We start from the raw sequence: 72,089 nt of genomic DNA, 5'->3' as shown, positions 1-72,089 counted from the left end.
AGATGACACACTGTGAGGAATGTAACCTCGAAATTTGGTGCAATATTTCTATTTTAACACGTATACGCGAACATCTATCTATATTATTTAAGTCAGTGCGGCGTATATTGACGTCATTAAAAGTTGGAGTCCAATGGGCAACGTAACACATAGAAGTGATTTCTTTAACTCGCGCAAGGAGTCTGATTCGAGCCTTAATGAATCTTTTGTTTTATATTTCCTACTTGATTCATTCGAAACCAAATTCTATATCCTTGATATTCTTAATGATTCAATGTAATGATCACCACCGCTTCTCTTCAAAAGTTAGTAACCTAACAACGTACAACTCACTCACGCCACACTCGGCAATGACGAAATCAAGTAAGTAGTACTCCACTCTCGCTGCGACATCAAGAGATGCGAATGACGTTTAGTCTTCAGTTGTCCAAAAGCGAAATGCTTGGGATAAATATATAGCATAGAAAATGCTATTGGATCATGTACATAACATAGGTTGTGGAAGATATGTTGTATGTCAATCAAAGTACAAAGAAGAAAATTTTCACAAGCGACGTTAAGGCATTCCGTCTAACTCACCTAAAGATATTAATCTGGGTTGACGTCTTATTCTCGCTACGAACTCTTACTCCTCACTTCCACGTTGAAGCTAGCCAAGTGAATTTTGACAAACTCGAGGACCAAAAATGATGGAAGCATGGTCCTTCTTCTTTTCCAAAGATTTACGATTCCCTTAATCCACGGATGACTCGACACAACACATGAAGGTGGTGAGACCAAATAACTAACACCACCCACTCGCAACGACGTTAAGAGAAGGACTCACTCGATACAAGGAAGTTCAAGAAACTAGCGAGTCGGAGAATATAGTATAGGAGATACTATAAACTAGTATACCCAATGGAAGCGATGCCTTGGATATGGTCTACATGTGAGCGAGTGTAGAGGCAATTGAACCGAGGCCTCAAAGTGATGAAGGAATTAAAGGTCCTTTTATCCATGTAAAATGGAGCCTCGACGGAAATTAGAAGAAATTCCAAGGTTACCGTTGGAGCGAAGATGGAAAATTAAAGGGGATAAGAAGTAATATAAAACCTATGTGACCCCCGCGATTTGATAAAGGACTAGAATAGTTACAAGTAAGATTACGAAATCTAGCGAATTGAAAGTCGTCTAGAAGGATGAGAAAATTTAGCGAATTGAAGATTGACAAGATGTAATGGTGATTCAAGGAACCTAGCTAAGAAGGTGGCTAATGAGCTTGCTTAGAGGAGAAAACGAGATGATACGAAAAGCAAGAAATCCCTTACATTTTTCTAGGAGAAAAATGTTAAGGGGGTAATCGCAACAAGGAAGATATTCGAACAAGGAGAATGAAGCACAAGACTATACTTTATCGTTCAATAAGAGCTATTTACTACCATCATTGAAGCTGTGTGAAGTAGAAAGTAAAGTAAAGGAAGGCGATCTAACCCACACGATAAAGTGAAGGTATTGACGTTATCTATAAGGTGTAGTTCTGTCGGTGTTCATCTTTATGGTGCTCCATGCATTATACTTTAAATACCTATTGGAAAGCCTTCATTGAGAGACAAACTACTAGTAGAACATATCAACTAAGCTGAGGGGAAGCGGTATACGCCCAACACCCAATGGAGGCTAGTTTTGCTAAAGAAGGGGAGTATGGTCGATAAGTGGAGGAAACATGAGTGATGGATATTCCCTCAAGGTCAACGGTCGTTTGGAGGTAATCTAAAATAAGATGAACTTGGGCATGAAAAATTTTAGAACACATGGTGAACAGTCAAGAACCATCGACCCATGAAGTAGTGCGCCCAAGAGAAGTGAAAAGGAAAACGACATGAAATCGCTAAGTTAGTAGTCAGAGTAAATTAGGAATACAACGTTAGAAGTTAAGGCACATACCACCACAACGATTAAGGAAGTTGGTCGTTGAATTAACTTTTAAGAAACTACAAACTCCGGAAAGGGCTATTTACGAAACACTGGAACGAAAGCGTGATAATGATAACATACATTTGTGATGAGTTAGGATCCAAGGATCCCTATCACTATGATCTCGCAAGTACCCCTGAGATAAACTCCAAGGACTATCGACTGCGCGTGTGTCAACCATAGTAACAATTATCTAGTAAGAGATGGATCCAAGTGGCAAACGGTAAGGAGTATGGTTATCCATAAGAACACGAAGGAGAAATGGAGAAAACTAGATGGTTGAGAGAAAGACGAGGCATGAAGCTTCACCTAAATTATGTTACATCGCGATTCCTACAAGCATTAGGCTAGTGTACTTGAAAAGAAGCTTAGCTTAGAAAAGTAAAGGTAGATATGAGGCTTTAGAGAGCAAGGTCATTGGAAGTTTTGTGTAGGCCTGAAGGGACCTAAGAAAAATTGTCCTTGAGAAGGGATCCATACTAATAAGGGTTTGAAGTGTTCGTCTTACCAAGATGGTGAGGATTTGATATGATTAGTTGTAAGCATAAGGATTATGTAAACTCTGCCGTGAGGATTGCATAGGAATAGAGTAGAAACGGAAGAGGTTATATGTGTAATGTTAAAAAGGAGTTTAGTCGGAAATATGTCATGGATGGTAGTCATTCTACAATAAAAGGGAAGAAGTAAAGGTACCATGAAACGATTTAAAAGCCAATATCGGCAAGAGCAAGAGAAATTATTAACTATGTGCCTTAGCGAATAACAGAAAAAGGTGACTTTGGGAAAATAAGGGCGAAAATTGAAAGAACAAAGGTGAGTATGAGGAACAAGATGGAACTATCATCATACATTACATGACCGATTTCTCTTGCACGCCATGAGGCAATAAAGTCGAACTAAAAACCCTAGAATGAGGTATTATGGAGATGTACCCTTGCAAATTTTAATACAACTCGGCATCCCGGATTAGCATCACCCTTGTTAAGGGGGTAATCCCTTAACAAGTGATTAGTCACAACCAAAGTCAATATTTTCTAGTAGCGGCAAGCGTGTCCAACGTCAAACCAAAGAAAGATAAAAGTAGGCGAGGAGCCAGTAGATGATACCTTATTTGGGAAAACAAATGATAAAGGAAAGTATACAAAGTGACAATGGGAAATGAGTGGCCACCAACGATCGATATTCCAACGTCTTTTATTATTTTTGTTATAACTCACGTAATGAACCGTCTGCTCATATTACACCTCCGTATTAATATTCTTGTCATAATCCCATTACTTAACATTGATCTAGGCGGAATGGACAATCTACAGTGATTTCTTACGATTAATCTAAAGTCGTCTCAGGAAACGAGCGAAAGTTATAACCCTTTCAAAGCTTCTAACCAGGTGATATTTAGGGCACCAACAGATAGATGCCCCCAGCTATGGAGGTTAAAAAGCCCGTAAGTAACCGAAAGGTCGTGATAAAACCTCTATGAACTCTCAAATTTGTACGACTCCGTGAAGCTACCCTTATTGCCAATCTATTCATTTTATAACCGTATGAACGAGCAAACTTCGAGGACGAAGTTGATGTTAAGGGGGTAATGATGTAACAACCCTCAATCTCAAATTATGACTACTTACTTATATTTATCTAGGTTTCGATCCCTAGAGGTTCATTAAGAGAAATTGCCTCCTAGATATTCAAGCATAGTGATAATTGCCCCTAGTGCAGTGAAATGCCTTAGAAATGCCCTAAATAATAACTATAATCATTCAATACGATCTCAAACTATAAATTAGTTCTAATCAAACTTGGTGAAATGTCAATGAACCAAAAATTTTATTTCAAGAAGTTGAGTTACATAAATAATTGTACAAGACTCACAAGTTGTGATAACAACCAAAAATCTCTATAAATGTCCAACAATTCAAACACCAAGTAAATTCAAGTATATTTGAACACAAACTATAATGACCATCTTAAAAATATATTATAGAACTATGATGTACATAAAAGTGCTTAAATAATAATAACTATATATATATCTAATGTAAATACACATTTATAAATAATGAGATAAGTAATAAAATTAAAACACAAAAAAAAACTATATATATTTACATACATCTATATATATATACACACCGTATACACACATATATGTACATAAACCATGTCTTAGAAACACTACATAACTAGTAAATATTTATACAAGAACATATGCATACACTTATATCCTTGCAAGAACGAATATATGCACCCAATACAAATACATACATAGACATACACATATATGCATATTGGCATGAGTGTAAGACTTTTATATAATTGTTCCTTAAAAAATTTGTAATTTTTCTTGCAAAAATTCAGCCATGTGCACTCCACCAATCACAATTTAACTAGCCACATGATACCCTTAAACTCCCAAGGTTAACTTAACATACCATCACACCCCACACTTCACACATCCCTTTTATTTTACACACACAACCAATATTTCTCTCTCATTTCTCTCAAATTTTCTGCACTTCCTCCTCTTTTCTTCCTCTCCATTTTGGCTCAAATAATCAACAAAAAGACAAGGAAAAATCATATAAACTTTAATAATAAAAAGGGTTTTTGAAAGGCTTAAACAAGGGTTGATTCAAGTAAGATTTAAGGGTTATTTCAAGTTTGGAATAAGGGTTGTTTAGAGCTTATAGGGCCACGAAATTTCTGCCCAAAATCACCTTCAAATCCGAGTTCATCAAGGGTATAAATCTTCATCTCTTTGTTTAATCTATCTTGTTTTTGTTTATACTAAAAGATCTTTATCAAAAATTAAGTTTTCTTTGATTTTCTTCTTCAAAATACACTTAATGAGGGCATGTTGATAGAATCTTTCCTTTCATGCCATTGCATGTCAAGATCTAGAGAAAAGATTCAAGGATTCAACTCATATAAGACCCAAAAGTGATGGTTCATGAGAAAGCTTTCAAACTAGTTGATAGACCTATATAAAAATCGATTTGTGATGATATAAATGGAACATATATTCTGTGATTTTCATAAATAAACTTATTTTTATGTTGTATGAAAGATTTGCCAAGAGATTTGTTCATAAAATGGTTAGATGGTCACATGCAATCACATTTTTGGATGATATTTGCAAGAACTAAGTTTATTGATTTTGTTGGGTAAAAGTTCAAGTATGAATGATATGTGTTGATCTTGAAATTAGTTGAAATCTGTATATTTGATGTGGAGGAACACAAAATAAAGTAATAATCTTGTTAGTGGTAATTTAAAGGCTAAAACAAGCAACAAACACTATTGGTGAGTTGATATAATCAAGAAGAATTCTGACAGAAATAATCTTTTCACTTGGGACGAATAAACTGAGCATTTCCAGACATTTTCAAACAAAACTTTCAAAATAAAAGTTGTAGATAAATGAGTTAAGATTAACCTCCAACAGGAATTACTCAAAAATACTGAACAGAACGAAAGATATGATTTTTCTACTGAAACTGGTCAAACTGTTATTTTGTCTGAATATTTTGTAAACTTTAACAATTTTTATCTCCTAATCCATAAGGTTCCAGAAGGTTATACTTGGTGGAAATTAAATTCAATGTGTCTTGAAGTTAAAATAAAATCATGGGATTTTTCTAACAATCAGAACATCAAGAACTTTTATAAAACTTCTGATGTCGCAAGCAGTGCCCATTCGGGACAGTTTGTGTTTGGGTAATTTTTACGGACACCAAACATCATCTAAAAATTCACCAAAAATTCACAAAAATACTAGATACATATAAGTCACTGTGTAAAAATCATGAAGGTCCAAATAATTCGTCTTGACCCCAACATAGTAGCTAACATTTCTTAAAAATAAAGTATAAAACAGAAAATTTGTAAGTAATCTTATAAATGGCATAATGGGCTATGTAATAAACTAAGAACCATAATGGGCTAACCCGGCCCAAATAATGAACCCATAAGGAACACAAATCAGTAGGCCCACTTGGCCCAATAAGCCTTATAGCCCAATAACCACTATGACCCATTATGCACCTAACCCAATAAGGTAAAGCCCAATAACTAATGTAAGCCCAAAACATTTAAAAGCCCATGACAGCTAAGGCCCAATTGATAATGGCCCATAACATTTAAACGAATTTCATGAGATAAGTGTAATCAAAATAAAACAAATATAATTAGTGAGATTGACATAAGTAATTATGTTAACCAAGCTATATATTGATATCACAAATGTTAATTCACGCTAAAATCGATTACACAACAAATGATGAATAAGAATAACACAACTTAATATGACATTTCTATATGATAACCTAATATATCAAGTAAAACCACAAATGAAGCCAAGGTGCCAAAAATCTAACAACTTATAACTACATATGTAATGAAAGTAACCTTTTACACCATCAATCTCTACAACCAAAATGATGCGAGTGTTACCAATATACTTGGACCCCACAATTGATAGCAACATAATGAAAATGGCATTTCTAAGTGATGGCTTAAGATAGGAACTTATGTATATTAGTCCCATCGTAGGGATAGTCTTGGCTTGAAATATGATGGAGGAACATAATGGATATATGGTCAAGGAAGCTATAGATGGGAAGTACCCATTTTGGATAGATGAGTATAATATGCGGCATATCAAGGTGAGTCATAGCCCCCTTTCAAACTCTTTTATGTGTTTTACTTTCGGGGTGAAAAGCATGATAAATGAAACTACTTTCTATATATGCAATGTTTCTTGAAAGAGGGTTTGTTATATGAAATGATTCTTGATGTATGAGTATGAAATAAAATGTTTCGTATGTCCATGATAATAAAGGATTTATGTGATGAGCTTGAGTTCTGTCAAACCGCGGCGTTCGGTACACTACTATTTACTCCGAAAGTGGAGGCCTGTAGTTAGTTAGTTGCGCAACTAGGTTTCGTCCGCCCACCCAAAGCGTACCGTTGGAAGGTTGGTTGCCTTCGTGACAACCTCCACTTCTAGTCTGGCCCCGGGTGTTCTAACTACCTTAAGATAATCGGGCGTCTCCATGGCACGACCCATTATCAATATTGTAATTATTATTACGGCACTTGATTGACAGCTTGTGCTATGAATTGAATTATTGGATTGTAATCGGACTTGAATAAAATGGTAGTAGTAGTGGCTCAAGCATTTACTCATCAAAATTATGTAAATTATGCCTTTGTGGCTAAATGAAATTTGATATTGAATTATGCCCTTGTGGCTAAGTGAAAGGGATATTAATACTGTTGATAATTGGAAATTGTTTGGACATACGGATTGGGTATCGTCCCTCATGTGATATCTTGAAAGACGTTGAAATTGGTGATATTGAAATAATTTTGGTAACCGAATGATTTTGGTGTGATATACGATTAATCAATTTATATACTTTTCTCTCATGATGATTTGACAAATGAGAACCTGAAAGTTTACTATAGATTCTCCAAGTCTTGATATGACATTATGGTATTTGGAAACTTGATAACATGATATGAAAACTTTGTCGATCATATGGTTTGGATATTTCGAAATGTAATAGTAATCAGTTTTTCTAAGTATTAAAACGGTGATGTACAAGATTTATATAAAAACCTATGCACTCACCAACTACGTTTTCGTAGTTGACACTTTTTCTTCATGCTTTTCAGGAAATAAGCTTAAGCATTGAGGATTTATATGCTTCATGAATATTTGCATTGCCCTTTGGAGTCAAAGATCAAACCTTGTGATAGGCAATGGAATCCGCCTTGATCATTGTAGTATACTTCATGTGCTTGTTATTTGTTTCGTGAACTTAATATTCAAGTACGGTGGACGCATTTGTACTTGGAAATTGGTTCACATGCGTGTACATTTGTAAATTCTTTTATCAAATAAAACTATGGTGAATGTTATTTATAATCCTTTGTTTTGAATACTCGACTTTCTGTACATCTCATCATTCCGCCTTAGTTGGGGTGTTACAGAAAATGGTATCAAGAGCCAAGATTATAGAGAACATTGGGGTTCCTACGGGAATTTCAAAACTATAGCCACTTTTCAAAACGATTTTTATAGTCGAGTCGAGCATGAGGTAAGTGGATTAGTTGAGCTTTAAATGGTTAGGACCCTAATTAAACATAGAGTCATGAATCTATGTTAATTATGAGAGAACCATGTAAAACTCAAACGACCACTTGGACCTATGTTCAAAAGGATTCCTTTTCAAAAAAAATAATAAATAAATAAAAGAGATCTTTATTAAATCCGTTTTATGAGCGTACGTGTTGCATTTAGACATTCGCCTAAGCACATATAAGGATTTGAGACTTGCTTAGTTAAGGATTATGCTAGCTTGGTAGGATTCCTCTCCTTGCACATTAGAAGTGAAACGAATCTAAGATTGAAATATATATTTGTTGATACATGCTACTCTATGCTATAACGTGCAAACTTGGGCAAGATTGATTTGATTGCAATATGAAAGTTATAAGGTACAATGTGAAAGTTGTAATGTGCAATGTGAAAGCTTGTATTGTCTATGTGGAAGTTTAAAGGTGCAATGTGAAAATTTTGTGAGAAATGCATGCGTAAAAGATTTATGAATTATGATGTCGAACTTTAAGTAGCATATGCACTATAAAATAATGTGATTATCATGAAGCATGAATTTACTTCGAATATGACTTGTTTAAGTTATCGGGTGATGAGTGATTTTCTAAGAATGAACTGAAAGGGATATAGGTATGACAAGTAATATGAAATTCTATAGCCGATATGGATATAAGAGCTTTACTCTCTAAGTTGGACTATTTGAAATATGGATATAAGAGCCTTACTCTCTAAGTTTGAGCTATTGAAATTAGCGTGTGAATATTGCGATGATTATGTAGTCATGCTTACTATTGACATACTTATTGCACCCTAAGGTTGAGCTATATAAGGGCTAGTGCGTAGATGATGTAATGACTATATAGTTGTGCCTAATTATGAGATAGTTATGATGCTCAGATGTGACTATTGAGAACTAGTAATCGCTTGATATGACGATAATATAGTTAGTCCTTACTATCAAGATAGAGTGTATGTTGAGATTCGATCGCTTGAGAACTAGTTATGCCCTGGGGAAATTCATTATAAACTAGAAATTTTCTAAGTATGAAAGTTGTCATTAAGTACCCCTCCGATATTCATTCACTCATGCTTTTGAAACTATTCAATATTTTTCTTATGACACCGCTTTTCATTATTACATACGACGACGCAATATCACCTATAAAGCATCCTCTCACGAGCGTTTGACGATATACTCTAAGGATTATAGTCCCAAGATATGACGCGACTTGAAGATATCTACACACAGCCTTTTTATGCGATCTGAGATGGCGCAAAACATACGGGGAATGTCAAACTAAGTCGGAGATTTACAAATGGTGAGCGGCACTAAGGCCTTATCACGATACAACGTCACCAGTCGAACATCAGTGGCCGCTGCAGTGTTTTCATTTGCAACCTTGTCAGCAGAAGCTTCATAAATGTCATTTACAGCTTTGTTCACTGCTTCACTGATAAGTGCCATTACAGCAGCATCCATTTTCTCCCCCTTGGAGGTAGTATCATTAACTACTACCTCCACCGTCGCTGCTAGAGCTGCCTGTTGTTGGAGAAGTTGGGACAGCATCTTCTTGATATCCCCAACCTCTTGCTCCAATTTTTGTTGGCACTTACGATCTTCCTCAGTAAATGATACTTGAGGAGGAGGAAGACTGGCCACAGTGGTTTCTAAGGCATTGATAGCCTTGGTATTTTCTTCAACCTGGGAGGAAAGACGAGAAACCAGGTCGGCCACTGTTTTTACTTCAGCAGCAGCGGAATCACTGCTGCTGCATGCTTTCTGTGCTGAGAACCGTACAGCAGGTCCAATTTGCACAGCGATTTGAGAGCCCACGAATGACATGCTGATCCTTTTGATAGAGTTTGTATAGGTGCGAAGTTTTTCTTGATCAGCAGCCATAGATACAGATTTTTCTTTATTGTCTCAATGCTGGCAGTGTTTTCATTCTGCTTGCTGTACAGTTCTCCAAGATCTTCACCAATCTGTCATCTTCATGAGTTTTGAGTTGAACAGCGATTGTGGCAGCCTTGGTGAGATCATTCAGCTGGTGTTCAACTCTAGTCAGCCTGTCAACGATTTGAGAATCGACAGGTGTGGCGAGAGGTTGCATCTAAGTCACTTCAGTATTAGCTGCTGCATTGTCATCAGCAGCAGCTTCTTGTGCATTTTCGTTAGTTGCTGCTGCAATGTTTCCAGCAACAGCAACTTCTACATTATCATTTATGGCTGCTGCTTTTTCACCATCAGCAGCAGCAGCCTCTTCATCAACATCCATATCACTTGCTTCCATCTCATCAGCCTGGATGGAGGAATCCAGCTGGAATTCATCCGCCACAAACTCTCCCAAATCCAGATCACTTTCATCATCATCCCCTTCAACATTTTCACCTTCCTCTACACCACTACCTTCAACAGCCATTCCTTATTCAGAAATATTTAGAAGGGTAGGGGAACCGGGTGCCTCAGCTTCAGTGCGTTGTATCACCAAAGCATCATCGCCCGTAGATTTTGTTGTCTCTAGCATCACCTGTGATATGGCTGCTGACAACGACTCAGAGGGTTGAGAAGAAGAGGGAATGATTAATTCGGTTGACTCAACTCTAATGGGCTGGGGTGGCCCTTGATCTTCACCAACCTCGCCTACAGAAGTTTGAGGTGGCTGCTTGCGGTTACCCTTTTCTCGTCAGCAGCCTTTTTGAGGCTGCTGATGGGCTGGCTGGGTCTCTATTGTCCTTGGGCAGTGAGGACTTCTTAATCTTAGTAGTTTTGCCCTTTGATACTCGCTGCTGCTGTTTTGGGACAGCAGCAGGAGGTGAAGTGGAAGAAGAAGAAAGTGTTTTGGTTTTCTTGGGAGCTTTGGAGGTTGCTGGGGGGATTATTAGCATACCAGCTCCAGCAGGGTTGGGTCTATATACATCAGGATATACAGAATAAAGTACCTATTTCATTTCTGGGGTGAGCACAACATACTTGGAATCAAATTGTTCAGGATCACAAGCTGGAATCTTGTACACAGAGCTTACAATCCTGGGAGAGAGGATGAATTGTGCCCCTTCAGGGAGATACTTTTCCTTCAGCTCCTTCTTGAAAATCAGTGAGAGAAAGCGAGTGAAGGGGACAGAGTTTGATCTGTTCTTGATAGTGACCTTCCCCTTTAAATCTTCAAAAATTACGCTGGCAAAGTCAATGTTGCGACCGTTTGCCAGCGCATAAATCATCTGCATTTGTGCAGCAGTGGCCTGATCAAAAGAGCAACTGTTGCCACCCAGACACTGGATTACATGGGTGAACAACAACCTCCATACACCTGGCAGATATTTCTTCTGAGGGTTGCTGTGCACAGGTTGTGCAGGTTCAGTGTTGGTCCCATATCCAATGGTTAACAACCATTCCTTCCACACACCAATGGGGACCAACTCCACATATGGATGCTCTTCAGATTGTTTAGGAAGACGAAGAGCATCTCTCAATGAGTCTACCGAGATGGAGATAGTGTGTCTCCTTTCAGTCTAGTTCCAGTGATGGTGCTACTGGCAACCTTGTAATCACATGTCCACCAAAACTCTCTAAGGAGGTGGACACTCATCTCCTTTGGGTCAGAATAGATGGCCTTTCTGGCCAGACATCCCATGATGAAATCCAACATGGAGAAGTATCCCTTTGTTTTTGATGGGATCTCCACAGACCCCAGATAGTTGTTGGCCTTGATGACCAGTTTTGATGCTTGGAAAGATACTTGATTTGAAGGATTTATACCTTCATTATCAAATACCTTAGAGTTGAGATAAGAGATGTTTTGGTGTTCAGATGAGGAAGTCATTTTTGATGAAAGAGAAGTAAGATTAGAAGAATGAATATTGTAAGGAAATAAGAAAGATTTGAGAGAATATGAAGAGTTTAAGAGAATTCGAAAGATTAGTAGAAAGAAATGAACGTAAGAGAGGGTGAAATGGAAGAGATTTGCATATATATGGCATGGATATGGGTCCCATGACTGCAAAAGTGAGTTGTAGTGGATATTCTCTTTCATACGTGGCAACAAAAAATATTATTTTGAAATAAAAGGACACTGTACCCATATACGTGTGAGGGATGTATGATGTGACCATATGAGCCACAATTTCAACTGTACTTGAGTTCATACGGCGTATACAGTGTACAAGTTGCCCATTTGGGAGAAAACCGAGGTAACCGTTTGAGATATATATAATATAATATTAACAAAAATACGTAGTGGAATACACTCAGATATCTGGAGGTATCCACTGAAGAGTTGTATGGTTTTGAAGAAATAGTTACCAAGTTTTAATCAGCACCACAAAAAAAATAGAAGAGGTAGATGCTGATGAGCATTAAACAGTTTTTGGCAAATTGTCAGTCATCAACGGATTTTAGATGTCTTTACCAGCAGCCGTTTGCTGCTGGATTAGATAGGGACTTTCAGCACCCTATTACTTTTGTTATGCTTTTTCCCAAAGCATCAGGGATCAACGGATTTTAGATGTGTTTACCAGCAGCCGTTTGCTGCTGGACTAGATAGGGACTTTCAGCACCCTATTACTTTTGTTATGCTTTTTCCCAATGCATCAAGGATCAACGGATTTTAGTTGTCTTTACCAGCAGCCGTTTGCTGCTGGACTAGATGGAAACTTTTGGCTTTCCATTGCCTTTATTTTGCTTTTTCCTAAAGCAACAGGGATCAGCGAGTAGAAGGTAAAGCTCGCTGATAACTTTGACTTAAGAAGTCGCTGCTCATCTTCATAAAAGGAATATGGGCAGCAAAACATGAGTGATCATGTTGAATTTGTAAAATCACCATTTAACATACCCAACCTGCTGACGAGATCCTTGAATCTCTTTTCATCCAAAGGTTCAGTGAAGATATCAGCAAGTTGGTCATCAGTGGGGATGAAGTAAATTTCAACATCCCCTTTCATGACATGATCATGAATGAAGTGATACCTAATGTCAATATGTTTACTTTTGGAATGCTGAACAGGATTATGTGTGATAGCAATAGCACTTGTGTTATCACACATGATGGGGATTTTGGAAAAGTTTAGGTCATAGTCAGCAAGTTGGTTTTTCATCCAAAGGACTTATGCACAACAACTTGCTGCGGACACATACTCTGTAACACCCCGCTAAAGCGGAATATACGGGATGCACAGACAAGTACAAATGCACACAGTACAAGTTCAACACAGCCATTAAGATTAATCAAAGATCAGGAGAACAAAGTCATTACGAATCATAATTAAGTCTAGATCAGAAGTACGAATGTTATTACAGAATATAACTGAATCAAAATAGTCAAATTCCTGGGACAGAACAATTGTCTCATAGAACAGTACTTGAGCTAGAATAGTAATAAGGCCTTCGTAGCTCCAGGACTTGAATGCACGAACCGTCGCCAAAAGGATGGGCTTAGAACGGAAGACTCTTATGCTAAAGATCTAGAACCTAGCCTGAAAAACATGTAAGTTCAAAGGTCAACTACGAAAGTAGTTGGTGAGATTCACATAAAGTATTTTATAAATATACATAGTACAGGTATGTATAAAAGTCAAGTCATATAGTCTGTACGGCTGTCAAATGTACCTTGCTGTAATAACAATAGTTTAGAATCTATAATGTACTTAATATGTATGTCTATTATTACTGCTAATCCGCTTGGCCATAACGAGCTATGATAAATCAGGAAACTCATGCAATCAGAAAGTATATAAGTACGAACTAGGTCAGAACTGGTGACCAGAGCATGTGATCAGAACAGGTGATCAATAAGTCTAGGTAATATGCATTCTCCTGTCCTGAGGAGAATGAGGATGGGCCTACCCTTAAGCGCGTCCCATAATACCTACGGTCCATTCCCAGAACAGGTGGGAGATGAATTGATAGCAGTAAGTCTTAGGTCTCATACATAGACAATAAGTACATACAAGAATGTATTCAAGATCCTGCCCATTCAAGATCTAGAACACACATTTAGAAAATAAGTATCATAACATAAATAGTCTGTCTGTAAATAGTCTGTCTGTACATAGTCTGTCTGAAAATAGTCTGTACATAAATAGTCTGTCTGTCTTAAGATAGTACGTAGTACAGTCAAGAAAATATATATATATAAGTCTGTATATATATATAAGTACAAAATAGTTTTCATGCTTTTCAGTCCCCGATAAAGAACTTTAAAAATGTACGAAAGGGGGAATAAGTGAACTCACAGTGATCTGGTACAATATATAGAACTAGTACAGTGAACAAGTACAAAGATAGATAAGTATATCTATCGGGATCCAATTACGCCTTGCCGAACTCCTATGCACATAATAACCATATAGAAGTACATGTATTAGTCTAAGTGATTATTCAAATCACAAATGTCCTTGGTGAACTGATGATTTGGTCCTTTGAACATTTTGACTCAAAATAGTTTTAACTGAACTTTACGTACATGAACTGAGCGAAGGTGAGCCTTAAGTCTGTTTGAACTGAACTTGAACGAATTTAGACTTTAAATTCATTGGACTGAACAGAACGAAGTTAGACTTTAAATTCGTTGGACTGAACAGAACGAAGTTAGACATTAAATTCGTTGGACTGAACAGAACGAAGTTAGACATTAAATTCGTTGGACTGAACTGAACGAAGTTAGACATTAAATTCGTTGGACTGAACTGAACGAAGTTAGACATTAAATTCGTTGGACTGAAGTGAACGAAGTTAGACCTTAAGTTCGTTTAGCTAATTTCGTTTTGAACAAGATAAATTCGTTTGATGCTGCAGGCATACGGACATAACACTGAACTTAACAAAATCACGAGTTTTGAAGATTAAGGCATGTTACGACCCAAATTTCATCACCCAAAACAGTTACTAGACTTATTTAAACATAAACCCATCAATCTTTAACACGTTTTTGACATCAAAATCGACCAAATCATCAAGAACATATAGTTGAAAAGTTTGAACTTAATTTGATCAAAATCACAAAATACGTTGTTGTTACCTCAAAATCGGTTTCAGAAATATGTTTAGATGACTACAAGGAAGCTAATGATATCAACGATTCGATCTAACAATCACGAAATCAAAGAATTTCTTATGTGTGTGTTTCTTGGTGTGGTGAGTGTGTGGAGGGAGGTAGGAGGTGAAGAATAGAAATCTTGTTGGGTTTTCACATTTCTTTTTATACCTTAACATAAAAATGAAATTTCACATCTACAAGGACCATTTTGCAATTAATTTGAGCTGAGCTCTTTTACGATCTTTTGCTATTTGTGAACCGAACTTACTATATTATTGAATATAATCACAAACTCGTCGTACAATATTAATATTTAGATCAATTTGAAGTTCACATAAGCACATAATGAACATCTAAAGTACGTCTATAACTCATATAAATTAGACTGTCTGACCGATTTAGTGGCATATGTACATTTTCAAGGACTTAAATAGAACATTTCTGGGACGGTTGTTACATCCTCCCCCACTTGGGCGATTTCGTCCTCGAAATTAAAAGTCTCGTCGGTCAAAAAGATGAGGGTACTTCTTCTTAATGAAGTCCTCGCGTTCCCAGGTGTCATTGTACCCGTGTCTAGCACTCCAACGTACACGAACTAGGGGTACGCGGCTCTGTCTTGTCTGTTTAGCATCTTTGTCTACGATTTCGATAGGCTCTTCGGTGAACTCGAGCCCTTCGTCTATGTGAACATCCTTAACAGGAATGATGGTGGGTCGTCAGCCATGCACTTCTTAAGATTGGATACGTGGAACGTGTCATGAACATTGCCGAGCTCTAACGGTAGTTCCAGCTTGTACGCTACTGGTCCTACACGTTTAATGATCTTATATGGTCCTATGTACCGAGGCGCCAACTTGCCTCTCTTGCCGAACCGGGCGGTACCTTTCCATGGGGAAACTTCAAAAGAACTTTGTTGCCCACCTCGAACTCAAGAGGCTTACGGCGTTTGTCTGCATAGGATTTTTGTCTGTCTTGGGCTGCCTTAAGCTTTTCTTTGATAACAGCTATCTTGTCTATGGTGGTCTGTACAACTGGAAGCTTCATCCAACTCCTTTCACCGGCGTCTAGCCAATACAGTGGTGACCGACATTTGCGACCATATAAGGCCTCGAACGGTGCACACTGAATACTCGTGTGATAGCTGTTATTGTACGAGAACTCGATCAACGGGAGATGTTTATCCCAACTCCCTCTAAACTCTAATGCACAAGAACGGAGCATGTCTTCCAGAGTCTGAATAGTGCGCTCGCTTTGCCTGTCTGACTGTGGGTGATAAGCGGTGCTCAGATTAAGTCTAGTACCTGACGCTTCTTGAAGTGACTGCCAAAAGTCGGACGTGAAGCGCGGGTCGCGGTCAGATACAATTGATAAAGGAACACCGTACTTAGTTACGATATCGTCTATATAGATCTCAGCAAGTCTCTCCAGTGAGTACTCATCTCGGATAGGAAGAAAACGGGCTGATTTCGTCAGCCTGTCTACAATAACCCAAATGGAGTTATGGTTGTTCTTCGTACGAGGCAGTTTCATAATGAAGTCCATAGTAATGTCTTCCCACTTCCACACCGGGATTTCCAATTGCTTCAACAATCCAGAAGGTTTCTGATGTTCGATTTTGACTTTAGAACATGTCAGACATCTGCTGACGTACTCAAAGATCTCTCTCTTCATCCCAGGCCACCAATAATCTAGCTTCAAGTTATTGTACATTTTGTCTGCGCCTGGATGAATCGAGTATTTAGAACGATGAGCTTCCTGCATGATGATCTCTCGAACACCATCAACTGCAGGGATCCAAACTCGGTTCTTGAACTTTCTAACTCCATTATCATCGACTTCGAATTCCTGAGCGATGGGTCCTAACCGCTCAGCTTTTATACTGTCTTTCGATCTCAAGCCGAACTCTTGGCCTTTGATCACAAGTTGCCTCAAGTCTGTACGATCTGCCTCCTTAATGGATAAGATTTTGACTCGTTCTTTTCTGCTCAGCGCGTCGGCTACTACATTCGCCTTCCCGGGATGATACTTGATTTCACAGTCATAGTCATTCAGCAATTCCACCCAACGCCTCTGTCTCATGTTCAGCTCTTTCTGGTTGAATACGTGCTGCAAGCTCTTGTGATCGGTAAAGATAGTACACTTGGTTCCGTATAAGTAGTGCCTCCAAATCTTCAAAGCGAACACAACTGCCCCAAGTTCTAGGTCGTGGGTGGTATAGTTCTTTTCGTGCACTTTGAGTTGTCTGGATACGTAGGCGATCACCTTGCTTCTTTGCATCAGTACACAGCCTAGACCTTGATGTGAGGCGTCACAGTACACCACAAAGTCTTCAGTGCCATCTGGTAAAGTTAGGACAGGTGCGTTACACAGTTTGTCCTTTAAGGTTTGGAATGCTTGTTCTTGCTGATCACCCCAAATGAAATCTCGAGTCTTTTGCGTCAATTGTGTCAAGGGTAGTGCGATCTTAGAAAAATTTTCGATGAAACGACGATAATAACCAGCTAATCCGAGGAAACTACGAACTTCAGTGGGAGTTATCGGGGCCTCCCATTTCTTGATGGCTTCAACCTTGGTCGGATCAACATGAATGCCCTCCTCGTTTACAATGTGACCTAAGAACTGTACTTGGCGAAGCCAGAATTCGCACTTTGAAAATTTGGCATATAACTCTTCTTTTCGTAGGAGTTGAAGAACAGAGCGTAAGTGTTGCTCATGGTCGGTCTTGTTTCGGGAGTAAACGAGAATATCATCAATGAACACGATCACAAATTTGTCTAAGAATGGACGACAGACACGATTCATCAAGTCCATGAAAATAGCTGGAGCATTAGTCAGACCAAATGGCATAACGAGGAACTCGTAATGACCATAACGAGTACGAAAAGCTGTCTTTGGGACATCACCATCTTGAACACGAATCTGGTGATAGCCCGATCGTAGATCGATCTTAGAAAAGTACGAGGCACCTTGCAATTGATCAAATAGATCGTCTATGCGAGGCAAAGGATACCGGTTCTTGATGGTTAGTTTGTTCAGTTATCGATAATCTATGCACATTCTCATTGAGCCATCTTTCTTTTTAACGAACAAGATCGGTGCACCCCAAGGGGATGAACTGGGACGGATAAAGCCTTTGCTCAAGAGTTCTTGTAATTGATTGGACAGTTCTTGCATTTCAGGAGGAGCTAGACGATATGGTGCTTTAGCGACAGGTGTTGCACCGGGAACAAGATCAATATTGAACTCGACTTGTCTCACAGGTGGTACACCTGGTAAATCGTCAGGGAAGACATCTGGAAAGTCCCGTACAATGGGGATGTCTTGAACTTTAAGTTCTTTAGCACTTTTGTCGATGACATGAGCTAAGTACACGAGATGGTCTTTCTTGTCTAAGTACTTGCGGAATTTCATGGCTGAGACGATCTTTAGCTCATTCGTGGACTTATCGCCTTGCACTATCAGAATCTCACTATTCTGGAGTGGTATATGAACTGTTTTCTCATGGCAACAAATAGTCGTGTGGTGTTTGGATAGCCAGTCCATTCCCACGATGATATCAAAACTACTAAGCTCAACAGGAATTAGGTCAATCGTAAAAGTCTTGTCTACTAAGACCAAGGAGCAGTCTAGAGCAATTTCATTAGTGCCATACCGTTGGCCATTAGCGTACTCTACCACATACTTATCATTTAGTCTGCCAGTGTTCATGTCAGTATTAGCTTTAAAGTCTAATGCAACAAAGCTACGTTCAGCACCGGAGTCAAATAGTGCTGAAGCGTAATGATCGTTCAGAAGAAAAGTACCTGTCACAACCCGTGGGTTCTGACGAGCTTCTTCAGCGTTCAGAGCGAAAACTCGCGCGTTAGCAGGGCCCTGTCGGTTTTGCTGATGCTGGCGGTTCTGGTTCTGCTGTCTTGGTCCGCGTGGATGAGCATCACGCTGAACATGGGCGTTCCGAATCTGATTCTGATTTCTTTGAACTGGTGCAGGAGGTGGTGGAGGAAGTCTGTCATTCCTCATCTGAAGATTTCTGTTCACTGGCGGCGGGTTAGCTCTGATCATGTTTGTCGACACGACATTGCAGTATCTAGCCAAGTGCCCAATGCCTTGGCACTTGTAACAGGTGGGACAAGCACCAGTGTGGTGAAGATAGCACTGGGAACACTTAGGAGCGGTTCCAGAATACCTAGGCGGCTCAGGTGCTGTTGTCACAACATAATTCTTCAAAATCTTCCCCTTCTTACTTGGGGGCTCAACTTTCTTCTCAACAACCTCTTCAGCTTTTCTCTTTCCTTTCTCCTCACTCTCCAACACATCTCCGGATCTGATGATGTCCTTGGTCAAAGTCTTAGCCAATACAGTGGCTCTGGACATAGTCTTAGGACCCTTGCTAGTGAGAGCACGACGAACTTCTGGGATCAAACCCCAGATAAAGCGATCAATCTTCTTCTCCTCAGTAGATGCTAGATGTGGTACAAGTCTGGCAAGCTCGTTGAACCTCAAGATATACCTCTCAATCTCCATTCCCTTCATCTTTAAGTCCCAAAACTCCTGCTCTAACTCTTGCAATGCATCCTTGGTGCAGAACTCAGCTCTCATCATCTTCTGGAGTTCTTCCCAAGTGTGAGCATATGCAACCTTTCTGCCATCAGTAGAAACAACGCCAGTCCACCATGACCTGGCAGCACCATCGAACTGACTAGTGGCATGCTCAACCATCTTCTCCTCTGCAGTCTCTGTGTGATATAAAGCCTCCTCCATGTTCTCAAACCACATCAACAACTCCGAAGCTCCCTTTTCTCCGGTATAAACTGGGGGTTTGCACTGAGTGAAGGTTCTGAATGAACAACCTCTGTTGCGGGTAACTCTGCCCTTAGCAGCAACTTTGGTGTTAATCTGACTGGCACCTTCAGAATCACTGTGCACTACTTGGTTCTGCTCTTGTTCTTCCTGCGTCTTCTTGGTGCCTTCAGTCAACGGGATCGCTAACATCTGAGCGACTTGAGTAGCAATGTTGGGTATCATCGCATTCATGCGGTTGGTGATAAGATCTGCTACATCTTCCAGAGTAAAGTTGATAGTAGTATTAAGTTGAGGCTCGGGCTCAACGACGGTCTCGGCAGTGGGTACGGCTCTTGGCTTTCTCCCTCTCTTAGGCGGCATTCTTCCTTATGCCCCTAAAAGACAGAAATAAGAAATTGATTACGATTCATATATACAATGATCATTGATAGCACGTTATAAAAATAAGAACAGTCGTCAGTCGTACGTCAAGGACCTATAATCGTATAAGCTCTAAGGCCTATAGATGATGTACTAGTACGTAAGTCTTTCAAGCACGGATGAACCCGAAGAGAACAAATGAACATGAACGATATTGAACAAAGTTCCTAATTGAGCTATAGGAATTGAATGACACCCTCAATAACGCACCTTAAGGTCCTAGGTGCCTTTATCTTAGTTATATGTAGTTGATCAGGTTACATATAATTATGATAAAAGTACCTACTACTCAAACCGGTCATCAAAGGATCACCTCAGAGTGGAATCAAATTATAGCTCAAGTTTTCCTTAGGGAAAAACTCGGTGTTCACTATAACCATGGGCTCTGATACCAACTGTAACACCCCGCTAAAGCGGAATATACGGGATGCACAGACAAGTACAAATGCACACAGTACAAGTTCAACACAGCCATTAAGATTAATCAAAGATCAGGAGAACAAAGTCATTACGAATCATAATTAAGTCTAGATCAGAAGTACGAATGTTATTACTATATAACTGAATCAAAATAGTCAAATTCCTGGGACAGAACAATTGTCTCATAGAACAGTACTTGAGCTAGAATAGTAATAAGGCCTTCGTAGCTCCAGGACTTGAATGCACGAACCGTCGCCAAAAGGATGGGCTTAGAACGGAAGACTCTTAAGCTAAAGATCTAGAACCTAGCCTGAAAAACATGTAAGTTCAAAGGTCAACTACGAAAGTAGTTGGTGAGATTCACATAAAGTATTTTATAAATATACATAGTACAGGTATGTATAAAAGTCAAGTCATATAGTCTGTACGGCTGTCAAACGTACCTTGCTGTAATAACAATAGTTTAGAATCTATAATGTACTTAATATGTATGTCTATTATTACTGCTAATCCGCTTGGCCATAACGAGCTATGATAAATCAGGAAACTCATGCAATCAGAAAGTATATAAGTACGAACTAGGTCAGAACTGGTGACCAGAGCATGGGATCAGAACAGGTGATCAATAAGTCTAGGTAATATGCATTCTCCTGTCCTGAGGAGAATGAGGATGGGCCTACCCTTAAGGCGCTGCCCATAATACCTACGGTCCATTCCCAGAACAGGTGGGAGATGAATTGATAGCAGTAAGTCTTAGGTCTCATACATAGACAATAAGTACATACAAGAATGTATTCAAGATCCTGCCCATTCAAGATCTAGAACACACATTTAGAAAATAAGTATCATAACATAAATAGTCTGTCTGTAAATAGTCTGTCTGTACATAGTCTGTCTGAAAATAGTCTGTACATAAATAGTCTGTCTGTCTTAAGATAGTACGTAGTACAGTCAAGAAAATATATATATATAAGTCTGTATATATATATATATAAGTACAAAATAGTTTTCATGCTTTTCAGTCCCCGATAAAGAACTTTAAAAAAAATGTACGAAAGGGGAAATAAGTGAACTCACAGTGATCTGGTACAATATATAGAACTAGTACAGTGAACAAGTACAAAGATAGATAAGTATATCTATCGGGATCCAATTACGCCTTGCCGAACTCCTATGCACATAATAACCATATAGAAGTACATGTATTAGTCTAAATAGTTTTGGTCCTTGGTGAACTGATGATTTGGTCCTTTGAACATTTTGACTCAAAATAGTTTTAACTGAACTTTACATACATGAACTGAGCGAAGGTGAGCCTTAAGTCTGTTTGAACTGAACTTGAACGAATTTAGACTTTAAATTCGTTGGACTGAACAGAACGAAGTTAGACTTTAAATTCGTTGGACTGAACAGAACGAAGTTAGACATTAAATTCGTTGGACTGAACAGAACGAAGTTAGACATTAAATTCGTTGGACTGAACTGAACGAAGTTAGACATTAAATTCGTTGGACTGAACTGAACGAAGTTAGACATTAAATTCGTTGGACTGAACTGAACGAAGTTAGACCTTAAGTTCGTTTAGCTAATTTCGTTTTGAACAAGATAAATTCGTTTGATGCTGCAGGCATACGGACATAACACTGAACTTAACAAAATCACGAGTTTTGAAGATTAAGGCATGTTACGACTCAAATTTCATCACCCAAAACAGTTACTAGACTTATTTAAACATAAACCCATCAATCTTTAACACATTTTTGACATCAAAATTGACCAAATCATCAAGAACATATAGTTGAAAAGTTTGAACTTAATTTGATCAAAATCACAAAATACGTTGTTGTTACCTCAAAATCGGTTTCAGAAATATGTTTAGATGACTACAAGGAAGCTAATGATATCAACGATTCGATCTAACAATCACGAAATCAAAGAATTTCTTATGTGTGTGTTTCTTGGTGTGGTGAGTGTGTGCAGGGAGGTAGGAGGTGAAGAATAGAAATCTTGTTGGGTTTTCACATTTCTTTTTATACCTTAACATAAAAATGAAATTTCACATCTACAAGGACCATTTTGCAATTAATTTGAGCTGAGCTCTTTTACGATCTTTTGCTATTTGTGAACCGAACTTACTATATTATTGAATATAATCACAAACTCGTCGTACAATATTAATATTTAGATCAATTTGAAGTTCACATAAGCACATAATGAACACCTAAAGTACGTCTATAACTCATATAAATTAGACTGTCTGACCGATTTAGTGGCATATGTACATTTTCAAGGACTTAAATAGAACATTTCTGGGACGGTTGTTACATCCTCCCCCACTTGGGCGATTTCGTCCTCGAAATTAAAAGTCTCGTCGGTCAAAAAGATGAGGGTACTTCTTCTTAATGAAGTCCTCGCGTTCCCAGGTGTCATTGTACCCGTGTCTAGCACTCCAACGTACACGAACTAGGGGTACGCGGCTCTGTCTTGTCTGTTTAGAATCTTTGTCTACGATTTCGATAGGCTCTTCGGTGAACTCGAGCCCTTCGTCTATGTGAACATCCTTAACAGGAATGATGGTCGGGTCGTCAGCCATGCACTTCTTAAGATTGGATACGTGGAACGTGTCATGAACATTGCCGAGCTCTAACGGTAGTTCCAGCTTGTACGCTACTGGTCCTACACGTTTAATGATCTTATATGGTCCTATGTACCGAGGCGCCAACTTGCCTCTCTTGCCGAACCGGGCGGTACCTTTCCATGGGGAAACCTTCAAAAGAACTTTGTTGCCCACCTCGAACTCAAGTGGCTTACGGCGTTTGTCTGCATAGGATTTTTGTCTGTCTTGGGCTGCCTTAAGCTTTTCTTTGATAACAGCTATCTTGTCTATGGTGGTCTATACAACTGGAAGCTTCATCCAACTCCTTTCACCGGCGTCTAGCCAATACAGTGGTGACCGACATTTGCGACCATATAAGGCCTCGAACGGTGCACACTGAATACTCGTGTGATAGCTGTTATTGTACGAGAACTCGATCAACGGGAGATGTTTATCCCAACTCCCTCTAAACTCTAATGCACAAGAACGGAGCATGTCTTCCAGAGTCTGAATAGTGCGCTCGCTTTGCCCGTCTGACTGTGGGTGATAAGCGGTGCTCAGATTAAGTCTAGTACCTGACGCTTCTTGAAGTGACTGCCAAAAGTCGGACGTGAAGCGCGGGTCGCGGTCAGATACAATTGATAAAGGAACACCGTACTTAGTTACGATATCGTCTATATAGATCTCAGCAAGTCTCTCCAGTGAGTAGTCATCTCGGATAGGAAGAAAACGGGCTGATTTCGTCAGCCTGTCTACAATAACCCAAATCTTGTTGGGTTTTCACATTTCTTTTTATACCTTAACATAAAAATGAAATTTCACATCTACAAGGACCATTTTGCAATTAATTTGAGCTGAGCTCTTTTACGATCTTTTGCTATTTGTGAACCGAACTTACTATATTATTGAATATAATCACAAACTCGTCGTACAATATTAATATTTAGATCAATTTGAAGTTCACATAAGCACATAATGAACACCTAAAGTACGTCTATAACTCATATAAATTAGACTGTCTGACCGATTTAGTGGCATATGTACATTTTCAAGGACTTAAATAGAACATTTCTGGGACGGTTGTTACATACTCTGCTTCAGCAGTGGAGATGGAAACTGTATGTTGTTTCTTACTAGACTAACTAGTCAGCCTTCCCCCCAACAGTTGACATCCACCACTCATACTTTTCCTATCTAACATGCATCCAGCATAGTCAGAGTCAGAGTATGCAACTAAGTCAAAGGTAGAATCCTTGGGATACCAGAGACCTAAAGAGGAAGTCCCTTTGAGATATTTGAAAATACGCTTGTCAGCGAGAAGATGGGACTCCCTTGGGGATGCTTGATACCTTGCACAAAGGCAAGTAGCAAACATAATGTCGGGACGACTCGCTGTGAGATACATCAGAGAGCCAATCATTCCACGATAGAATGTGGGATTCACATGCTTACCATTAGGGTCAGCATGGAGATTGTTAGGAGGAGACATGGGAGTAGATTTTGTAGTGCTATTAGACATATCGAATTTGGCCAGCATGTCTCGAATATATTTTTCTTGATTTATGAAGATGCCATCAGTGAGCTGGCGAATTTGTAAACCAAGGAAGAAGGTTAGCTCACCCATCATGCTCATTTCAAAATGAGAGGACATTAGTGAGCTAAATTTGTTGCAAAGTTTCTTACTGGAGGATCCAAATATGATGTCATCGACATATATTTGTACATAGAGAACATGAACACCCTTTCTATAGATAAAAAGGGTGGAGTCTATAGATCCTCGCTGAAACTCATGAGAGAGAAAAAATTCGGAGAGAGTGTCATACCAAGCTCTGGGAGCTTGTTTAAGACCATACAATGCTTTGTAAAGACGATAGACGTGATTTGGCTTGGTTAGATCTTCAAAACCAGGTGGCTGCTCCACGTAAACCTCTTCTTCGAGTTTTCCATTTAGGAAGGCACTCTTGACATCCATTTGATATACTGTGAAGTTTCGATAAGCAACATGTGCCAGGAATAAGCGTATTGCTTCAAGTCTAGCCACTGGTGCAAAGGTTTCGCATAGTCGACTCCTTCTTCTTGAAGGTACCCTTGAGCTACTAACCTAGCCTTGTTGCGAATAACAACACCATCTTCATCCATTTTATTCCTATAAACCCACTTAGTTCCAATAGGTTCCTTGCCAGGAGGAAGAGGAACTAAGAACCAAACATGCTGTCTTTGGAATTGAGTTAGTTCGTCTTGCATGGCAGCAACCCAAGATGGGTCAACCATGGCTTCTCCAATATTCTTAGGAGTTATCATTGACAAGAAATTAACATATAGACATGTGTTTCTAGTCACAATGCCCTGCTGAGGATCACCAATAATCTGGTGAGCAGGATCACTTGAAGTCCATTTGAGTGATGGAACACTTGATGAACCTAGAGTGGCAGCGGAAGATATTTGCAAGGGATCATCAGGAGAAGAATAAGAGGAGAAATCAATGGTAATTGAAGGATCAAGAGAAGCTTGATCAGTGGAGCCATTTGGCTGATTTAAGTTTTCAATGATGGGGTCATCAGCAGACACCATGTCTTCAGTGTAAGCTGAAGCATCATGAAACTCTTCATCAGCAGAGTCATCAACTTGCACATCATCAGCCAGTGATCTAGGTTTGGCTGATGCTTCATGGATTGACCTTAAGATAGGCTTAACAGGCTCAATCGTATAGATATGAGCAGCAACTTGCTCCAGCTCAGGGTCTGCTAAACTCTCCTCAGTGAGTTGCTGTTCAAGAAGAGACGAGCAAGAAGCATCGACAAATGAGTCATGATCCTCCATAGGAGGGTTGATGAACTCATTGAAGATCTCTTCAGTAGAAGATGGCTGGATATCTTTAAGAGCAGAAGAGCTTTCATCAAAAGTGACATGAATTGATTCATCCACTTTTTGAAGACGGGTATTGAATACTCTAAAAGCTTTGCTAATAGAAGAGTATCCAACAAAGTAACCATCATCAGCTTTAGGATCAAATTTCCCCAAATGATCCTTATTATTAAGAATGAAGACAGGACATCCAAATACGTGAAAGTATTTGATTTGAGGTTTCTTTCCTCTTAAAACTTCATATGCAGTTTTGTCATGTCTTTTGACAATGAGGCATCTATTTTGGGTGCGGCAATCAGTGTTGACTGCTTCAGCCCAAAACCTATTTGGAAAAGAGGACTCACTGAGCATAGTGCGTGCTGCCTCTATAAGAGTTCTATTTCTCCTTTCGGCAACACCATTTTGCTCAGGAGTTCTAGTGGAAGAGAAGTTTTGTGAGATCCCTTGATCAGCACAAAAGGATTCAAGAGTGTGGTTTGTAAACTCAGTGCCATGATCACTTCTGAGTTCTTTGACCCTTATGCTGTTGAGATTTTCCATTTTCTTAATGAATTTAATGACTTCATCAGCAGCATCACTCTTAGAATTAAGGAAGATTGTCCAAGTATATCGTGAATATTCATCCACAATTACTAAAGTGTATCTGCTACCCTTTAGACTTTGGACATTCACTGGACCAAAAAGGTCCATGTGAAGAAGGTGCAAACAACCCTTAACAGAGTTGGCTTGTTTAGTTTTAAAAGTAACTCTATGGCATTTGCCTTTTTCACAAGCACCACAAAGCCTATCTTTTTCAAAGGAAAGACGAGGAAGGCCACGAACAAGGTTCTTTTTGGCCAATGAGTTTATGGTTTTGAAATTCACATGCGACATACGCTTGTGCCATAACCAATTTAACTCAGATGCTGACTTAGCAAAGAAACAAGTCTCACTATCAGTTTTGATAGGAGTGAAGTCTACAAGATATACATCTCTTTTTCTTGGAGCAACCAAGACGACTTCCTTGTTGATATTTACTACAGTGCCTTGATGCTTATCAAGGATTACTTTGTAGTCAGCATCACATAGTTGACTTATGCTGATGAGATTATGCTTTAATCCATTTACATAAGCAACTTTTGAGAATTTTATGAGGCCATTAGAAAGAAGACCATATCCTTCAGTCTGGCCAGTAGAATTATCACCAAACACCACTGTAGGACCAGGTGCCTCAGTATAGTCATCCAGCAGGGATTTTGAGCCTGTCATGTGTTTTGAACAGCCGCTGTCCAAATACCACACTCCTTTACCTAGCGAGCCCTGCATGGATGAAAAGAGGATAAGGATCACTTTATTCATCCAAACCTATGTCAGCAGGATTCTCTGGAGGTGCTTCAGTGGAGGAAGTTGGCTCTACAGAGAGAGCCTCCACCAGAGTAAGGTGATTTCCTACAGAGACAGGAATAGGATTTTCTTCACTTGTGGGCAGGATGCTGGTTTCATTACTATGAAGGAAAGCAAAACTGCTCACAACATCAAGAGCACTGAATTCAACCAGCATTGAGGGTTGCCCCCAAGCATTTGAAACAACCCTTTGAGAATGGGGAATTTCAATGCGCTGAGCAGCAATGTAGTCAGCAATACTTGTATTTGTGACAGAGGAGGAGTCACTGATAACAGGTTCAGTAGAGAGGTTCTCACTGATCCTGTTAGAAGAGGAAGATGTTTCAGCAGCTGTGGGGATTTTAGGTTCACATACAATTGTTAGAGCATCTTTTGGACAAAATAGAACACATTCAGAAGCGACATGTCCTCTGCTGCTACAGAGATAACATTTATTGTCAGAGGAATTGCCTTGACTTTGAATGAGAAAATCCCTCAGTTGAGATGCAAGATCATTCACTCTCTGAGTGAGTTCATTTATTTGAGGAGATGAGGAAGAGGAAGCCTTGCTCTTTTGCTTAGACTTGGACTTATTCCTTTGGCATGTCTTTTGGCATCAGCAGAAGCTCGAATATTTTGAGCCAATGCTCTTTCTTCGAATTGAAGAGTGCCAAAAAGTTCTTCAAGATCAAAGTCTTGGATTTTCTTCGTTGTACGAAGAGTTTGTCTTAAGTTTTGCCACTTAAGAGGAAGAGAATCAATAAATTTGTGACATACCTCAAAGTTATCATGGGTAATGCCAACATTTGTCATATCATTGAGCAACCCTTTAAAGCGAGTGTAGGTGCTCTCAAGACTTTCATCGGGAAGGGAGAAGAAATTTTCATAAGCTCTTTTCAAATCAATTTTCTTGATTTTAATGAGGTCAGCAAAACCTTCATAGGTGCTGACAAGTCTATCCCATACTTCCTTTGAAGAGGGATACTTGATGACCAGTTTCATGATTTAAGTAGGAAGAGTAACTATAATCATGTTTTTAAGTCTAGCATCAAGATTTACCAGCTTTCTTTCTTCATCTGTCCATTGGACCTCTGGTTAACCAGGTCAGTGACTTAGCTCCTGGAGTCCTTTGGACATACATCGGTACGTATGGACCCTCAGTTAATATGGTCATTAAATAGGGTTCCACACAAACGATGTGTAGAAGCATTCTCTCCTTCCAAGACCCAAAATCTTTGGGCTCGAACTTAGGAGGTGTCGACACGTAGCCAAAGTCACGTGTGTTCACAAGGCTGGGAACAGAAGACATGGTTCTTGTTAAAAAGAAATTTAAGAGGAATTAAAGAACAGAAATTTTAAATATAAACAAAAGAAGGCAAACAGATCTTGTTCCAATGATTTAGGAACGGTGGCTCTGATACCACTTGATGGTCCACGAATGCACAACTTATGTTTTAATTAAGCATACAAGAAAGAAAGTAAGCAAGCTAGTAAATAACAAGAACAATGTAAAGTTCAATTGCAATACATCAATGCAAGGATAATCATATGTATCATTGATTAAACGATGAATACATGGTTGATCTTACACTTGACTTACAAGAATACAAAAGAACTAAGATAATTGCTAAGTCTAGACAGACAAGAAAAACTTAGGCAATTACAAGTGACACACACACTTTTAAGATGGCAAGACGCACTTCATACAATGTGGCTGTGTTGCTTTATATAGCGGAAGACTTGGGGCAACACAGCCTGCTTTGATTGTGACTTGATGGTGGTTGTCGATTTCCAATTGGCTCATGGTACTTGAATCATGTGCCCATTGTCTTCTATACCAAATCGGGTAAGAGAGAGAGAGAGAGAGAGAACCCTTGCTTTGGTCCCAACATGTACATTTGCCATTCAGGGCAAATTACAGTTGGTTACCCACCACGTGACCTTTTTGTCTTCATGTAGTTTGAATATTTCCCGCCATGACAAACTTAGGTCAGCTTACATCCCGCTGAATACGTCTCTTCATCTGCTGACGAATTGTTAAGAGACTTGCTGACGACATGTGTCAGTTTTCAAGTCTCCTTCAGCGAATCCCAGACTTAACAGATACCGCCACCATGTTACCATATGGTCCCACAGATGAAGGCTGCAAGTCACAGGTTCTAAAATCGCTATAGGCAATAAGAGAAACTATACTTAGTGACCCATGTGTGAGAATGATGAGTCACCGAACATGAGTTCTATGCGGTGTGTGCTCTGGGTATCAAAACGGTACATAGGACCAAAGGGTTCCCACCCATTTACCTTTTTTGTATTTTATATTACCGCATTATGAATTAATAATTATAAGAACTTACCTACACATAGCAACAATGACAATATGGTACCTACATATCACACGGGTAAATAACTTATAAGCTAACATACACTATAAATTAAGTTATAAACGTGCACGGGGTATAAACTAATTTGTGTAATATGATCGGTGTGGATGTTTGAAAATAGCATAACTATTTTTTTTATTTATAGACAAATAGATGTCACGTACATACTATGATCGGATAAAGGAAAGTAATCGGATATTGCCAGTTGACCCAAAAGTCGTCCAAACTCAAAATTCACGTTGCTTTTTTCTACGATTGGATTATAATTAATAGGAACGTACGTATTATTTGGGTTGAGCGGTGGTCAATCCCAAAATTGAATATTGGCTCAATTTTAACTGGTATCAAAACATTAGTTGTGATTGAATTTCAAATGACGACACCTAAATCCGATGCAGAGAAATTTAATTTGCATAATAATTTTGGCTTATGGACAATGAAGATGAAAAATTAAGCCAACATGAATATTTTGAATCTTGTTAATAGTATGTTCTGATCAGAAGTAGCAGCGGAAACCACACCTATCAGGTTGAGTTACTTACATGAAGAAGTCTTTCACTAACCGGTTATATATGAACCAATGGTTGCATGCTCTGTGGATGAAAGAAGATAGCTCAATGATCAAATCAATGAACTCAATAAAGAATTTATAAACAAGCAATCTGCAAAGACATTAGTCATAGAAAATAATCACAAACGGTAAGTACCTGATAGAGATGGATGGAAATCTTCTAAAGTTGAAACCCAAGGGCTTTTAATTTTAGACAATCTCCATCCAATAGAGAACCAAGTGCAGAACAATATTAATGAGCATGTGAATCACTTGTAAAATCCACCAAGGCAATAAGGGCTATAACTTTTTTATTTTCTGTTCTATTCTATGTTTGTTTACTATGTACGAGTAGTAAGGACTGAATCGTTTTTGTAATTTGAATTCCATTTTCTCATCACAAAAGTCGGTTCGAGAAACAGCTGAAAGCTTGCTAGGGTAGTTCAAACGGAAGCGAAAACAAGTTACAACATTAATTCATTGCATCAGGACAATGCAAGCTACACGGATAAAAAAAAACACACACACACACATTTACACGTGACTAGAGTGAAGGCCCATGCTACGCATGGCCGGGTTTCACGGATTGTTTCGTACATTTGCATGTTGTTTCTGTACGAAGTTTTGTTATTGAACATATATGATTCTTGTGCAGCAGGTATTATGAAATAATAGTCTAATTAAGCAATTGTTAATGTTCATTGGTTCCCAGCAAGATAAATTACTAATGTAGGGAGAAATGATACCATGTAACGAATCAACATGGGTGATCTGTTGTACGTGTACAAACATTTCTGTCCTAATTATACTATTGAGTTTTCAAGGTTTTAGAGACTTTTCTATCCTAATTACACGTATAACATTTCTGTCGTACATGTGCAAACATTTTTGTCCTAACTCTATGTACACAACATTTCTGTTGTCCAATCCGTTTCACATAGATTGAGGTAGCAAATCTTTATAAAAATAAGAAATAGAAACATGGCAAAACTCGAAACGACTTAAAGTTGTCCGTAGATCAGAGTCTATTTCTACTTCATGGAACCTGCATAAAACCTTCTAAAACCATTTAATCAATTATTTTTATATACATTGTAAAGATAAAGATAATTTTTTATTATTAGGAATACCCATTAAATCAAACATATTTTGACCCGTTACCCAACCCAACCATCTTGGTAACTCACTAACTCTAATAAGAAGTAGCAACCTCTCTAATTAGTAAAAAGTGTAATGAATAATTTGAAGTGAGCTATAAGCATAAACATCCAAACCAATCAGTTAGCTACCTTTGTAATGGGTTAGGAATGGATGTATGTAGGTTGGCCATAAATATACGGTGGCTGGTAATTGTTTTGGATTTAATTTGAAACTTTGAGCAACTTTGATATAGAGAAATGTATAACCAAAGAAAGATCTGGAACATAGTTGTCAAAAGCGAAGGTGACCTCAAAGCGCAAAGACCCAAATAGGACGAAGGCGAGAGGCGTAAAAAAAAAGCACGCCCGGAAAAAAAATGCACAAAGTAAATAAATATAACACCCCATTTAATTTGGTCAACACCCAGAATAATCTTTACCCAAAAGTTAATAACGCTAGTTCAAACCATTGTATTTTGGGTAAGATGCTAACCCAAGATACTGGTTAATTTGTGCCCCGTTTAGTTGGGTCTTAAATCAGGTTAAAATAGTTCTATGTTAGCCTTAAAGTATGTACCCTTGTTTGTTTTGTCAGCCTATCTAAATTAATCTCTTAAGTGAAGGCTTAATGTTAAGGTTTATGGTAGTGAATATCAAAATTCAAATTGAATGGAAGTATAATAGAATGATGGAAAAAAAATGACTAATATAGGAAAGATAAGGCATACACCATGTAATAGGGACATGCATTTCCATGCTGCGATGCAACCTCTAGAGAAAGCACATCAAGAAAAATCATTAGCAAAGTGATATAAATGAAACGACCTATATTAGTGTAGTACATCTTGTAAGTTTTAATTCAATTTCCTGTCACTATCTACAGCAGTAATGGAAGCTGTGAATATAAATTGCAGGAAATATTGTAACACCCATCATTTAAAAACAAGGATTTCCAAAAACTTTTGCCTAACGGCGTTAAAAGAAGCGGAATTTACTTTAAAAGTCCAAACCAGTAAAATCTGTTTGGTTTATTCATTAAATGGTGTTACTAGCCATATCATCAAAACAAGTCTAAATGGAAATCCATCGGTTGCCTAACATTAAACAACCGAGTACATTATCAATACAAGTCATTAATATTTAAACATAAAGCAAATGTCTAAAGCGAGCAGCCACTATGGGTAAACTATAGCTAGCTTCAACATCATCTACCCATGCCTCACATCTTCTCACATCTACCTGCTCACTATTGTTGAACCTGAGGGCACAACACATTTAAAAGAGCAAGTGTTAGCTAACGAATTAGCTAAGTAAGATAACACATAAGTTATAAAACGTTTGTCCATTTAAAACATTATATAAAAGTCATATTAAGTCGTTAAGGCACATATCATCAAACGTATCATCTCACATACATATCATAGCATCAACATCTTTTATATTAGGATGGGTCATCCTACATGTGCCTAGTCATCTTTTGCATGATCACATATCACATTTGAACATCTTTATAATTGTGACAAAAGTCACGCATCTCATATAACATATGCATCTCGTTAAGTGTGACATAAGTCGCACCCGACTAGATGAACCACCATTCAGTAGTACATCAATGTCGTTAAGGAATGGCAAGCCAATCCAGGAGTAATCCGTATGTTCAATGACAATGGGGTTGGTAAGACCTCCCGTATTACTCTTCACGTTGTACCATGTTGCAAGGAGCCACCCAAGCAACCACATCAACGCACTTAGTTGGGCTAGGGCAAGTACGGGTTAAGCTAAACACTTTCACATCAAATTTACGAGCTCGATTTCACATCACATATAGTTTAGGTGTTTACACAACCTTTACAATCATCACATATACATCATTACGTTTGGGCCCTTAAACGTGCACGTGTCATGGCAACATAATAAGTCTAGTGAACTAGATGAACAAGCCATGTAATCATGCACATTTCACATATCATCATCCTACATCACATTTCATAGCATTTCCTTTCATATCATCACATCTCATATCATTGCATAACATTTCATAGCATATCATTACATATCGTATCCTTGCATAACATTTCATAGCATATCATTACATATCATATCATAACGTCACATATCTTTGGGGTAGCATTTTAGGCTTCAATATGCATATACATAGCCCATATCACCTCCCGTATAATCCCGAATAACCATAAGCAAACAAGATACCATTTGAGATGTTATTATATGAAAACTATGTTTGTGTTGAACCCTCAGCGTATCAAAGTAGTGTATCTTACCTCAATGGAGTGCACAAGAAATGATAACGTAAGTTACCGAGCTTTGCAAGTATTCCGACTACCTATAATCATTAAACGACATAATGATCTAATAAAATACCACTTGCTCACATAAACGATGTGTCCCTCTTTTGTATATAGTGAACCGCATATATAAATGTCAAAATTTAGTACTAAAGTGAATACTACACTGTGAATGCCGGCCATTTGAAATATTCAAGATATTAATCACAGGAATATTCAAAATGAAAAGAAATAAAATCATACAATTAGTCTATACTTCACAAAACGTAACTTGTAATGTCTTTTTACGACTATTTTCTTGTTTCATCCACTTCCGCTTAATTTGAAGTCGAAGTTTTTCACAGCCATGAAGAAGAAATTGAAGTTAAAGGAGCACAAAAACGTGAAAAAGACATAATAGGGTATATGACGGTCTAAATGATCTGAACACATTGTCCAGAATGAAACACATATAACTAAAGATCACATCTAAAATGCAGTGAAACAATATGTATAAACTCTACGAAACTAGATGATCTAGTAGAAATTTATGAGAATTGGTATATACTGTATAGAAAGATTAGGAAAATTAGCCAAGGCCTTTACTGCTTTGCCTAGATGCATGGACTTATTAACAAAAAATGTCGGATCCTGGAGCAGATTCTCCTTGTATCGTTCTGATTCAATCTGCAGGCACCCTTGAATCACTTATACTTAAATTCCAACCGTATTGCACTGCGGATGTTGAACATTATTACAAGAGGGGTCAAATTTTTTCTAAATCTAACATATATATATCTTAAATTTTTGAGAAGGGTAAATAAATATAAATTTTAATTTTCAGTATAAAATATTGAATAATAGCTAATTATATCCCAAAATTCTAGAGGGACCAAAAACCCTTTTGGTGCTACTAATCTTCCGCCACTGATTGCACAAGTTCAAATGAATCATATCCACAATGTGCTTCCTTAATTCAGTCATGTGATATTGCACTTAAACCCAATACCAATTTGGTTAGGTTAAAATACTTTTGAATCAATAATCCGTGTAATCTAACAAAAACACACAATCGAAATAACGTTTTATTATTTACCATATATATTGATTCCAATCCAAGTCTGTGACATTATCTAAAAATATAATGTATTATAATGCAATAACATGTAAAAGAAACCATAATAAACATACCTTGATCAAATGATTACGCCGCATGCCTAATTAGATATGAGTATTTTCCATTCAAATTTGGTATTTTGATGGATTTATGCTTACATAAAGTCCAATTACATACTAGCTATGTGCCTAGAAGATGACGACATATAAGAAACAATACCTTTGCATCATTGACTAATACTATCATCGAAACTCAAGAATGTTGATGTTGATACACCAAATGATTGCATTGATAATTCCTCCCCACATATGACGGCCGGTATGTTATTGGTTTGAATCGTAGATGGTATATGCGATGTTCGTATGGTTTCGAGATCCATGGCTACTTCTTTCATTGTTGGTCTACTTTTTCCATTCAGATTCAAGCATCGCATTGCAAGGTTAGCTACCGAAAGAAGCTCATCTCTAGTACCCTCTCTAATCACCGTTGCATCAAAAGTAGACATAACACGCCCCTCTTTCATAGCTAACATAAAGTACGTAGCGAGACTTCTGTGTTCTCCGAATCTAGTAAGCGAGATCGGCCTTTCTCCAGTTAAAAGTTCAAGCAAAACGACTCCAAAGCTGTAAACGTCACTTTTCTCGGTAAATTGGCTAGACTGGAAATATTCAGGATCCAAGTAGCCGAATGTACCTTTGACTAAGGTAGTCAAATGAGTTTGATCTATTGATACGAACCTTGAAGTTCCAAAATCTGAAACTTTAGCCCTATATTTATCATCCAAAAGTATGTTAGTAGTTTTGATGTCTCTATGATATATTGGAACGGAAGTTGCTGAATGCAAGTATGCAAGTGCCCCCGCAATCTCGGTAGCTATTTGTAATCTCATGTTTAAAGAAACTGGAAACTCCATTGTCTCATTATGAAGATGTTCATACAAAGTACCATTTGGAATGAATTCAGAAACTAGCATAGGAACGTTTGTCTCTAAGCAACATCCCAATAGCTTAACCACATTCCTATGATTGACTTGTGAAAGAATGACGACCTCGTTGATAAACTGCTCTAACTGGCTTTCATCAACTATTTTTGATTTCTTCACCGCCACAATCCTTCCATCCACTAACATACCCTTGTAAACAGTACCTTGGCCTCCTCGACCTAGAATTCTATCCTCATTGAAGTTGTCAGTAGCCTTGTCTAATTCACGTGATGTGAAAAGTATAGTTTTTTCTACTAAAGACGGTTGAGCCTCTTCTTGTTGTTTTAAAAGGAGACCACCATTGCGTTTGAAAAACTTCTTTCTTCGTATTTTGTCTTTTGTTTTTTTTATAAGTCTATACAATCCATAGCTCGATGTAACAAGAAAAACTATACCCATGCTAATGCTAACACCTGAAAATAACAAATATAAAATGACCAAAAGGATCTTGAATTTTAATTATTTTCTTCATAATTTTAGCAAGCATCCACTTAGAATACTAAAATTATTACTTACTTAAACTAATGTTTTGATATCCTGATTCTCTTGTTCATAAAATAGTTGGACAATATAACAAACTTTTCTTCAATATCCACTTATTTATTACTTAAGTAAATAATCTATATGTTTATAATAACATGCAAGTTTAGTGATTACACATACATATACATACTATATATATACTAAAAACTTATATAAATTTACAAGTTTTTTATACATGAAATATACAAGTTTTTATAACATATAATAAATTCTATCAATTTTTGTTTTAACCCCTTAAAGTTTTTTATCTTTTAAATATTGCCCCACATTAAAGTTTCTGTTTCATTTTTTTGACACTTAATTTTTGCAAGTTATTGATTAATTCTTACGTACGTAGGATAAGAATGAACAATTTGTAAATGTATTAAATAATGGGTCAAACATTATATATGGAGATATTTAAGGGATTCATTTAATGGATTTATTTAATTAAATTAGCATTTATATTCATATGCTTATTGAAGTACAAAATTACCCCTATCAAAAAAGGTTCTCGTAGTTCTCGACATTTTCTTGGTTCTCATTTTATCTTTTTACTCTTTATATATATATATATATATAAAGGAAATTTAATTTGAGTACAAGGGGGAAAAAAGTACAAAAGTACACTCCACAACCATCCGATCAAAGCTTTGGACGGATCAGATCAAGCCTTCCTCCTTCTTCCTCCTTCTCCGGCTACTGCGGCACAACCACCACTACCACCTCCGGCGACATCTTCGGAGGAGGATAGAGGAGGTGTGGCGGTCGCTGAAGAAGAAGGTGGTCGGAGAAGACAGAAGAAGGTTATAATTTTTGTACTTTTTTCTCCCTTGTACTCAAAATAACCATCCCAATATATATAGAGAGTTAATTTCAAAAATCGTCCTTGTGGTTTAACCAAAAAAATCACATTTCATCCTTTAAACTTCAAAATAACACTGATAGTCCTTTATGCGTGGATAATAGTCACGTGTCGCCCTTTAGTCGACCGTATAAAGGACGAAACGTGACCATCACCCGCTAGATTAAAGGACGAAACGTGACCATCATCCGTTAAATTAAATGACGAAATGTGATCATTATCTGCGTATAAAGGACTAGAAGTGTTATTTTGAAGTTTAAGGGATGAAACGTAATTTTTTAAAAACCCACAAGGACGATTTGTGAAATTAACTCTAAATATATATATATATATATATACATATATATATATATATAGTCAATACGTGCATTGTACGGGTATTAAGACCTGAATTAAATAATTACATATATATCTCAATTTCTCTAAGTAAATTATTAGACATGTGACTATATATATTAGTTATAAACTATAAGTTAGATTAGAATGTCGTTAGTTTAAAAAAAACTTTAAGTAGTAATTATATTAATAATTATAGAAAAACTTTTATTAATTTATTTTTTTTGTCCCACCAACTATTAAGATTTTTTATGATTTATGATAATTAAATCTTACAAAAGATTTAATTTAAATATATTAACAATTTTTTTATTGTTAAATGATTATTAATAATTAAATTAGTAAATGAGGTTGCTAAAGGGTTAACTAAGCAAGTTTCATATAATAAAGTATTTACTTAACCATTCGAGTCAACAGTTAAATGAAAACAAATCTATGATGTAACAATTTTGTTTTGATTTTATTTACATTCTTTACCTTTAATTACCAGTTTTTTTATGTTTAAAAATTTTAAATTTATAAGTTTTTTTTATTTGTATTTATTTAATACTTTTTTGTTTTGTAAAACAACATCATTAACTTCTTTAATACATGACACACGACTAAATTTACTTTATATATTATAATATATGTCAATCAAAGAATATTTTAAAAATATATATTTTTTTGAACGCCATTCTATGATACCCCTACTTCTAAATTACATATATGTCTGAAAACCATGACTCTCGAAAACCTCTATTAATTCACCCTCACAAATATGAAAAATGAGAATCGAACCCCGGTGATCCTACCAATGTCAAAGAACTTACGAATGGGCCACCAGTGCCTTTGGCACTTTTAAAAATATATGGGTAGATTACATTATTATATATGGTAACTATATTTTAATTAAAATAAGAGGTTTGGAGTAAACTTGACACCCCTAATCCCCTTTCTTATGCCTAACTCTCTCTTCTCATTAATCTAAATCTCTTTTTTTTTCTAGAATTCTTTTTCTTTTTTGCTTATTATATATATTCAAAACTTTATCATAAATCTTTTTTTATCAAAACAAATCTTTTTAAATTCTAATGATATATATAATATCTTTAAAACTCTCTTAATAAATTATTATATATACAACCTAAACTTTTATTAATCATTCTCATTCATATTATTCTTCTTCTTATCTTTAATAAACAAATCAAGTTCAGTAAATAATTCAACAAAAAATGATACGGGTTTTTTTATCACTTTAAATTTATGTCTAATATTCGTTTTTGTTTATTATTGATATTGAATTGTTAGGTTACATCTCTTTTAATTTAGTTTGTTGTCAATTATAGTTGAATTATGACTTCTTCTTCTACTACCAAAGAGTTTTTGTTCATGTTCTATTATTTTTCACCTGTTTTGTTATTTATGTTTTAATATTTACCTTTGATATATAAATTTTAAAACTATCCGTACAATTTTGACCTGCCTGAAAACTAGTATATATATATAGTCCTAATACCCGTACGATGTACGGTAGCTATATAGATTTATCATAAAAAAATTCGAATATGTCACATACATGATTCGTGAGTATGAAATAAACAGTGGTTAAAATAAACCGATGATCGAATCTAAATTAGAATAAAGAGTAATGATAAATATAATATATTTTTAGTTAGAGTTTTGGATTTACCTTAAATTTTTTAAACCACATATCAAAATCAAAACTTGCAAGCATAGTGGATAACGACAAATAGCCTCGTGATTTCGGATCGTAAACTCAAAATTTTGAAGTCTTCATATTAATAACTTATAATAAATAATATAAGTAATATGAGTTGAAGAATTGAGAACAAATATAATCAATTTTATTAACAAGAAAAAAAATAGTCAATTTTATGAATAAGGAACAGTCAATCAAATAAGATTATAATGTGTTTTGAATCTATAAGTCAAAAGTTAGAGTTTAATTCTAATTCTAATAAAAAAAATAAATCTATATACGATTAAAAAAGTTAATTTAACAAAATAAATTAATTGAAAGGACACGTGTCGATTAAGGATTACACCACATGTTATTTCAAAAATATATCAATCATGTTTAAGTTTATTGGCAGATAAGAGATTACGGATAATATATGTACGTACCTAGAATGACACCCATCTTGCTTGGTGGATAAAATGGAAATATATAAGCAACACCATCATGAATACAAGTGAAGTTCAAGTTGAAGTCGTAATCACAGGAATAATGAAATCCAATAGCCATGCAACTTGCGCACTCTTCCTTAACTAAAATCACGAAACAGAAAGTTTCAAGTTATAACAAATTAAGGATAGCAATATAGCACGTGTGTAATTAAGCTAGCTAGCTATATTGTACTCGTAGTACTATACATAAATACATACCAGCGCATCCATCTCTTAAATAAACGTTTCCTTCAAATTCCCGCGACTGGTTACACGTCTGTAGTAGCACAACAGTACCATTAGCCAGCTGCACAACAGTCGAAGATGTGGGGGAATAACGACTGTCCCCACCGGGATCACAACAAGTTATCTGTAGGAAGTCAAGGTCCGTAAGATCCCAAACAAGTGTTACCGGGACAAGCCCGCCGTTTGAAAACCTTCCTTGAACATACAAATCTTCATCCACAAAGAATGCAGACCCACATGATGATGAACCTGCTGATCTATCATCATCTGTTTGCAGCTCCACCATATATGACTTTAGGCGATAATCGTAATCAAAACGTGATGGTGAATAATAATAATGGTCAGGAATTCTTGTTTCGCAACAAGTGATACCAAGGCAGTTATTATTTTTCTCTCTTCTTCTTATTTTAACTGCTGATGGTGTACTACTATCATAATTACGGCAAACGGTGGAACACCCACAGAGCGGATTCCCATTTTCCCAAAAGACGGTATTGCCACAGCCCTCAAGCACTAGTTTATTACGTGATCCGGAAAACATGAAAGGGCTCCTCTCAAGATCGACACTCTTCATCTGTGGACTACTGCTATTCAGACCTGGCGGTCGTGGGTATTGGCAATCAGAGACTGATGTCGGCGAATTAACAGTGACTGTCCTATTTACCAGATCAATACTCAATACTTCAAGCCGGTTGAGTGTGGGAGCTGCTAGATATGGTTTCGACGAGTTTAAGCAATTAATAGCGTACCACACGTTGCAAGCACAATTTAAACCGATTCCAAATGGGAACGGGATGCTCACATTTCCACATCTATCACTGCAATCTTGTTTGGCGATATGCGGACTTGCACTTGATGTTACTACTATTGATGATATTAATACTAGGCAAAGAATGTCGAGCAGCAAATCGTAAGCTTTAGATAAGCTCATCATTCTTGTTAACAAACAATTACACCAATTATTGATAGTACGTACTACCAGATGAAAATGGAATTTTTATAAATATAATGTGGATCGATGTTTCTATAATATATGTGTGTGTATATATGTTTTAAAAACAAATATCATAACTTAGATGTTTTTTTATAGAGGTCACTATTTAATTTTCTCCGAGGAAAAAAAAATGAAAATACTCGGATATTACCAGGAGGAGACCCGAGAGTCGTCTATGCCGTGTCTATATGATCAGTCCAAACATAGAATTACGACGTTGCATTTGTCACTATATTATATCGGACGTACTATTTACTCCCATTATTTTTGGACACTACTAGCATGGAAATCACGCGTTGCAGTGTATACCATGAAAAACAAGATGCAAATGAAAAAAAAAAAGAAAGAGAAATATTGAGAGAGGATTGCATGTGTATGAATTGTTACAAATGAAACGGAGAAAGGTTTGTTAACAATTGATATAGAAAATATGATATTCACATAAGACTCTAAAACTTATACAACCTTTGATACAGAAATAAAAGACTACATTGTGAAAGTGGTTAACTAGCCTATTGATTTTTTATTTATGTTTCTGTGATAATTTTACATAAAAATAAGCCACTATTTATACAAGAGTTTATGAAGGCTATTTTTTAAATGATGATTAATTCTGATCTTGATTGTTGACTTTAACCGTTAATCTTGCCTTTGACTGCTTTCATTCTTGTTAACAAGTTTTTTATGAAGAGTATTGTAAACATTTTTCTCTATGTAACTTTTAACAAGAGGGTTCTTCTTTTTACTTTCATTATGTATACAACATACATGTACTTAAGCACTTGACATATATATTGGTTTTATATTTATTTATCTTATGGCTTATGGTTGTAAAGCTTTTCCAAAGTAAATGAGTTTTAGAATGGTATTATCAAGCGGTCAATATAAATACGAAAAATAATAAATCCTTCTAATTAATTAATTTTCATAACTTATAAGATCATGACATATCTATATTCTCATATAAAGCAAACTGGGTTTAAGTATTAAGAATTTGATAAGTTTAAAATACCCTTCAGTTTACTACATCTTTCTATACCTGATGACTTGGAATCAGTCAAATTCAAACAGTCAAAAGTCAAAGTCAAACAGTCAAACAGTCAACAGTCAAAGTATTCAAAGTTTTCCATAGTTATCTTACAAATTCATGTATAAATGCCATCTCAAATGTAATGAAAAATCATAATAAAATTCATATTCATATTTTCTATGTCTTTAATCTCTCTAATAGTTAATATATGTTAACCAAATTGACACACAGACTAAATCACAACCCCTCTCTCTCGCCGGATTCATCGCCACCAACCACCGCCACCGGATTCATCACCATCAACAAGGAATTTTCTTTCTGTAATAAAGTATTACATTTCCTTTGTTTGAAGTCGATATATCATGGTAATTTTTACGGAGTAACACAAGTGTTTGCTTTGTAACTATCGTCGTCGCATCCCCTCACATGTTTTGTATTGCGATCACTGTACAGCCGCTGCAACGCGTGGACATCAGGCTCGTGTAAACTTAATATCATTACTTATTGATAAATGAAACATCATACTTAATAAACAAATACTTTTCCAAATTTCAAAACCTTGGCCCAGCTCGAGTTCGTAAAACTTGTGTCCTCTTTTACTTTTAGTAAAAAGTGCCCGTAAAATGGGCTCCTATCAAGATCGACACTACTACTACTACTAATAATAATATTCAGACCTGGCTGTCGTGTGTATTGGCAATCAGAGACTGATGTTGGCGAATTAATAGTGACTGTCTCATTTACCAAATCAATATTCAGGACATCAAGGTGGTTGAGTGAGGCAGCTGATAGATATGGCTTCGACGAGTTTAAGCAATTAATAGCGTACGACACGTTGAAAGCACAAATTGCACCGATTCCAAATGGGAACGGGATAAGCTCGATCATCATTCTTGTTAACAAAACAATTACCAATTAATTAATAGTACTAGCTACTACCAGATGAAAATAATGGAATTTTTATAAATATAATGTGGATCGATCGATGTTTCCATAATATATGTGTGTGTATATATGTTTTAAAAACAAATATCATAACTTAGATGTTTTTTTATAGAGGTCATTTTCTCCGAGGAAAAAAAAAATAAAAATACTCGGATATTACCAGGAGGAGACCCGATCGAGAGTATAGTCGTCTATGCCGTGTATATATGATCAGTCCAAACATGGGATTACGTACGTGGCATTTGTCACTATATTATCGGACGTACTATTTACTCCCATTAATTATTTTTGGACACTATATATTGATAATCTTTCTTTACTTTCATGGTGTATATATAGACACGTACGTTGAATTATTATCACTTGACATATTAGTTAATATACAGTATTTATTAATTTTATTTCATGGCCTATGTTTCTAAAGCTTTTTCAAAGTAAACGAGTTTTAGAAAGGTTTTTTCAAGCGATCCTCTAACGGGGTCATTCGGAAACAACTCTAGTCGACAATATGTGTTAACACTAGATGAAATTGGTAAAGTCATAATGATTTTAGATATATAGATGTGGGATTTTTGTTTAGAAGAGTGTATTAATATGTCGAAAATAAGAAAGTAAATGGTACGTATATATAGATAATAAATAGGGACCAAAGTGTAAATTTTTTGAAAAATAAGAATCTGGTCGTTAGAGGGACTAAAGGAACGAGTTATGTTTTTGTGGGGACGGACGTGTCGTGGACGAGTCACACCTACTCGAATAGGGACGGACGGATGAGAGACGGAGGCATTAGGAGTGCCCTAATATACAAATACATTGGAATAATGATTACGGAATATTTCTCCATTCAAAGTTGGTAATTTTGATTGACTTATGTTTACATAAAGTCCAATTACATGCTATGTACATATTTCACAATATACAATAGATCTATGTACATAAAGTCCAAATACATACTATGCATCTATATAATAATATATAATAATTAAAACCTTTTACATCATTGACTGATTGACGTTATCATAGTATCATCAAAACTTGTTGATGTTGATACACCACTTGGTTCCAGTGATAATTCCTCCCCATATATCATGGGTATGATGTTGGTTTGAATTGTAGATTGACTGCATGAAGTTCGTATGGTTTCCAACTCCGTAGCTACTTCTTTCATTGTTGGCCTGTTTATTCCATTTGGATCGAGGCATCGCATTGCAAGGTTAGCTGTCGTAAGAAGTTCATCCCTAGTACCCCCTCTAATCACCGCCGCATCAAAAATAGACATAACACGCCCTTGTTCCATAGCCAGCATGAAATACATAACTAGACTTTTGTGTTCTCCAAATCTAGTTAACGAAATTGGCCTTTCTCCCGTTAAAAGTTCAACCAAAACAACTCCAAAGCTATAAACGTCACTCTTGTCAGTAAATTGGCTAGATCGGAAATATTCTGGATCTAGGTAGCCAAACGTACCTTTAACTAAGGTTGTCAGATGAGTTTGATCTATTGATACAAACCTTGAAGTTCCAAAATCTGAAACTTTGGCCCTATATTTATCATCTAAAAGTATATTAGTGGTTTTGATGTCCCTGTGGTATATTGGAATAGAAGTTGCTGAATGCAAGTAAGCAAGTGCCCCTGCAACATCGACAGCTATTTGTAATCTCATGTTTAAAGAAATTGGAAACTCAAGAATCTCGTCATGAAGATGTTTGTACAAGGTACCATTCGGAATGAACTCAGAAACTAGAAGAGGAACATCTGTCTCTAAGCAACATCCTAGTAGCTTAACCACATTCCTATGATTTACTTGTGAAAGAATGACGACCTCATTGATGAACTGCTCTAATTGGCTTTCATCAACTATTTTTGATTTCTTCACCGCCACAATCCTTCCATCAACTAACATACCTTTAAAAACTGTACCTTGGCCTCCTTTGCCAAGAATTCTATCCTCATTGAAGTTGTTAGTAGCCTTCTCTAATTCATGTGATGTGAAAAGTATAGTTTTATCAACAATAGATGGATGAGATTCTTCTTGTTGCTTTAGAAGCAAACCACCATTGCGTTTGAAAAACCTCTTTCTTCGTCTTTTGTCCTTTGTTTTTTTGATTAGTTTGTACAATGCATAGCAAGTTATGAAAAGAAAAACTACACCCATGCTAATACTAACACCTGAAGCAAAATAGATTAAAAATTTAGAATAAGATTGAGTCACAACTTTCTTTTTTTCATCATTTTAGCAACTATCAACCTAAAACATATTTCTCTCTAAATTAATGGTAGAAACTTTGTTTAATTGCTTACACATGTTCATATGACTATATAATTATTCACAAATGTTTATATTATTATCTATATACATTTGATTACTACCGATATCATAAAAATACTTATTTATAAAATATTTGTATACATATGATTGACTTATATACTCATAACATTATTCATATACATGTGATCATAAAATCTATATATGACTTCAGACAATTATATAACGGATTATAATCTATTTCTATACTCAATTGTAAAATCCAAAATTCACCTAAATAACTTAAAACCCAATTAAAAAATGATGATCTAGTAAAAAATAATCAGTAATTGAGTTTGATTTTGAAAGTACTATAATTTTTGGCTTCCTATAATAACTTTTCAATATAAATCTGTACTACCCAAAAAAATTAGGGGTTTGCTAAATACAGCCCTTAGGGCTGTGTTTAAGGTGCATAAATTGTTTGTACATTTACCATGAAAATCAGGGGGCGGACTTTTAACATGGAAGGTACAAGTTTTTTTATACACATTAAATACAGCCCTTAGGACTGTATTTAATATTTTCGAAAAAATTATAACCTTCTGTTAAAAGTTACAGAGAAAAAGTCTATTATGACCTCAACGTAACAAACGCCCCATCTTCTACTACGATGATTTAGTCAAAGAATTAATACACGTCCCAAATTAGTGCACATAGTCAAACTAATTATTTAATACACGTCCCAAATTTAGTCAAAGAATTAATACTAATTGTTTATATCTATTAATAGGTAATATAGATTAGTATTCCAACTTATGGTAACTATTAATACTAATTATCTATTAATAGGTAGTATAGATTAGTATTCCCAGTATTGATTTATTGTTATCATGACATCAATTACATAATTTCAAACATTCAAAAATCCTATCAAACATAAAATAAACGACCGAATACATTAAGTTTGACTATGATTCATAGTTATGGTAACTATTGATTCATACGCTAAGTTTGACTATTGTTTTTTTAACTATCTCATAGTTGTTTCGTTTCGATTAACTAATGTGAATTTTGATTTATTTTTCCAGTGAAATTATTCGTCCACATTATGTTGAGCTGAGTTGGTCATGTTACTGAAACAAGGATCTGGTTTCTAAATGAGTTTTCTAATACATATTTAATTTTACATCTAAATTGTAGATTGCGTACATATATTTGTTGGAGATTTTTTAATTCTTACTATTTTTATATTAACACTGGCCGTTGTTGCATCTGCGTTATCTATCGTATGCTATTCTTTAATTGATTGTCCACGTTTATTTTTATTTGTTAATCACGACATAACTCGGCTTTACCATGGTATCCTGCCGCAACGCGCGGGTACCATGCTAGTATACATACATATATATAGAGAAAAGTTAAATTAGGGACTCCTTATTTTAGGGACCATTAGGGACGCTTCTCAATCATTCATTTTTCATCATCTCTGACCACCACCACCACCACCATTATCTTTGACAACCACCATGATCCTCCGGTGACGGTGATCAGCGCCACCATGACTTACACATGTATAAGTACAACTTATATTATACTTACACATGTGTAAGTTATACAACCACCACCATCTCTGATCACCACCATGATCCTCCGGTGACGGCGACCACCGCCACCACGACTTACACATGACTTACACATATGTGTATGTTAATGGTCCCTAAAATAAAGAGTCCCTAATCTAATGTTCCATAAAGTAAAGATTCTCTAATCTAATCCATATATACAAAAGGCAATAAGGATATAGTTTACTAGTTATTAATATTAGTTTGACGAGAGGGAGTTTGGTGTACCTAGAATGACACCCTTGGATAACTGTGGATTTGCATGATGAACACTAGGAATACAAGTGAAGTTCAATTTGAAGCCGTATCGACAGTAACCTCCAGTATCCATGCATCTTAAGCACTCTTCCTTAACTATATTAAAGCACGTAACAGAAAGTTTCTTCATGTTAAAACAGCATAAAAAACATATGCGAGTATATAGGTACATTCATACATATAACAAAATATAGCACGTGTATAACATATAATACATACCAGCGCATCCATCTCCTAAATAAATGTTTCCTTCAAGTTGCGATGAGCGTTTACAATCCAATGAAGCATTATAAGTACCATCAGCCATAAGCACTCCGTTTTTCGAATATCCAATGAGATAACGGTCGTCATCACCGAGATCACAACAAGTTATTTGTTGGAAGTCACACTCAGTAAGAGTCCACTCAAGTGTTACCGGAACAACAACCCCGTTTGAAAACTTTCCCTCAATATACAACTCTTCATCCACAAAGAAGGCAGACCCACATGATGATGATCTATCACCATCTGTTTCCAGCTCCACTGTGTATGACGTTAGTTTAATGTTAAAATCACTTACTGCTGGATTGTTCAACGTTTTTGTTTCGCAACAAGTGGTACCAAAGCAGTAATTATTATTTTTCTTTACTACTCTTCTTCCAACTGCTGATGATGTACTACTACTAAAGTTCCGGCAAATGGTGGAACACCCGGTCAGGAAGGTCCCGTTGGGCGAGGAGATGACAGCATTGCCACAGCCCTCAACCACTAGTTTATTTCGATATTGGGAAAACTGGAAGGGGGTCTTATAAAGATCGACACTCTTTATCCGTTGAAGACGACTAAGGCTATTCATCAGACCTGCTGGCGGCGGCCGGTATGGGCAACCAGAGATTAATGTTGGCGTGTTCACAGTGACTGTATGACTTTCCATATCAATTCTCACGACTTCAAGCTGGTTGAGTGCAGCAGCTGATAGATATGGTTTCGACGAGTTAACACAATAAATAGCGTACCATTCGTTCAGTGCACAATCTGCACCGATGCCAAATGGGAATGGGATCCTCACCTTCCCACACCTTTCACTGCAACCTTGCTTGGCCATGTGCGGCTGATTTCTTGCACTTGATGTTAGTACCATTGTTATTAATAAAAGCATGATGCTGATAAGCAAATCGTAATTAGCTTTAGTAGATGATAACCTCATCATATATAGTATTTGTTAACAAACAATAATAAACAATTAATAGTACTGCGCGCTACTTCCAGAAAAATGATAGTAAAAATGTACTAAGAGAATGGAATTATATTTGTGTAATATGATCGGTGTGGATGTTTGAAAATAGCATAACTATTTTTTTATTTATAGACAAATAGATGTCACGTACATACTATGATCGGATAAAGGAAAGTAATCGGATATTGCCAGTAGACCCAAAAGTCGTCCAAACTCAAAATTCACGTTGCTTTTTTCTACGATTGGATTAAATAATAGGGACGTACGTATTATTTGGGTTGAGCGGTGGTCAATCCCAAAACTGAATATTGGCTCAATTTTAACTTTGTTAGGTTTCATACAATCAAGTTCTACAAACGAGGTACTTGAACTTTAGCTAAATGGTTGACATCTCTTTTTTATGAGGTTTTATGTTTAAGCTTTGAAAAGGACATAGGAATTAAGTTATTTTATAAAGGCTTGACTTGGGTATAATTAAAGGGACATGTGCATTCGGACAGATTAGTATGAGGTTTTTCCACCATCGGATATTTGAAATAGGCATTTTTACTTCGAGAGAGCTCTCTAACGGAAACCCGGTTAAGACAACGTATGCTAAACCTCCCGCTATCGAATTGCGACATGAAGTTTCCAGCGAAATTCACCTTAAAAAAAAAATTCTACAAGGGAGCACAAATATTTGCTTTGTTTTCTTTTTAATTGGGCTAATTTTTTTGTTTTATTTCTCCATTTAAGAATAGCATCAACAACAACAAAAAACTGGTATCAAAACATTAGTTGTGATTGAATTTCAAATGACTGACACCTAAATCCGATGCACAGAAATTTAATTTACATGATGATTTTGGCTTATGGAGAATGAAGATGAAAAATTATGCCAACATGAATATTTTGAATCTTGTTAATAGTATTTTCTGATCAGAAGTAGCAGCGGAAACCACACCTATCAGGTTGAGTTACTTACATGAAGAAGTCTTTCACTAACCGGTTATTTATGAACCAATGGTTGCATGCTCTGTGGATGAAAGAAGATAGCTCAATGATCAAATCAATGAACTCAATAAAGAATTTAATTATAAACAAGCAATCTGCAAAGACATTAGTCATAGAAAATAATCACAAACGGTAAGTACCTGATAGAGATGGATGAAAATCTTCTAAAGTTAGAAACCCAAGTGCTTTTAATTTTAGACCATCTCCATCCAATAGAGAACCAAGTGCAGAACTATATTAATGAGCATGTGAATCACTTGTAAAATCCACCAAGGCAATAAGGGCTATAACTTTTTTATTTTATGTTCTATTCTATGTTTGTTTACTATGTACGAGTAGTAAGGACTGAATCGTTTTTGCAATTTGAATTCCATTTTCTCATCACAAAAGTCGGTTCGAGAAACAGCTGAAAGTTTGCTTGGGTAGTTCAAACGGACTCGAAAACAAGTTACAACATTAATTCATTGCATCAGGACAATGCAAGCTACACAGATAAAAAAAAACACACACACACATTTACACGTGATTTGGATATTATTATGGCATTGGGTAACACCACCAGGTCAACGGTCAACCCGACCAGGTTATTAGCGGCGACGTCGCCGCTAATAGTGGGTCCCGCCTAGCTGACATCACAGTTACTGACTAAGATAGTGTCGCTGAAAACGAGGTGCCACGTCACCGCATTTGCGGCGACGTCGCCGCTAATGCGGTGACGTGGCACCTCGTTTTCAGCGACACTATCTTAGTCAGTAACTGTAGTACATGCATCCATGCTTTGTCGACCTTGGTAATGTAAATTTGCCATACTTTCATTGGATAAAAATAATGTTAGCACCACATTAACGGCGACGTCGCCGCAAATGCGGTGACGTGGCACCTCGGGTTCAGCAACAATATCTTAGTCAGTAATGTAGTACATGCATCCATGCTTTGTCGACCTTGGTAATGTAAATTTGCCATACTTTCATTGGATAAAAATAATGTTAGCCCATATTTTTAGGTACTATATATAGTACTACGGAACGATATTGAAACAATATAAGTTTCTGAAAAAAATTTCTTCAGTATAGATATATATTCTTTCAAGCGTATTGTTTCAAGCGGTTAAAGATATATATTTTAACAGTTTTTGTAGTTGATGGTATTGTGTATCTTTCTTTTTCAAGCGTTTTGTTTAAATATATATATATATTGAGTATAGATGTAAATATATATATATATATATATATATAGAGTATCGACACCATTAATAGTTAATGAGGTTGATGTTTACTTGAATTGTTTCAGATGGATAGTTTGGAGGATATTTGGGCAGACCCAGAAAACGTACGTATTGAAGTGCCGGATAATGTGTTTGAGCAACCTGATGCAGACGGTGAATATGAATGCGAAGCTGGGGACTTTGAAACTGATGAGGTGTTCGGTTCTTTTGAAGAATTAACGGAGTGGGCTCAAAGAACAGCAATGGATTTGGGTTATGTTCTAGTTATACGGCGGACGAACAAAAACTCAAAAGAGTTGGTGAATAAAGTGACACTTATATGTCACCACGGTGGAGCGCGCGATGCAAGGTTAATTGGCCCACCCAAACGGTCCAGTAAGATAGGTTGTCCCTTCACTTTAATAGGCCGCCCTGGGCGTGATGGTGGTTGGAGGTTAACTGTCAAGGATTGGAGACACAATCATGATCCAACTACCAATCTGCAAGGGAATGCATACGCCAGACGGATGACGGAGGAAGAAAAGGAATTTGTGGGTACCCAATCGGATCGCGGTTTGTACCCACATCAGATCCTGGTAAACCTCAAACTTGAATTTCCAGGAAACTTGACTCGCAAAGGAGACATTACGAACTTCTTAAAAGCGAGAAGAAGGTCGGGGCAAGCAGGGCGTACTCCGATGCAGGTACAAACATTAAATATTCTATTCTACTACGTTGTTGGAATTGACTTATTTACTCTATCTTGGTCATTAATCGCAGGTTATGTTTTCACTGTTGCAAGAGAAAAGGTACTTTTACCAGTTCACGACAAATAACAAAAATGGACGCTTGGAGAACCTGTTTTTCATTCATCCAACATCAATGACCCTATGGCGCGCATTTCCCTGGGTTATTGAAATAGACTCCACGTACAAAACTAACATCTACAACATGCCGCTAGTTGAGATCGTCGGCGTGACTTCAACAGGGAAGACCTTCAGTTTAGCGTATGCGTTTATCGTAAACGAGCGGGAGGCAAATTATCAATGGGTTTTACGATGTCTTCGGTCCACCCTTGCTGATAGCTTTGCCGTTCGTGTCGTTCTTACTGACAGGGAGCTAGCGCTGATGAGAGCTTTGAAGGTTGTTATGCCGGAAGCGAAACATCTGCTGTGTAGGTACCATATTTGGCAAAACATAATCAAGCACTGCGAACCGGCGTTGCGGATGAAAAAAGATGTTAGCATTGACAGGCTTAACTTTTGGTGGAAAAAAGTCTATCAGTCTCGGACTTTTGACGAGTTTAAGTCAAATGAGAAGGAGTTAAAGGAAAAACTTGCGGGTTTTCCAGGCGTCTACAAGTACGTGACCGATAATTGGTTGTCCCCATACCGAGAGCAGTTTGTGTCCTGTTGGGTCGATGAACACCTCAACTACCAGAACCACACCACAAACAGAGTGGAGGCCGAGCACCATTTATTGAAGGAAGAATTGAGGGGGAAATGCACATTTACTAGAATCCTCCAATGTGTTGATTCTGTCTTGATCAGTCAAGAAGCAGAAATAAGGGGCCAACTGGGGTATAGCAACGGGACCCGGAAGGGGAAACATAATTACAACTGTATGAAGGACCTGTTGGGAAAGGTTTCACTTAAAGCTTTGGACATCATGGCTGATGAAATTTTACGCTTAGACAAAGTCCTTAAAAGACAGGTTAACAAATGTGGGTGCAAGGTTCAGTCGAGTTGCGGGCTACCATGTGCCTGTAAGATTGCCGAGTACATGCAGCGCGGTTAGTACGATTTATTACTTGTATTTTTTCATCAAAAGGACATAATTTCGCTGACTTATTTATATAAAATAAATGCAGGGACTCGTATACAGCCTCATGTCATAGACCCTTTTTGGAAAAAGCTTGACTTAACACCGTGGACATGCGTACAAGACGAAGACGAAGAAGACGATGTCCATGAAGTCGTTGATGGTCTTACGAAATTCTTGGATCAGCAACCCAAGGCTCAAAAGAAACATTGGTTGTCAAAAATTAAAGACATGTTTAAGCCTGGTAAGACACAAGTGAAAGATCCTCTTGTTCAAAAGACCACACGCGGAAGACAAGTCGGCTCAAAACAAAAGCCGCCAAAGGTATATATAGTACATCTAAAAAAAAATTTGTCTTATTCAATAAATACAGTATATATAACTACCTTAGTTAACGAAACTGATTCTTACTAATGGTCTAGGTGCCGGATCTTAACACCAACCCACCTGGGCTACGAAAATCCAAGTCCAGTCGACCTGGGGAATACAAGGTGCCGGATTTGAATAAACCCCCACCTGCGCATCCCGCCAGACACAGTACGTACGAGCCGTCCCAGTCATGTCGTTATCCCGAAAACCGAAAATTGTTCGACGATCAATCCCACTCTGAATCAGAATGGGTCAAAGATAATCCTGACCTTTTCGGAAACCTGCACCCATATCCAGGTCTTGATGATATATATACGTGGGGGGACCCGTCCCAATCCTACGGGGTCGGGGATACACCATATGTGACACAAAAACTATATGGATTCGGCGATACGTCACAAGACTATTGGCTCAACTATGACCAACCATATTCCAACATAGTAGATGACATCTTCGGGCCACCACCTACACAATGTAGAAATGCACCCATATATGAATCAAGGCAGGCGCAGGTTTCAGAACAGGAATCAGAGGCACAGTCATCGACCAGTTGGGTTGGGTATGTTGCGGAACCGTATAACGTCAGTCTTTCCAGAAATTACGATTGGGTCCTGGGTGAGATACCATCGTACTTAAGGCCGTACGTTGTAGGCGCACAAAATGTCAAAGGAGACGGTAACTGTGGATTTCGAGCTACCGCTGTAGCTTTGGGGCTACATGAGGAGATGGGTGCAGAGTGGGTTCGTACGCAGATGCTCGCGGAGTTTGAATCTGACCTCGATGGGTACATGCAAATGTTTGGGCAAACAGAGGGCAACCGAATGTTGTCGGCGCTGCGAACATCTTATTATGGACGAAGCCGGCCCACACATCATTGGATGAGTAAAGTGTGGTTCCATATCCTCCTGACCAATAAGCTGGGTATAATAGTCAACTGCGTTAGCCTACGTGACCCCCGCACAGTATTTCCGATGCATCACGGCTTAGATCAGCTGTTATTCAAACAACCGATAAGTATTGCTCTGATAAACAACGAAACCCATTTTGTTGCAGTGAAATTAGCAGGCGACTACCCAATGGCCTACAAGAATCCGGAATGGGAATTTCACGCAACCGATCCTGCACGTCGACTAGCATTAACGTACGCAAAACAAGAAGATGCGTATCAAAATTGGTTGTACGCAAACATGCCAAGAGTACCACCAGGCCCTCCTATTGTAATAAATGATTAAATTTGTTCAATGTTTTATATAGGTTGTTTGTATGTATTCTTTTTTTATTGTATATATTTTTTATTTATTTAAGTTGTTGTTCCAATACAAGTTTGATTTAATAAATTTTAATACTTTTATGTTCTACATACATTGATTGTATAATATTCTAAATGATCTTATCACGGAAATCAAGATTACAAAAGGAAATCACATTTCACATGAACGATGAATACAAACAATAAAAAAAAGGAAAAACTAATCACTTTTTTAATCACTATCACTATCACTATCACTACCCAACCGCTGTGTGGGGGCCCGTGACGTGCTAGGCCCAGCATGGGATGATGAGGTGCTAGGTCCGGCTTCGAATGATGACTGGGTCCAAGGGCTACCCTGGGCGAACATATCATTGACGTTAAAGGACGGTGACTGCTGGGCTGGGAAGGGTTGCTCTATATCCTCTGGGAGGGGGACGTTCAGTCCACGTGTTCCCCTAACTACACGCCCAACCACACGAGTATGTCCCGATCGTGTCCCTAAAGCGTCCACATATGTCTGCGTAGGCGGTGTATTGGGCACTTGGGAAAGTCTTTGGTGGGTATCAACAAGCCGCTCCTGTAGCACATGAAAATTAAGTTAATAATTACTAAAAATTAGTTATAGTTAATACAAATATAAAGGAAAAAAATATTTCTCCAGGATTTGTGCAACATCTTACATAAATGGGCCTAACTTCGTCATGCACCAACCCATCTCGTCTCGTGTGGGCCCGCAAGTAAAACTCGGGGGGTTCCTCATGTCGACCGTCATTATCTTCCTGTATATACATTAATCAAAGTTATTTATTTGTATGTGTATATGTGTATAGATATATGTTTACATACGTGGATATAAATAATTACGTATAACTTACAGCGTAACGCCATTCACGCTGAGCGTATGATTGCCGACCGTGAGTACTGACAAAATTATTTTGTTGCTGCCTATTTGTCGTGTTTCTTTGGGCAGCAATCATCCGGGGCTCGCTGGTCCAGTAACCCAGTAGATAACTCCACACCTGTGGAGGCATCCCATAAGGAGGTTGACCCTCCAGTTCTGCCAGCCTCTGGGACCCACCCCTGTCAGTGAACCAAGTCTTCTTGAATTTTGCTTTTTTATCCCTGTAGATCTTCAGGGCATCCTGACGTATCATCCTAGTCACGGCCTCTCGTAACGGGTGATTTTCTGGGTGACCTAGATATGGTTCTAAGTAGAACCGTCTCTGCAATAGTACCAAGTAATAGTTAGCATATAGAATTTTTTTTAAATGACGTATTTATAAAGTTACAAAAATTAGTTTTATACCATAAGCCAGTCAGTAAGTCCATCCTTGATGGGCTGGGGGACCTGATCCCACGACTCGTAATTATGCGGGACGGTAGCGACATACGTCCCCAAATAGCTCTTGTACCACTTGGCGTGGTCCCCGATTGCCTGCCACCTACTTAGATCGTTATTCAACATAAGCGAGATTCGGCGTCCCGATTTCTCAAACTCGCGCTCCAGATCGTAGTTAGCAGCAGCAGCTCTCCCTGTGCTAATACCTGCAAAACAAAATAAAATAACATATATAAATATATACATATGTACCATATATTTATATACAACATACATTAATATTTACTTACCACCCGTACGCCTACAACCCCATTCGGGATTCCACCCCCAGTTTGGAGGGTCGTTACCACCATCTCCGCCGTGAAGTGCAGCCATTTTAACCTACATCCGCAGTCCCAATTTATAAAAAAACATAAAGAAACATAAAAGTCATTAAAAAGGTGCGACCTAAATTAACATATTTTGGACAAAAAATTGTTTTTCAAAATTATTATACCTAAAATGACCACTTTTTTGCAAGTTTTTTTCAAACCTTCGTTTTTAACATTAATACTAACCTAATAACAACTATATTAACAATTACAATTATACTATTAAGGGTTTTCTAAGAATCATATTTTGAACTATAATAAACAATAATCAAAACTACAAATGTTTTCTTAAATAAGTAATCTTTCCTAACTATAATACTATAACATTTCTATAACTAATACTTTCTAACATATATTTACTAACATTTGTTCCTAATATATATTTTCTATAACAAATATATATTTTATATAACATTTAACTATAACATTTATATAACTAATATTTTCAAACACATATTTTCTAACTTTTTTTTTCTAACATATATTTTCTAACAAACATTTCTATAACTAATACTTTCTAACATATATTTACTAACACTTGTTCCTAATATATATTTTCTATAACAAATATATATTTTATATAACATTTAACTATAACATTTATATAACTAATATTTTCAAACACATATTTTCTAACTTTTTTTTTCTAACATATATTTTCTAACAAACATTTCTATAACTAATACTTTCTAACATATATTTACTAACACTTATTCCTAACATATATTTTCTATAACAAACATATATTTTATATAACATTAAACTATAACATTTATATAACTAATATTTTCAAACACATATTTTCTAACTTTTTTTTTCAACATATATTTTCTAACAAACATTTCTATAACTAATACTTTCTAACATATATTTACTAACACTTGTTCCTAACATATATTTTCTATAACAAACATATATTTTATATAACATTAAACTATAACATTTATATAACTAATATTTTCTAACACATATTTTTTAACTTTTTTTTTCAACATATATTTTCTAACAAACATATATAACATTTATTCTCTATAACTAATAATTTATATACTAAACAAATATTTGATAACACTATTATATATTTATATAAAAACAACTATTTAAAAGGTAAATGAGTAATACCTCGTCCAAAAAATGGTTTAGCGGATAAATATGTCGAGCAAAACACGGAGTGTGAGGCTGGCCGGACAAAATAATAGTCGCCGGAAAATGCTATCGCCGCAGTAAACCGGAAAAATATAAAAACGGCTTTCGCCGGAAAAATGTCGCCGGAAAAATGTCGCCGCTAAAACTACGCCTGAAAATGGACTCCGGGATGCCGGAAAATGTAGGAATGTTGATAACGATGGTGAGGGGATAAATGGCCGGATTTGTGAGTTATAAGAATGGAGAAGAAATGATTTTTTTGGACAATTTTTTCTTTTACAGAGAAGAAAATAAAATTACAGAGGAAGAGGAGGAGGAGGAGGAGGAGGAGGAAGAGAAGTAGTATTCGGAGGAGGAGAAGAGGAACGAATGCAAAGTGATATATCGAATACAGATGGCCTTGTTTATATCGAAACACTGTGGGGGGACCCACTATTAGCGGCGACGTCGCCGCTAATAGTGGGCCACCACCCACGTGATCCAGTCAAACGACAGCTGCAGATGATGTGACCTGGTCCCACTATTTGCGGCGACGTCGCCGCTAATAGTGGGGACCACCAGGTGGTCGGGTTACCTCTTTTTCGATGGTCGGGTTACGCGCTTCGATTATTATTTTGGCCGATGGTATTTATTATATTAATTTATATTCATAATTTTTCTTGAAACCCAAACAGCAAATCATGGACATTGATTATATCCCATCAATGGTGGAGCTTTATCCCATCATTCAACTAATAAATAGTTATACTAATAAAAAGACCCTATCCATGAAATCCCAACCGTTCACACACACACACTGTCTCATCCTCCTCCCCTTTCCTCCTTCTACAGCAAGGCAACCACGGCTAACACCATCAACTCCGACCGCCACCACCATCAACTCCGACAACTCCTACCACTCCAGCAACACACAAACAAAGACACAGTCTCTCTCTCTCTCTTCCGTTGACGGCTCCGGCGATGGCAAAGGCGGAGCCTGTAGCGTATCTAACAACCACCATCTCTTAGATCGCCGCCCATCAAATCCAAACCATTCCCAGATGCGTCCAGTCACAACCCCTTTAGATCGGATAAGGGCAACTCCCAAACCGGCGATGCCGGTGACGGCGACAACACAATAGCCAATCAAGTTTGAGTATCGATGGAACGACGACGTTGTTTTACAGTGAAGTTGCCGGAGATGTCGCCGCCACGCCAACGACCGGAGATGAAGGTGGAAGATAATCGGAGGTGATTACAGCCGGCGATGAAGATGATCGGAAGTTATGGACGGAATTATCCTTCCATGTATAAGTTTTTTTTTTTTAAGGGTTTAGATTAGTCCCTTGGGTTTCACCATTTTTTAAAGATTCATATGAACACAACCCTTTGGCAAAGATCTTATTTTAAAGATTGAAGAAACAAAGTAGTTTTTGGCTTCTCATTACAATGCAAAATAACAAAGTATTTGTAACAAAATATACCATAAGATGCTTCTTCTTCCTTTCTAACCACTAGAATAATGACTCCTACATTCTTTGTAGACACGGTTTCAGTATCTTCCAAGTGATGTCTTAGCAATTCTTCTCAACTACAGCTCAGCTGAGAACATCAACTATACCTAAGAATCCCACCATCGCATGCAAACTTAAAGCGCATTTAGATAACCAAATATCGTCACCAAATATACAGAACAAAAAGTACATAACTTTAAAGATGAAGAGGTAATTAAACAGCAAGAATATAGTGAAAAGAAAATGAATTAAAAATTAGATCAAGCAATGTAAATAAGGAGTATGCGAAGACAGGGAAGACATTTATGAGTAAAAATATCTAAATAATTAGATTGTGACACAACTGTATCTGCCCGAATGAATTTGAATTACCATGGAACTGGAATGCCATAATAGTTAAAGACTGTGGTTGATATAAGTCCATTAGCATTCAAAGCTGTTCATTGCCTGATAGCTCAACTGCTTTGCCAAGATGGACTAACACTCTACTTGATAAAACTGTTCTAGATAGTAGTATCTTATAAATAAAAAAGAATCTTAATCGGCATATAACTTTGGTATCAGGTACTAGTGTAAGAATAGTGTTTTGGCCCGAATGACTTGGTATTTCCATGGTATTTAAAAGTCCAGAACAGTGAAAGACTGAAACTTTGTACAAGTCCATTAGCATTGGAAACAATTCATACGCCATGGCCTCTACTGCTTAGCCAAGAACTGACAAGAGAACCCCAAACATATAATGCACCATATATATATAACTTAATAACATTTTCGTATTGGAAGCTATATACAAGTGTGTATAGTTACTACCTAACAGCAATCACCACCAGAAAAGGGTGACCCTTTCATAAAGGAAAAGGGGGGGGGGGGGGGGGGGGATCCAATTAGGTAGCTTTGAAATTGTATTTTAAGAATTTTGTTTATTGTAAAATAGACAAACACACTGAACATCCAGATAATAATGGGCAAACACCAGTCCCAACTCCACAACATACGCTCTATGGACGATTCAAGAAAAAATGAAAGAGCATAAAAACACTTTGTTTAACTTACTCCAAACTTTATGTACAGCCAACGACGATTCGCAAACTGACCCACGATGAAAAAGTCAAGTCTGACTATCCGTTATGGAAGCAGTCTGAATTCTCTTGTATACTTGGTGGCTTCTTGCCAAGAGATTCATTTACAAAGAGCTGCTAAAAACATTAAAACCTTATGTAAAGTGTGAAACAATCTAATATTTGCATGCAATTAATAGTACCATAACATCATATATAAAATGCAGACAAAGAAATAAATACAAACTATATCAAACTTAGGTCAGATTAAAATTCACATCAACAGATGCTTAATAATCAGCATAAACTGTTAGCAGAAGGTGCAAGTGTAGAAAGATAGAGTTTCAGCCCGAATGACTTGGTTCTTCAAAACAATTCATTATCCAAGGCCGCCTCTACTGCTTTGCCAAGATGGACTAACAAAATACACTATCGTTGCATATAGGGGGGAAACTACCAGGAATGTATGGGCAGCCCAGGCTACAGGCCCACTTAATCCAGGCAGTGTAAAAACCTTTTAAGATAGAAATCCTTACAAAGATGTAATTGTGGAACTGAAAAGGAATTGCTAACTACGAAAAGTGCTAAAACGCTTAAAAGCCGTCAAAAACATCGAAATCCTTCAAAACTGCTAAAAATCTTAACAATGTAGTTGTTAACATTACTTGCAATTTTCGTTCAGCCACTGGGCGTTTAATATTTTACATTTTGTATAACCACTAACCTGTTAACAATTCAGACCTCATTTTCAAATAGGAAACAGGATATAGACACCAGTCAACAAACTTAAGTAGTAAACATTAGAGCTATACAAACTTAAGTGGAAATAATGAGTAGGAGAAGATACAGGAAGCATTTACGAGTAAACATAACTACTATAATTAGATTATGTATCGACTGTTTCAGCCTGAATGAATTGGAAATCCCATATTCCCATGGAAACGGAAGTCCAGAACAGTGAAAGACTCGAGTGTATTTTATAAGTCCATTAGCATTCAAAACAATTCATAAGCCAAGGCCTCAAACACTCTACTGCTTTGCCTAAATGGACTAACAAAAAACACCAAACAAAAATGCAACAGATTACACCATAGTCATGTATCGGGGTGGAACTATATTGAAGATTTGAAGGTAGGGGTAGCCCGGGCTACGGACCCACTTAATCCATGTAGTCTAAATTTTTTTAAAATAGGTTTCGAAAAAAATATGAGATACAGGTCAATTCAGGTAACGGCGTAACGCTAAACTTTGAAAGAGTTTCTTAGCATTGAAACTTATGTAATTGTACAGTTGAATGGGAAATGGTAACTACCAAAAGTGCTAAAACTCTTAAAAACCACCTAAAATATCAAAAATTCCTTCAAAACTGCTAAAAATCATAATAATCTAGCTAGTCAAATAGTCGTTAACATTACTTTGCACGGATACTAAGAAACAGGATATCGACACCAATCAACAAACTTAATCAGTAATCATATGAGCTATACATTTACTTGAAAAACTGCTACAATATCATAAGATATTTGAAGATGGACTAGTTGATCGAAAACATAAACAGATTAATTCATTTTATTAAGTGCTACCTGATCAAATAATGTTACAGTATTTATTTAATGTATATAAACAGAGTTGCTAAAATTTTCTACAAAACACAATACACACACAAGAAAACATGTATATATACAGTGTAACAATTTGATTTATTACCTTTGTTTGTAGAAAGGAAATAATGAAAGCGAGGTTCAAGTTGTCGGCCGTACAGATATCATTTCCGCCACCGTGACCGGAAAGGGGTTTAGGTGTATTTGGGCTCAAATGTACTCGTTGATATTTAATAATTGGCCCAATTTTTTTGTATGTCTACGGATTTTATATGTCAAAGACTCAAAAGATTCAAAGGTATCAACATTTTTCTTGAAGTTTTAAAAAGTAAAAAATATTCTTCTTAAGGGTAAAATATATCAAATTTTTTCTTAATAAGAAATAAAATAAAAATTTCATTTTGATTTTTTTTTCAATTAAATCTTGATGTCTTGTCATGCTACACTATGAAGGCCATCTTTTTTAATCAACTAAGTTATGATAAATCAGAATATGAGACAAGGATGATCTAGTAGAAAAAAAAATGAGAATTAGCATATACAACTAGTATGAAACATTAAGCTTACATCAAACAATGAACATGAGAAATTAATAGTTGGAAAACGTTATTGACCATATACACTTTTTAACATGCATAATCAAGATTTACCTAATTAGCGGACACAATTTACACGTTTATTGCCTACCGAGTGTTTCAGCCCGAATGAACTCTTATTAATCCCATAGTATTGGAAAGCCATAACGCTTGAAGACCGAGCTCACTCGTCTTCTGTGGGTTTTCTTTAATTCACCAAAATTTAAATAAATCATACATTGTTATTATAATAATTTGGTACTATGTGTAACAACTTTAAACACATTTCCTTTTAGGTCCATATACACATTAGAGCTCAAGAATAACCATACCTTTTCCCCAATAAAACTCCATATTTATCAGTTGTTCTTTATGAAACCTACCTCTTATAGAAAAAGGTAGCATCAGAAACTTATGTTTTTGGATACAGGTTCTGTTGTGCATAACATTTCATTCTATTACATATATAGATATTAAAAATATAATCTATATATTATACAGCAATAACATGAAAAGAAAACCACAATAAACGAAGACGTTAATAATATGATTACGCAATATCTAATTAACTATCAATTTTTCCATTCAAATTTGGTAACTATGGCTTTATGCTTACATAAAGTCCATTTACATAAGATAATATGACCATATATGAGAACTAAAACCTTTTGGGTCATTGAGTAATACTAAAGAAGGTTGATGTTGATTCACCATATGGTTGTAGTGATAACTCCTCCCCGTATATCATGGGTATGGTTTGAGTAGTAGATGGAATATGTGATGTTTGTATGGTTTCCAACTCTACAACCACTTCTTTCATGGTTGGTCTATCTTTTCCATTTATATTCAAGCATTGCATTGCGAGGTTAGCTGTTGAAAGGAGCTTATCCCTACTACCCTCTCTAATCACCAATGCATCAAAAATAGACATAACACGCCCCTCTTCCATAGCCAACATAAAGTACATAACCAGACTTCTATGCTCTCCAAATCTAGTTAGCGAAATTGGCTTTTCTCCAGTCAAAAGTTCGACCAAAACAACTCCAAAGCTATAAACATCACTCTTCTCGGTAAATTGGCTTGATCGAAAATATTCAGGATCTAGGTAGCCAAATGTACCTTTGACTAAGGTAGTCAAGTGAGTTTGATCTATTGATATCATCCTTGAAGTTCCAAAATCTGAAACTTTGGCCTTATATTTATCATCCAAAAGTATATTAGTGGTTTTGATGTCCCTATGGTAAATTGGAATGGAAGTTGCTGAATGCAAGTAAGCAAGTGCCCCTGCAACCTCGGCAGCAATTTGTAGTCTCATTTTTAAAGAAATTGGAAACTCAAAAGTCTCTTTGTGAAGACATTCATACAAAGTACCGTTTGGAACGAATTCGGAAACGAGCAGAGGAACTTCTGTCTCTAAGCAACATCCCAAAAGCTTAACCACATTCCTATGATTGACTTGTGATAGAATGACGACCTCATTGATGAACTGTTGTAACTGACTTTCATCAATTATTTTTGATTTCTTTACTGCAACTATCCGTCCATCCACTAACATACCCTTATAAACTGTACCTTGGCCTCCTCGGCCAAGAATTCTACTCTCATTGAAGTTGTCAGTAGCCTTATCTAGCTCACGTGATGTGAAAAGTATAGTTTTATCAACTAAAGAAGGATGGGCTTCTTCTTGTTGTTTTAGAAGCAAACCACCATTGCGTTTGAAAAACCTCTTTCTGCGTCTCTTATCTTTTGTTTTTTTGATTACTTTGTACAATGCATAGCTAAATATGATGAGAAAAACTACACCCATGCTGATGGTAACACCTGAACAAAAGCCAATATAAAATAGAGGATGATAGTATTAACTTTACAGATGTGATAAAATAATTAAATGTTGTGGTATCAATAATAATTCTCATATAAAATGGAATGTTAGAATGAGATATGTCTTAAATTTTGTTTTTGTCATAATACTAGCGATAATCAACAAAAAGTATCATTCTTTAAACGAATTTTCTAATTCTTAAGATCGAGCTATCTCAAGAAATAGTTAGGGAATGCTTCAATAAACTTTTCTACGACATCCACTTATAGTTAATTAATCTATACTCCATTACAATACATATAAACCTGCTAACCTTTTAATGACAAATAATATAAAAAACTAAAATATCTCTAACTTATTAGTACTCCACCTAACTCCTTATAAGGTCGTCCCAAAAATATCCTTAATAAATTACTCGTAATATACAAAATATATCCCTTAACTCCTTAAATAACTAAATTACTCCATTTATATCAATTACTTTTATATAATATAATATAATATAATAACTTACACTATTTGCCACCACCAACGCCCCTGTCATCGCCACTGCCACTCGCACCGCAACCAACGGTTGCTACCGCCTTTGTTATTGTTTTGCGCGTTTTCCCTCTAGTAGTTTGTAAAGTACCCTCTAACTTTTTTTTACCGTATAAAGTTTGTTCTTTATGTTTTTCAATTCCATTTCAGTAAATTAGATGCTGGTCATTTTTTTAGTAACGAACAAATACGTATTAGATGCTTAGTTTTCATTTTAATACATGGCATACACGAATTGAAAGTTCGTATTTTATATCAGGAGGGCTATAATAAACAATGGCATGTACCTAGATGATCTTAGATCATAATACACATGGCATGGTTTTGCCCCACGCACTAAAAGGTAGACCTTAGGTTGAATAAATTAAGAGGGGTGGTTAGCCCGACGACCCACGCCCTAACCGCCTTGAGATAGCCGGCTACACCACTTCGATCAACCTGGTAACTTGTGTTTTAAGCGACTTGTTTAGCTCGCCCAAGTGTGTTTCTTTCTCCCAAGTATCTCTCTTTAACCACTTGTTGGATATTCCGTCACTCCACAAACAACTCTACTCCTATCATTTTTCCTAGGCTACCCACGACAACCCCAGATGTCACATAACATCACATGGTGCAAGTATCCCGGCCAACCTGTGGTAGTACCACTCATCTTATCCTTAAGATTCATTGACAACATGGCATATATATATATATACTTATGGTTTATGACAAGAGGAAGATGGAATAAATATTACTATATGTACCTAGAATGACACCCGAGGATAACTTTTTGGTTGGTGGATATGCATCAAGATAATGAGTACAAGTGAAGTTCAAGCCGATTCTGTAACGACAGGAACCTCCATTTGCCCTGCATCTTGCACATTCTTCCTTAACTAAAATGAACCCTGATGGTCCACGAATGCACTTCTAATGTTTAATTTAGTATACAAGAAAGAAAGTAATCAAGAAGGTAAGTAAATAACAAGAACAATATTCAGTTCAATTGTAATACATCAATGCAAGGATAATCATATGTATCATTGATTAAACGATGAATACATGGTTGATCTTACACTTGACTTACACGAATACAAAAGAACAAGGATAATTGCTAAGTTTAGACAGATAAGAAAAACTTAAGCAATTACAAGTGATATACACTTTTAGACGGCCAGACGCGCTTGACACAATGTGGCTGTGTTGCTTTATATAGGGGAAGACTTGAATCAACACAGCCTGCTTTGATTGTGACTTGATGGTGGTTGTCGACTTCCAATTGGCTCATCGTACTTGAATCATGTGCCTATTGTCTTCTATACCAAAACGGGTAAGAGAGAGAGAGAACTCTTGTTTTGGTCCCAACCTGTACATTTACCATTCTAGGCAAATTACAGTTAGTTAACCACCATGTGACCTTTTTGTCTTTACGTAGTTTGAATATTTCCCGCCAAGATCACCTTAGGTCAGCATGCATCCCGCTGAAGACGTTTCTTCATCTGCTGACAAATTGTTAGGAGACTTGCTGACGACATGTGTCAATTATCAAGTCTCCTTCAGCGAATCCCAGACTTAACAATCTCCCCCTATTTGCTGAGGAGACTTGCTGGATGACAATTATTTTTAGATAAGAAAGTGAATATGAGCTGAAGATGTCTTTATATATCATGAAATGAATTACAAGTTGAGCATAGAGCTTTTACAAAAATAGACATTTAAAGATTAGCAGCTTCTATCTCCCAGGCATCTTCCTGCTTGGCAATTCTAAGTGCTGGATCATCTCTTCTTGCTGGCTTCATTAATTCCTCATCAATCCTGCTGATTATTGGGCGAGCACTGATCATTTTAGCGAATCTTCTTCTGATGCTGATCAGGAAACCAGTAGATGCTCGCTCAATTTCTGCTAGCCTGAAGAAGAGTTGATCATTTCTGAAGTTTTGGAAGAAAATGCCAGCAGGTTCTTCAAGGATTTTCCCTTCTTCAAAAGAACTCCTGGGAGGAAGCCTTAGATTTAATGCTGCATCATCAGAGATAGGAGGAAGGTCAGCAAGCAGGGGTTGTACAGCACGCTTTCTTTTTGGGATACGCCTGCCTGCTGAGGAGGATACAGCTGCTGGAGATCCGAAGACTGCCCTCAGCATGGGAAGGTCTGCCTTGAACTTTGTTTCAAACTTCAGTGCCTTTTCAAAGTAACTTTTCAGCATCTCCTGAAGTTGTTCATAACTGGCAGCCTTTTTATCCTTGATGATTGAATAAATTTCATACCATTCTGAAGCCCCCAAGTTGGTCACTTTTACATCTTCTATCTTAGTTGGGGCACTGTGTCCTTCTCTTAGGAACTTCAGATTGGTTTTTGTTCCCAAGGCAGCTTTGTGAACTTCGACTGCTGTAATCCTCTCTGGCCTCTTCCTATCATTCATTATTTTCAACCACCTGGCCTTTTCTTCTTCAAATTTTTCTCTTTTTTCTTTTAGTAGCTGCTCTACATCAGTTTGCCTTTGTCTGTAGAGAGCTTCAGGCCCACCAGTGGTTAGCAGCATTCTCTGCTCTCCATCCATTTCATCCTTCTCCAAGAGGGCCAGCTGCTTGATATATTCAAGGCTTTTCTTTTCATTTTCCTTTGCAGCTTTCATCCTGTCCAGCTCTTTCAAGGCCTCCTCTTGAGTTTTTCCCTCAGCAGTGATTGATAAGACATCAATGACTTGAAATTGATTTCCTGCTGGGGATGTGATGGATGTATTCTGTGCAGTCAGCGGCGTAGGATGGAAGAAACCGGTATCAGTCAGCTGCTTTCTCTGAGCTGCTGTTATTCTAGACACTTCAACATTTCCAAGGAAGCGAGGATGGAAAATATTGAGCACTTCCCTGGATGTGTCCCTAGCCATTTCTTGTGCAAAACCGGTTTCCCAGGCTTTCCTGACTGCACGAGGACTCATCTCCTCTTCTTCAGCTTGGGGAGCTTCAGCAACTATCAGTTGTTGCTCCCCCTCAGCAGATGCTCCTACAACCGTCTCCCCCTCAACACTAGCAGGGAGAGCATCAGCCCTTGTCTCCCCTTCAGTACCAGCAGGGGGAGAATCCACCTTTTCTTCATTCAAAATCTTGTCAGCTGAAGCTTCATAAATGTCATTAACAGCTTTATTTACTGCTTCACTGACAAGTGCCAAAACAGCAGCATCTACTTTCTCCCCCTTGGAGGTAGTATCATTAATTACTACCTCCACCTTTGCCGCTGGAGCAGCCTGCTGCTGAAGAAGTTGGGACAGCATCTTCTTGATGTCCCCAACTTCTTTCTCCAAGTTTTGTTGGCACTTACGATCTTCCTCAGTAAATGAAACTTGAGGAGGAGGAAGACTGGCCACAGTGGTTTCCAAGGCTTTGATAGCCTTAGTGTTTTCTTCAACCTGTGAGGTAAGACAAGAAACCAGGTTGGCCACTGTTTTTACTTCAGCAGCAGCTGAAACACTACTGCTGCTTGCTTTTTGTGCTGAGAACCGTACAGCAGGTCCCATTTTGCACAGCGATCGAGATAGCCCACGAATGACCTGCTGATCCTTTTTGATTGAGTTTGTATAAGTGCGAAGTTTTTCTTGATCAGCAGCCATAGATATCGATTTATCTTTTATTGTCTCAATGCTGGCAGTGTTTTCATTCTGCTTGCTGTACCAGTTCTCCAAGATCTTCACCAATCTGTCATCTTCATGAGTTTTGAGTTGTACGGCGATTGTGGCAGCCTTGGTGAGATCGTTCAGTTGATGTTCAAGTTTAGTCAGTCTGTCAACTATTTGAGAATCGACAGACATGACTTGAGGTTGCACCTCAATTACTTCAGTATTAGCTGCTGCATTATCATCAGCAGCAGCTTCTTCTACATTTTCATTTACGGCTGCTGCTTCTTCACCATCAGCAGCAGCAGCCTCTTCATCCACCTCCATATCACTTGCTTCTATTTCATCAGCCTGGATAGAGGAATCCAGCTGGAACTCATCTGCCACAAATTCTCCCAAGTCCAGATCACTCTCATCATTTTCATCTCCAACATTTTCACCTTCCATTCCAGCACTATCACCGACAACAACATTTTCACCTTCCTCTATACCAGCACTACCTTCAATAGCCAATCCTTCTTCAGAAATGATTAAAGGGGTAGGGGAACCGGGTGCCTCAGCTTCAGCGTGTTGTGTCACCAAAGCATCATCGGCCGTAGATTGTGTTGTCTCTAGCATCACCTGTGGTATGGCTGCTGACAACGACTCAGAGGGTAGAGAAGAAGAGGGAATGATTAATGGGGTTGACTCAACTCTAATGGGCTGGGGTGGCCCTTGATCTTCACCAACCTCACCTACAGAAGTTTGAGGTGGCTGCTTGCGGTTACCCTTTTTCTCGTCAGCAGCCTTTTTTGAGGCTGCTGATGGGCTGGCTGGGTCTCTATTGTCCTTGGGCAGTGAGGACTTCTTAACCTTGGTAGTTTTGCCCTTTGATACTCGTTGCTGCTGTTTTGGGACAGCAGCAGGAGGTGAAGTGGAAGAAGAAGAGATTGTTTTGGTTTTCTTTTGAGCTTTGGAGGTTGCTGGGGGGATTATCAGCATACCAGCTCCAGCAGGGTTGGGTCTATATACATTAGGGTATACAGAATAAAGTACCTGTTTCATTTGAGGGGAGAGCACAGCGTACTTGGAGTCAAATTGTTCAGGATCACAAGCAGGAATCTTATATACAGAGCTTGCAACCCTGGGAGAGAGAATAAATTGTGCTCCTTCAGGGAGATACTTTTCTTTTAGCTCCCTCTTGAAAATTAGTGAGAGAAAGCGAGTGAAGGGGACAGAGTTTGATCTGTTCTTGATGGTGACCTTCCCTTTTAAATCTTCAAAAATTACGCTGGCAAAGTCAATATTGCGACCATTTGCCAGCGCGTAAATCATCTGCATTTGTGCAGCAGTGGCCTGATCAAAAGAGCCACTATTCCCACCCAGACACTGAATTACATGGGTGAACAGCAGCCTCCAAACACCAGGCAGATACTTCTTCTGCGGGTTGCTGTGCACAGGCTGTGCTGGTTCAGTATTGGTCCCATACCCGATGGTTAACAACCATTCCTTCCATACTCCAACGGGGACCAACTCCACATATGGATGCTCTTCCGATTGTTTGGGAAGACGAAGAGCATCTCTCAACGATTCTACTGAGATGGAGATAGTATGTTCTCCTTTCAGTACCGTACCAGTGATGGTGCTACTGGCAACCTTGTAATCACATGTCCACCAAAATTCTCTAAGAAGGTGGACACACATTTCCTTTGGGTCTGAGTAAATGGCCTTTCTGGCCGGGCATCCCATGATGAAATCCAACATGGAGAAGTACCCTTTTATTTTTGATGGGATCTCTACAGATCCCAGATAGTTATTGGCCTTGATGACCAGTTTAGACGCTTGGAAGGATACTTGATTAGAAGGATTTATGCCTTCATTATCATATACCTTGGAGTTGAGAAAAGAGATGTTTTGTTGTGCAGATGAAGAAGTCATTTTCGATGAAAGTGATGAAAGATTAGAAGAATGAATGTTGTAAGGAGAAAAGATTTGAGAGAATATGAAAAGTTTAGGAAAATATGAAAGATTAGTAAGAAGAAGTGAACGTGAGAGAGGATGAAGTGGAAGCGATTTGCATATATATGGCATGGATATGGGTCCCATAAACTGCAAAAAGTGAGTTATCGTGTATACTCTCTTTCATACGTGGCAACAAAAAATATTATTTTGAAATAAAAAGGACACTGTACCTATATACGTATGAGATGTATGATGTGACCAGATGAACCACGATTTCAACCATACTCGAGTTCATACGGCGTACACAGTGTACAAGTAGCCCATTTGGGAGTAAATCGAGGTAACCAATTGGGTTTTATATAATATAATATTGATAAAAATACGTAGTGGAATACACTCAGACATCTAGAGGTATCCACTGAAGGGTTGTAAAAGAGTTGGTTACCAAGTTTTTAATCAGCACCTTTGCAAAAAGGTAGACGCTGAAGAGCATTAAACAATTTTTGGCAAATTGTCAGCCATCAACGGATTTTAAACGTCTTTACCAGCAGCCGTTTGCTGCTGGACTAGATAGGGACTTTCAGCACCCTATTACTTTTGTTATGCTTTTTCCCAAAGCATCAGGGATCAACGGATTTTAGATGTCTTTACCAGCAGCCGTTTGCTGCTGGACTAGATAGGGACTTTCAGCACCCTATTACCTTTGTTATGCTTTTTCCCAAAGCATCAGGGATCAACGGATTTTAGATGTCTTTACCAGCAGCCGTTTGCTGCTGGACTAGATGGAAACTTTGGCTTTCCATTGCCTTTATTTTGCTTTTTCCAAAGCAACAGGGATCAGCGAGTAAAAGAGCTCGCTGATAACTTTGACTTAAGAAGTCGCTGCTCATTTTCATAAGAGGAATATGGGCAGCAAAAACATGAGTGATCATGTTGAATTTGTAAACTCACCATTTAGCATACCCAACCTGCTGACAAGATCCTTGAATCTCTTTTCATCTAGAGGTTTAGTGAAGATGTCAGCAAGTTGATCATCAGTGGGAATGAAGTAAATTTCAACATCCCCTTTCATGACGTGATCACGAATGAAGTGATACCTAACGTCAATGTGTTTAGTTTTGGAATGCTGAACAGGATTATGTGTAATAGCAATAGCACTTGTGTTATCACACATAATGGGGATTTTAGAAAAATTTAGGTCATAGTCAGCAAGTTGGTTTTTCATCCAGAGGACTTGTGCACAACAACTTGCTGCTGACACATATTCTGCTTCAGCAGTGGAGATGGAAACTGTATGTTGTTTCTTACTAGACCAACTAGTCAGCCTTCCCCCCAACAGTTGACATCCTCCACTAGTGCTTTTCCTATCTAACATGCAACCAGCATAGTCAGAGTCTGAGTATGCAACGAGGTCAAAGGAAGACTCCTTGGGATACCAGAGACCAAGAGAGGAGGTTCCTTTGAGATATTTGAAAATACGTTTGACAGCGAGAAGATGGGACTCCCTTGGGGATGCTTGATATCTTGCACACAAGCAAGTAGCAAACATAATGTCGGGACGACTCGCTGTGAGATACATTAGAGAGCCAATCATTCCACGATAGAATGTGGGATTCACATGCTTACCATCAGGGTCAGCATGAAGATTGTTTGGAGGAGACATGGGAGTTGACTTGGTAGTGATATTAGACATATCAAATTTGGCCAGCATGTCTCTGATATATTTTTCTTGGTTTATGAAGATGCCATCAATGAGCTGGCGAATTTGTAAACCGAGGAAGAAGGTTAGCTCACCCATCATACTCATCTCAAAATGAGAGGACATTAGTGAGCTAAACTTGTTGCAAAGTTTCTTACTGGAGGATCCAAATATTATGTCATCGACATATATCTGTACATAGAGAACATGAACACCCTTTCTATAGATAAACAGGGTGGAGTCTATAGATCCTCGCTGAAACTCATGAGAGAGAAGAAATTCGGAGAGAGTGTCATACCAAGCTCTGGGAGCTTGTTTAAGACCATACAATGCTTTGTAAAGACGATAGACATGGTTTGGCTTAGTTAGATCTTCAAAGCCAGGTGGCTGCTTCACATAAACTTCTTCTTCGAGTTTACCATTTAGGAAGGCACTCTTGACATCCATTTGATATATTGTGAAGTTTCGATAAGCAGCATGTGCCAGGAATAAGCGTATAGCTTCAAGTCTAGCCACTGGTGCAAAGGTTTCGTCATAGTCGACTCCTTCTTCTTGAAGGTACCCTTGAGCTACTAACCTAGCCTTGTTGCGAATGACAATACCATCTTCATCCATTTTATTCCTATAAACCCACTTAGTACCAATGGGTTCTTTGCCAGGAGGAAGAGGAACTAAGAACCAAACATGCTGTCTTTGGAATTGAGTTAGTTCTTCTTGCATGGCAGCGACCCAAGATGGGTCTACCATGGCTTCTCCAATATTCTTAGGAGTGATCATTGACAAGAAATTAACATAAAGA

General features: G+C 37.4%; 3 protein-coding genes and 1 long non-coding RNA gene across 5 annotated transcripts; all 4 read right to left on the bottom strand.

Annotated features, from left to right (window-relative positions):
• Positions 1-35,081: 35,081 nt before the first annotated feature.
• On the bottom strand, positions 35,082-43,081 carry LOC122609467 (wall-associated receptor kinase-like 6). Its single transcript, XM_043782513.1, has 4 exons — positions 42,775-43,081; positions 40,140-41,141; positions 39,879-40,022; positions 35,082-36,441 (listed from the first exon to the last, which is right to left on the bottom strand). Exons 1-4 carry the CDS (start codon positions 43,079-43,081, stop codon positions 35,273-35,275), a joined length of 2,622 nt encoding a protein of 873 aa, XP_043638448.1. The 3' UTR covers positions 35,082-35,272.
• Positions 43,082-44,132: 1,051 nt separating this feature from the next.
• On the bottom strand, positions 44,133-48,553 carry LOC122609466 (wall-associated receptor kinase-like 6). The gene is made up of 4 exons (XM_043782512.1): positions 47,483-48,553; positions 47,215-47,359; positions 46,875-46,945; positions 44,133-45,304 (listed from the first exon to the last, which is right to left on the bottom strand). The coding sequence occupies exons 1-4, from the start codon at positions 48,450-48,452 to the stop codon at positions 44,133-44,135; spliced, it is 2,358 nt and encodes a 785-aa protein (XP_043638447.1). The 5' UTR covers positions 48,453-48,553.
• Positions 48,554-58,425: 9,872 nt separating this feature from the next.
• On the bottom strand, positions 58,426-61,412 carry LOC122606753. Of its 2 annotated transcripts, none has more exons than XR_006324991.1 (3): positions 61,233-61,412; positions 59,521-59,663; positions 58,426-58,574 (listed from the first exon to the last, which is right to left on the bottom strand). It is a non-coding gene; the product is annotated as an uncharacterized LOC122606753 (long non-coding RNA). The 2 variants fall into 2 exon arrangements; XR_006324990.1 differs by having other exon boundaries at positions 59,521-59,660.
• Positions 61,413-62,215: 803 nt separating this feature from the next.
• LOC122606752 (wall-associated receptor kinase-like 2) lies at positions 62,216-64,932 on the bottom strand. Its single transcript, XM_043779610.1, has 2 exons — positions 64,807-64,932; positions 62,216-63,522 (listed from the first exon to the last, which is right to left on the bottom strand). The coding sequence occupies exon 2, from the start codon at positions 63,506-63,508 to the stop codon at positions 62,375-62,377; it is 1,134 nt and encodes a 377-aa protein (XP_043635545.1). The 5' UTR covers positions 63,509-63,522; positions 64,807-64,932; the 3' UTR covers positions 62,216-62,374.
• Between the last annotated feature and the right edge of the window lie 7,157 nt (positions 64,933-72,089).

Source organism: Erigeron canadensis, chromosome 7, assembly GCF_010389155.1.
Source record: "Erigeron canadensis isolate Cc75 chromosome 7, C_canadensis_v1, whole genome shotgun sequence".
Lineage (NCBI taxonomy): Eukaryota > Viridiplantae > Streptophyta > Magnoliopsida > Asterales > Asteraceae > Erigeron > Erigeron canadensis.
The sequence above is the reverse complement of the archived record's forward strand: the minus strand, read 5'-3'. Positions and strand labels throughout refer to the sequence as shown.

Excerpts from the sequence above, each read along its gene's own strand:
- LOC122609467 (XM_043782513.1), bottom strand. The coding sequence starts at position 43,081 with ATGATGATCGAGCTTATCCCGTTCCCATTTGGAATCGGTGCAATTTGT. Across the intron at positions 40,023-40,139 it reads TTTAAGAGATGGATGCGCTG|TTAAGGAAGAGTGCGCAAGT; the intron begins GTATGTATTTAT and ends TCGTGATTTTAG. Across the intron at positions 36,442-39,878 it reads CAAGATGGGTGTCATTCTAG|GTGTTAGCATTAGCATGGGT; the intron begins GTACGTACATAT and ends TGTTATTTTCAG.
- LOC122609466 (XM_043782512.1), bottom strand. The coding sequence starts at position 48,452 with ATGATGAGGTTATCATCTACTAAAGCTAATTACGATTTGCTTATCAGC. Across the intron at positions 47,360-47,482 it reads TTTAGGAGATGGATGCGCTG|TTAAGGAAGAGTGCTTAAGA; the intron begins GTATGTATTATA and ends GCTTTAATATAG. Across the intron at positions 46,946-47,214 it reads GGTACACCAAACTCCCTCTC|TCATGGTGGCGCTGATCACC; the intron begins GTCAAACTAATA and ends TACATGTGTAAG.
- LOC122606752 (XM_043779610.1), bottom strand. The coding sequence starts at position 63,508 with ATGGGTGTAGTTTTTCTCATCATATTTAGCTATGCATTGTACAAAGTA.